Genomic DNA, 70,042 nt, shown 5'->3' on the forward strand with positions numbered 1-70,042 from the left:
CTCCCTTACATTCATCTGGCAACCCCTTCCACCAGGTCCAGACAGTTCTCATCCAAAGGACTTAGACCCATGCTGGCAGGCACCCTTACCTGGAAGAGTACCTTGCTCTTCGTCCTGCCTCAGATTTCCTGGAGATAGGGACTACTCGGAAAAGGGGAGCAAACACGGAAAACTTGAGGCATGCCAGCTGGCTCCAGAGGACGGGGAGGAGGAGGTGGGGGAGGACCACGGATGGCACTCACAGGAACACAGTTGGCGCAGAGGAGCTGCATGTACGATTTGAGACTTCCTAGAGGGCTTTAATGAGCCAACAAGCGCAGTCAGCGTACTTGCTCCTCTTACTTTTAAATCAGTGTTTACAAAGTCCTGGGGAAATTAAACTATTTATGTCTATCCCCAGTAGGGGACTGTTTAAGGAAGTAAGATAAACACACCTTAGAGTGCGAGTACTTACTATTTAAGCAAACACACAGGTTCACTCGTGTTTGTTTTTTAACGGCATTACCGGACAGTATTGACAGTGCCGAGGTCAGTTTAGGAGAGGAGAAAAGCAGCACTAAAGAACTTTCCAGAGGAGAGCAAGGCTGCTGCTCCTCCTTGCACATCGCAGGAGTTCCCCCTCCTGGTAGGAAAGCTGTGGGGAGCCGGGTCCCCGGGTCCCCCCTGCCTGGGAGCAGGGGTGGGTGCACCTGCAGCTCCTGCAGCCCCGGTCTGCCCCAAAGAGCGGTACTGCACAGACCGCTGCAAATCCCGAGCCGCCTTCCCTGGGACTGACCTCAGCCGGGCTATCCATCATCCGCTGCTACAGTGATAAAATCCAAGTAATCTCCTAAAAAACTCTACCTTGTCTTTGCTATCCCAAGGGAAAATAGACAACTGCTGTAACACAGGACAGAGAAAATCATTCTCCTTCAAGAAACACAGGCAATATTCCCATTAAAAGAAAAGGATTTTATTTCTAAAAAAGAAATTAAGTCATAATGACATCACACACTTCAAAGCATGGTCCAGGCCAACTGCCACTGCTGTCTCGCAGCTTAAAGCTGGCAAACCAGGACCTAGCTCCTTACTCGCTGCCCTGAAGCAGCAGAAACTTGCAGCTGTGTAATTTTTTAATTACTCATCCTTCTATGAAGTTTCCACAGGGGAAGTTTGTTTTGGAGCTAGGAAAAATGCTTCGGGTGTTTGAGGAAATGACACTATAGTTTTTCACTCACAGACACAGCTCTGTCTCTCCTGGCATCAGATCCACAAACTGGCTCCACTCCCAGTACCTGAATCAAAGCACTTAGACATGAGCAGCACTCCTGCTAACTTTTCTCAGCTTTGGAGTAAGTCTGAGCAAGGTCAGCGCTCAGCAGCGACGAATGCTCAGCCTCAGGGACACGAGCTTGGAACGGACACAAAGCTTGGATAGCTCAGATGTGACAGGGAAAGCTTTGCACTACGGACCCCATGACGTGACCGCCAGAGCACATTGCTGTCTGAATCCCCATGGCTCCATTCCTGGAAAACACCTTCCCTTCAGCATCTTCACTCAAGTGAAGTGTCCTACTCCTGCAGGGCCCGACAAGCCTCTCTGCCCTGGCAACTTTCTCAGTGGCACCGGGCTCCTCCTCTGTCCCAGCCACAATAATGGTTTTTGCCTTCCTGCGGATCGCTCCCGACAATTCCAGCAGTTTGCTGAACACCGCCGGCCGAACAGGCGCAGTGGCATCAAGCTGGCAGGCGCGCACGCTGGTCACAAACACCAGTACAAAACCCTTCTACCCAGCCGGCTGCCGGTGCGACTACACACACACCAACCTCCCCTCCAGCTGCCTCTACCCAAGCAACCGCCCCAGCCCCCGCCAAAGCCGTAAGCACTCGCAGGCGCCCGCACCGCTTCACACACCAACGGGGCGAGGTTCCCCCCGCCGGGGGGCCCGGTTACCGCACCGGCCATTCGCACCCGGCCCGGGCACCCACAGGCGCAGCCCCGCGGCAGCGCAGGCGGGCACAGAACGAGCCACGACAGTCACAAAACCGCCACACGAAGTCACCCGGGCCGGTTCCCCGCAGCCGAGGGCGCCCCGCAGCCCCAAGCCCCCACCGCGGCCGGGCGCGGTGCCCGCCGAGGCGCAGGGGGCTGCGGCCGCAGCCGCCGGCGCGACCCCCGCCGCACCCCCCCGCCAGAGCCCCCGCTCCGCACCACCCCCCCCCCCCCCCCGCTCCCCCGCCGCCCCGGGGGCGCCGCTGCCTTACCATCGCCGTGCCGGAGCCCCGCGCCCGCGGCGCACGGCGCGGCTCTCCAGGCGCGCCTCCTCATCGCGGCGGCGGCGGCGGGGCAGGACGGGGCCGCCCGGGCCGGTCTCCGGTGCGGCGTGGTACGGTGCGGTGCGGTTCGGTGCGGTGCGGGGGGGGCCGCGCTCTCCGCCGCCCGCGGGGCTGCGGCGCTGCCTGCCGAGGCGCGGCGGCAGCGCAGGGCGCGCTGCCCCCGCCTCGCCCCGCCCCGCCCCGGGGGCAGAGGGGCTACCCGGTCCCGCGGCCCCGCACCCCCGCTCCGCCCGGCCCTCCCGACGACGGGAAAAGTTGGGTCCGTCCCGCCGCGATGCGCCCGGGGCCGGCCGGGGGGCTGCGCCTCTGCCCTGCGCTCCCCAGGTGGAGGGAGGCGCCGCCCGCCCCCGCCCCCCGGCAGCCTCGGCCGCCCCCCGGGGCGCTCCCGGGCGCGTATCCCCCGAGTTTTTCTCTGAGCGGTTTGAGCAGGGCGAGTCTCCCTTCGTCCTGGCGAAGACTTTCTGATCCTTCTCTCTCTCCCGGCTTTTAAAGCCAAGTTCAGGGATTTGTGTGTTTGTGTGTTTGTTTGCGAGCGTAGCAGAAAGGAAGTGGAGCCGCACTTCAAGTGAATTTTTCACTTGCAGTGTCAGGCATTATTAGAGCTTTGGCAGCTGAAAATCTGGCCCTGTGACCCTGAACAAACCTCAGTCCTGGCAGAGGTGGACACCACAACGAGCTCATCATCTGAATTTTTAAAATACCTATTGCAATATCAGACTGAACATAAAAACGGGATCTGAGCAGCTTCATCTTCAGGTACGCTCACCTCCCATATCTGGCTCTGCATTTTGTATTTTGGGGGTTTCAAGCTACGGTGCCTTTGTGCAGTTTCTCCTTTGGAAAACGTCTGTAAACATCTCATGTAAACACGAGGCTCGGTACTGACAGCTGCAGGGAGGATTTCTGACCAGACCTGCTTTTGGAATTGAAGTGATATTTTTCCAACTGCCAGCACTCAGCTTCAGCTGCAGCCTCAGGGTCTAGCTGGATTCCCTCCATCACCGGTACCTCCAAATCTGCATGAGACTAGTGCCCTTCATTCCTTCTATGAAACTATGCTGGCTCCATGCTGTGCCCTAAGAAACACACCCAACAGCCACTGCTGATATGGGTAACTCACGAACTGAAACACAATCCACAGGGCAAGAACCTTCCACTTGGCCTCTCCATCTTGATGTAACTTCTGGCTACAAACGTCAGCAGATTTGACTCCAAGAGTCTGAGTCTGTTAAGTGAGATCCATGGCTGCGCTTGTACAACGCCTCTCGGGCTTTGTGGGTCACCCTGAGGGATGTCACTGCAAGCTCTTCAGGCTGTTGTTTCTCAGAGCAGAACTGCACTGGAACAGGGTGATCCAGAGTAAACACAAGTTCAGAGAAGTGATTTGGTTTGTAGCTATCTGTTTCATGCCTTTTCATCACGATTTAGGTCCTTGCACCTGGAAAAGGGACATCTTCAATGGCGTGTAGATGCGGGAGAAACCAGAGCACCCAACAAATTGCAATAAATGTTGCTTACTAACAAGATACCTAAAGTTTCAAAAAATAAATATATATTAAACAAAACTTATTATTCATTTGTTTCCTAGGACACATTTTTTTGGCAAAGGTCTTTCAATTGATTTCTCAAAAAAAATTGGCGGTATTTTCAGCCATTGCACGGAAACACGCCTCCCCAGGCTGCCAAACCTCGTGTTTGTTGTATGCATTTGTTCATCACTATAGTAACTGAAAGACAGATAAAGAGACAGATAAAGAATAACATTAAGAAAAGTAAAACTGGGATCAAATCAGTGAAGAAACACCTTGTCACAGTTTGGATTTTCTCAGGCGCACCACTGAGGACAAAGTGGATGAGGCTGGTCTGGGTTGGGCTGAGATGGGTCATTTTAAAACTGGAAGTTAAAGCATTCCTGACACAATTTTGTTTTGCCTTCATTTTCTTCTTCATAGTAGTAATGTGAGCTTTGGACAACTTACTATCATAGCCTCTAGCTTAAATGCTAAGTTTGTATGTATGTGGTTTGATGTCTGTTCATGGAGCAAGCAGTTGTAGTTCTTCCTGACAAGATCTGAGTCTTCAGAGCAGCTGCTCAGTTGCCTTCGCCGCTGTTCTGAGTCAGGATCTCCAGCAGCAGCTACTAATGAGCCTGACAGCATAAAAGGGAAACCATCAGAGTGTGGAGCCTTAAGTCAAGCACATGCTGCAGTTTGCACATGAGCAGGCAAACTGAAGTCAATTGGGTTTATGCGCTTTCCTAGCAGGTGTTTAAATGCTTCACTGGATCAAATGCCAGCAGCACCGTGGGTCAGGATTAAAGCTGCTCACCTGCATCCGTCAAGTTGGAGAGTGATGGAGAAGAGAACCGAGCTGTCCCCTTTCCTGCTGGCACCGCAGCCAGCTCCTGTCCCAGCCTTGCTGTGCTCGCAGCAATCTTAGAGAAATGCACTTTGAAAACCTGAACGCTAGAAGGCAGATTCAAAACTCACAGTCAGAGGAGGGTCTTGACCTCTTAGACCCCCATCTCCCCAGCCCCAGTGGTTTGAGCCAGGGGTAAACCACGCTGTGCTGGCAGGAGTTGGGTTATGTCCTGCTGGAGAATGGGGCAGCGATCCCAGCCTGTGCTTACCCATTGCACAAGCACTGATTCCTGCCACCCAGTTCCTCACCTCCTGGTGTGCCCGTATCACCAATATTTGGAGGAGAGTTATGTTCTGCACCATGAGTACCAGATGCATCCAGAGCCAGATCTCCATCCAGGCAAAACCTACAGCAGCAAAGTGTTTTGCTATCTGCGGAGTGGGCCAGGTGGATCGAGAGCCAAGGAGTCATTCACAGAAACTTGAACAAAACAGAGCCCCTTGCGTGAAGATACCAGACCGCGAGCAGTGCCTGAGCAGAGCGAGGCTGCCTGCTGCTGCTCCTCTGCAGTCCTAGTCTCAGGATCCTGGCACTCTCTTGACTTTACCAGGGGCAAAACCATGAAGTGGGAAATGGATTTTGATGCATGGAGGAGGCAGAGTGCAAGACTCTTCCATTGCTGGGTGTTTCTGAACCCCAAGAACAGGTCATGCTGATCCCCAATCCTGTCATCAGCTTTGGTCATATTACATGACATCTCCTTTTAATTCAGATTCCCCTCCAGGATTATCAAAGAGTTTATTCAGCCTGAATGGGATATCTACAAAAATTTAATTACATTTTTAAAAAGAAAAATTGGAAAGGATTACAGAGGGAGATAAGGCAGTGATTTTTTCTTCTCCCCCCCCCTCCTCCTTTTTTCCTTCTGTGAGAATAATAAAGCCAAAAATCTAGTTGAGAGAAAAAGTGGCTGAGTGATTCATTGGGACTGAATCACTGTCACTATGCAGTGGAATTCACTGCCTTTGCTTCTGCAGTAGTAACTCTGTCGCTGCGTTAGATCACCGGCTGCGCTTTCAGGCACAGATATAAGACAGAGAGAGGGAGATAAAACCAACTTAACAGATAGGCTTTTTTGTGTGCACGGCGTGTTCCCTTTGAACACAGCATGGTCTCCTTTGCCCAGTTGTGTGGGATGGATTTTATTAAAAAGAGAGCCTAAATAAATTAAGTTTCTTAGGGTTATACCTGCCATTAGATCATGCAGTCCTCCCACTCTGCTGGGGAAGAACAACTTCTTTCTTTTGATTCCATTTAAAATGCAAGCTTCCCCGCTGTCGCTGGGATGTTACCTCTGAAGTAAGCACTCTGCCTGGGCCACAGCATCTATAGGTACCCAGACCAAGCTGAAAAGTCTGGATGTGGTAGCTGAATGCCTCGGACTTCTTGGTGGTTTGAATCCCAGTCTATTTTGCAAGGGAAACCATTGTGAGGAGGTGAGGCAGGAGGAAAATTCTGGTCTACATCTGATTTACAGCATCAGCTGATTTGGTGCTCGTCCTTACTTAGAATTATGTCTCACTGTTGTCACCACCTCCTTTTGTCCTGGTTTCGCTGGGATAGAATCATAGAATCAATTTTCTGTTCAGGAAAACTGCATTGTTGAGAAGACTGCAGCACCTGATTCGGTGGGAACAAAGCTAATAAGACCCTTTGTTTTAGTTCGTGGCCAGCCCTGGTATGCAGGTCTCTGCAGTGACCAAGGCCTGCAGCAGCTTCGAGTTAGCCAGGTGCTAAAGCCAGGAGGGGCACAAGCCAGGGCAGCTGACCCAAGCTGGCCAACAGCAGTATCCCATCCCATAAACGTCACGCTCGCTGTGAATCGGGCAGTTTGCTGGGGACGGTCCCTTTTCCTCAATGGTGGCCATCCCTGGAGGGTCCCGCCCGTCACTCTGCTCCCGAGGCCCATCTCCCGTTTGCTGTGACCGTCGTGCTTTCGCTGGAGCTGTGGTGCTCGCAGTGCTTGACATCCAGCACCCACCGCCGGGAGCGCGCAGCTTGCTGCTGCTGCATGGGCCCAGTAGAACTTTGTGTTGTATTGATATTAGCATCAATATTAAGGGGCTTTATTTGATTTTATTAAATCCTTTTCTATTTCAACCTGCTGGTCGCCTTTCCTTTTCCAGATCCCCTTCTCGAGTGGCCATTGGATGATAGAACAGCAGGCTTGATTCAGTCCAGGGAGTGCTCTGGATGCTATAACATTGCCATGCATCCAGGTTCCTGGACTCATGATAGAAATGCTCAGCCTGAGCTAGGGTGGGAAGCAGTTCAAATCAGAAGCAACCAAAAAGAAGAGGGTCACACTAGTGATACCTAAATAGACCGGCCTTTAAATAATCAAACTTGTACATCTATGGTATGAAATCACTATTTGTAGAGCACTTTGATTTATTCACCAAACTTTATTTATAACACTACCTGGGATATATGAATCTAAAACCCAGTTTAAGGCAAGTCCGACTTTCGGCTTTAAAGGAGAACATTTGCATTCATTTTTAACAGTGTAACTATCACTGTTCATAATACAGGCATCATTAATTCAGGTTTCATCTGAGGGTCGCAAAGTTATATTGCAAGCATTGAAATACCCCCTCAGAGTGACCCTTTGAGGTATTTATTATCTCAGGACCAAAGAAGCAACCAAAGGAAGGGGCAACCATGTCAGCACCAGCTGGAAAGCTACAGCTGGAGCAGGGCCAGGAGCTGCCTGCAGGACAGAGACTCCCCTTCGGAGAGCAGGGCAGCCCCTCCACAATGGCTGGCTTGAGCTTTCTTTTGCAAAATCCTCTTTCTCCATCAACTACATAGCCCAAACTTTTAAATGGCCTGAGATATGTAAGACCATCTACCCCTTTCCTGGTTCCAGTCATGTGAGGAGGAATATTAATTAAGTCTGATATCAGAGAAAAAGTTTGTCTCTTTTTTTTTTTTTTTTTAATGGCAGACGATTTTTTTGGAGACAAATTCCACATTTACGGTCTGTGAGCTGGAGGCTACTGAACAATCCATCAGAAATGTAAGGATAAGAGAGGTGAAATGGCAGTTGATAATAAAGCATCCTCAGCCTGAGCGGACACGGGTACCTGGAGTAGCGGTGGTGCTGCTGTAGCTCTGAGGGGGCGAAGCGAGGCAGTGCCTGTGCTGGGGCTGCGTCCTCCTGGGCTGCCTCTTCTCCTCCCTCCAATAAAGCCATGTCTGCCCCTGCAGGCTTGTCCTCACAGGCTGGCGCTGCTGCTGGCTCTGTGTACTTTTTAGGTTTTCCTCTTGAGCTCACATACCCACAGTGCCCCCACGCCGGAGAGGTGCCTGATGGGGTTGTGTCCGTTGCTTTTGAGCATTGTCTGGTGTTCCCTCCAACTCCTTCTGGCAGAGGCTCTTGCCATCCTAGGCCATCTCAGTCCTCTCTTCGCAGGCCACAGAACTGTGACAGAAGTCTTCATAATTTTCTTTTAGCTGGTTTTTAAAAATCCTATTTCTAATGAAAAATTTCCACTTTGTTCTTTTCTTCGGCAAAGAAGTTTTGGAAGAAAAAGACCTGCCCAGGAGGCAGAAATACATCTTCTGCCTCCTGCCATCCCCCCGGTGCTGAGACGAGCCAGCTTCCAACTCACAGCACCATGGGGTGGTCGGGTGTTTGTCTTTCTGCGCTGCAGGAGGCACTGGCTGCTGCTGCCAGGAGGCTGGGACCACACTGCTGAAACCAGAGAAAAGATTCTGATATAAACCGGCTAAAGAGAGGGAAGCCTCAGTGCAGGGGAGCTGTGTGGAGGCAGCTGAGGGCTGGGGACCACACCATCACCTCTCCCACCAGGCAGCATGGAGCATACCAGACACCAGGCCATGCTGGTGCCTTATAAGTCCTCCCTGCCAGGAGAGAGCGTGACACAGACCCCTTCCCTTCATCATCCCTGCTACGGCACACGGATGAACTTGCTGTGCAAATGCAAGCAGCATGTGTGCAGAAACCTCCTGAAGCTCCAAAGAGCCCGGCGGTGCACAGCGACCTGCGCTCAGCCCGGCGGGAGCGAGGTCCGTGCAGCCACGTATGACGTGCGAGCTGCGCTGAGCTGTAACCCTGGCTGCGTAGGAGCTCTCGCTGGGCTTCATAATTTATGTGTGTATGAGTCTGTACATATTTCCGTGAGTACTGTATCTCTGCGTGAATAAGGATAACTATATGCAACTGTGAATAAAAGAGCCGAGTGAATCATTCATCATGGATTATTGATAGGATTAATTTTACCTCTTTTTCTGCTCTCAGGATGCCCACAAGCCCCCCTGAATTTATTTTCCCTCTTTTATTAAATATTTTTGAAGATGAAGTAGATTAAAGCCAAGTAATTTTTCTCCTCTTTGCTTGGCTGGTGCTTGCAGTCAGGTTAACCACTGCAAACTCACCCAGAAAGCGAGTGTCTTCTCTTCTGGCATCTGAGCCTAGAAGCTTCAAAATCTTTCCCCTGAACATTCACACATGTGAAGTGCAGTCATGGGGATCTCAGAGGAAAATGAGGTCAAAACAGGGGGACAAGCACAAACAAAGAGGTTTCACGAGCTACCTGGAATGAACGACCGCCAGCTGTGTCAGGCAGGGCCCAGGCAGAGCTCAGGCAGGGATCAGGCAGGGCTGCGCTTGGCTGCTGGGGTGGTGGGGGAAGGACTGTGGGTGTGCAAGCTCAGCTCGGCAGGTTCAATGTACACGCGTTAGGAAGCCGTTTGAGCTCCTCTTTCTGCCTACAAGGAGAAATCAGCTCCTCCATGAATTCTTCAGGCAAAGCCCTGAGGCAATACGCTGCCTGTGCTGGCTTTCCAGGCAGATCACAAGGATGAGTAAACCCAAGTCTGCCCAGGGCTGGGCACCAACGGTGCTGAAGCACCTCTGAAGGGGAGAGGGCAGAGCCAGCCTCCGCCAGCGGCTGGGAGGACGCACCCTCGCCCATTCCTAGCAGAGGAAGGACACCTTCCTCTGGCAGGGCTCCCTGGTGCCTCTCTGCGTGGCATCAGTGTAAGATCTCAGCAACACACATTCATAACATCAGAGCATGGCCCAGCACGCTTAGGCCATGAGCCAGCAGAGCAATTCCGGGCTTAGCAGTCCTGCCCAAGCAGGGGGGAGGTTAGTATGCATCGGGTGATCCTCTGCCGTTTCTCAAGTGCATTTATTTCTCAGGTAGGGCATCCGCCTGGGAACAAAACCTGCTCTTCACAGATCTGAAGCCCAACGCGTGGTTGAGTAAAGCCAGGAGCTGGTTCCCCAGCAGTTTTGGCAAATGCTGGCTGGTGCTCACTCTTCTGCACACACTTCATGCCAAGAGCTCCGTAAGCTCGGTGCGTTCAGTCGAACTGTTCATACGCAGAAAGTTAAGCTGGCTCTGTTTCCCACCGCGGAGCGGCTGAAAGTCAGCTACACAGGAGCAGCCACCTGTGAGGCGCTCCCAGGCTGTTGCCTCTCAGAAGACCTCTTTGCACACACAGACCTCTGCTTGCATGGAGATCCTGGTGCTCACACGAACCGAAAAGCCGGCAGCATGAATGCCCGTGAGCATCGCATACAAAGTGCTGCAGCCCCTGGGAATCAAACACTCATTCGAACCAATTTGATTCACACTGGTTTTGCACGTCCGCTCTTCTCCAGACAGGACGCTGCCGATCCTGTCTGTGGGCATTTGTATGTCCCATTATTCAGTGTGACAAGCCCATGCTGTCATGTCTCGGTGTGGCTTCCCCTCAGCCAGCCGCACGCCACCCAGCACCACCCCGGATGATTTTACACAAACAGGCCAACAATTGTTCCCTTGCAGATGGCTGCAAACTGCGCTGGGGACCAAGGCTGCTGTTTCCATGGCAGCACGTAGATGATTCCACTTGTGAGCAGCCCTACTATTAAAATACAAACAAAAATAAACCTGGAGGGTGACTCTTTCCTTCCCACTTCTTGGCCTTTGGGGAGCCTTCACGCTCTGCATCACACTGGAAACCTCGGGCTGCTGCTGTGGCTTTTCCCACCGAGTTTCCCCGGGGCTGCTGGAGCTGTGTGAACAGTGACAGCGGTGTTTGGGTCATCACACACCGACACCACGCTGCACAGCTTCAGAAACTCAGCCAGGTCGGCTCAGGTCAGCACTGAGACAGAAGGCTGCTGGAGTCAAGGCCATTTAGCAAGCGGGAGGCTGGTCCCAGTGGAGGGGGGAGCCAGCAGTCCAGCACTGCTCTGGGGTGCCCTTGGCTACCCAGGAAGGAAAATCAAGGCCTCTCATAGAGATGGAAAACCTATTTCCTAAGTCTTTTGCTTGCTTAGTGAAGCAACATTATTTCTGACCATTAATTCCCCATCAAAAGTCTTCAAAAACAAAAGGAAAAAGGAGACTTCTTTATTCAGAGCTGTTCAAAGAGAGAACAGACCATAGCCTGCAGGTGGTTTGCAAACCCTTTCCGGCAATTGCATGCTGGATTAGCACACAGTTACAGCCACTGTTCGCCCAAGTGCAGTAAGTGCCTGAGCCTGTGGCCAGCCTCCTGCGCCCCAGCAGCCACGATGGCTGGCTCTTCCCAGAATGGTGTTTTCAAACACGATGGTGATTGCTTTCATGTTTCCAGGATGATACGTGGTAATCTGCAGCAGCTCAGCGGCACAGAAGTTAAACTAGAGCTGCCCATCTCAGAGCTGTGATACCCATATGTTTTGGCTGGGTTTTGACAAGACAGACATGTGGCTAGTCCTCCTCCATGGCTTGGACTGAAAGCCACCGCTAGGATTTGCAGAACTAGCCTGGGGTCTAATAAATGCAGAAGACAGTTAAGCATTTTCACTTCCAGGACACAAATACCAGAAATTCCCCACCCAAATTTAACTCACCTGTTGTGCCACGGTTAACCTTCAGTCCTTTTCACTTCTCCATTCTGCAGTTTTCAAGCTGGTTTTGGCAAAATACATTGCAACATTCACACAGCCTTGAAGAGAAATTCATCATGCAGCTTCCCAAACACAGCAGCTATTTTAAGCTAAATAGCCGGCACAGTAGGCCAGGCCAGGCACAGGGGTGGAAGAGCTTGGCAAAAGGAAATCACCTTTCACCAGCAGCAGCTGATGTACTTCCTCTTCAAGGCCACACACAGTGAGCTATTTGCGTGAACACAGTTTCTAGGGAGAAGAAAGAAAAGGGAAAAAATAGAAGAAAAGAATGAAATGGTTGCCTGTGGTCTGGCCACAGCAGCCTAAAGCATCCCAGAAGCATTCGGCCCCGTTACTGTAGCGCTTGGGGAATAACAGTGGTCCATCTAATCCTGTGCCTTATCTCTATGGTGGCTACTAGCGGATACCTAAGGAAGAGGTTAAGAGGGAGCTGGGTACTAGGCTCAGGCAAGCACAATGCGCCCCTAGGACACTCTCCAAGCCTCCGATGATTTGCAAGTCCCTCAGCCAGAGAGGACACTGCTGCCTCAACTAATTGTTCTTCCATTAATTCCTCCTGCTGCATTACAAACACACTTTTTCCATCTGACAGCAAGAGGTTCCTGTATTAATCACCCCTTGTGTGAAGCGCCCTTTTGTGTATCTGGAGTGAACCACACACCTGTTTCAGCTGGTGTTTTCTTCTCCTTGTGCGGAAAGAAGCAGGGGACCCACTCACAGAAACACACAGGCACTCCCAGGGGCTTCTCCTGCAGCTAATGCTTTAATACGCACTAACGTTCCTGTTTCCTTCAGCAGTACTTGCATTAGATGTGGAGATCTTGACAGCTCTAAGAGCCTATAAACAGGTATATGCCTTAGTTGGAGAGGCAGGAGCTGCTTATGCAGGTAATTAAAAAGCAGTATTAGTGGCAGGCCTGCCTATACACACCAAGCTCTTCGGAGCTCATCCTATCAACAAAGCATCAAGCCCTCCAGTCTAACATTTTCTTTTCAAATATTCATTTCTCCCAATCTGCACATAAAGGTGCAAGCTGTGTGCCTCTGTTCTCTACAATGCACCAAGAGGAGCAAGTTTCTGTTCCTTTAAACATTACCTGCTTGGCACCACCTGCTGCAACTACTGTTGCAGGCACCTTCCCACCCACTGCAGGGATCTTCCTACCTGCTGGACTCTTCCCTCCACACCAGCTGAGCTGCTTCTTCCCCACAGCAATGGGTGAGATGTGCCCTTCCCGTGAGTGGACCGTGGGGAGGAATGACCCCATTGCTTTCGAGGCATGGTGACCTGGACAGGTGGGGGAGGAAGGAAGGGTGGTACGAGGTAAGCATGGGACCCAAATAAACACAGAGGGCTCCAGTGTGACTGCAACATCTCATGTGAATGCCACCAGCCCCTGACCTTTGACCTAAGCCATGGCTGCTCACCTCCCAAATCTCAAGTCCTCCCTCCTCCCAAACGCGCCACACCGAGGGTACTTCAGCAGCGGCGTCAGCTCCCTTTGGTCTGCCCCAGGGTGGCAAAGGGCATGCGGGAAGGTTGAGCCCTCTGTCACCCCTGGCTGCCCCATTGCGGGCATCCCCTGCCCAGTGCCCCTGGCCCCTGCGGGCAGGGGGCTGACACCGGCCCAGCTGTGGCCCCCACGGGGACAGCAAAGCGTGGTGCAGACCAGGCTCTTCCCCCTCTGCAGATCTGCCAAGGCGCGGGGTCGCTCGGGCCGTCACTCCCTTCACGGCAGGGTTAGAGGGACCGCAGGGTCCCCGCAACATCGGTGCCCGCCTCCCGCAGCGGCTGGTGGCCGTGGGCTAGGGCAGCCCGACAGCTTCGGTCCGTGTGGGACAACAATGCCATCCAGCGGCTGGTGAGCCCGCGCTCCTCGCCGCACAGCGCCGCAGCCGGGACAATGTTTTCCTGCCTTGATTTTGGGGTGGGTTTTTTTTCAGTTATTTTTGGCATGCTACCTCGTCTCAAAATAACTACTCTCCAGACTTAAATACCCACAGTAAATCTTCTTCTGTGCCCAAGCGCTCTCCCACCAGCTCTGCCCACTCGCTCAGAGAGCAGAGCAGAGGTGGCAGGGCACACCTGGCACTGCCAACTGTTGCATCTAGAGGAAATATTGATTTGGAAGAGAGGGCCAGCACTTGTTGGAAGTCCAAAGATTCAATTAAACGTTCTTTTATTCAAAAAAAAAATAGCATAACACAGAAAAGTGATTAACAGATTCCTTGGCAAGGATGGTTTGAAATGGAAACAACTTTGAGATGTCAGCATTCACCACTGTTATTTCTCCTTTGCTTTATTGAACTTCAGTATCTATTATCCATTACCTGCTTTGTGAGTCTCAGCTGCTGTCTGGCTTGGCATGAACTTTACAATACATTTAATCTTGTCTCTACTTTATAAAGAAACAACAATTGTACCTGCTGAAACACACTTCTCAGTCACTAAAGCAAGAAAGAAACAAAAGATTTTCTTCTCTTTTCTCAGCCTTTAGGCTTGAAAAGGCATCTTTTCTGTACTTTTTCCCATAACTATGTGGGCTATATACTTGGTTTTTTAAGATACAACAGCTATCTTCACGGACTTTAGCGATTCCCAGGAGCCAGGGCTGTTCAGGCACCCACCAAAGAGCCCCCAAACTGCAGGGTTTTGACATAGAGGCCAAGGGCAGCAGATGACCAGAACTGCTCCAGTGCAGATGGAACTGGAGTCCAGCTCAACACTCATGGTCTAAGCTCACCCCCTCCATGTCTCAGGGTTTTTTAGACCAAGCAAATGCAGTTCATTTCAGTTCCTCTCCCTGCCTTGCCATTTATCTCTACTATCTTCCTGTCCTGCTTCGAGCCTTTTCTTATTTTTCTGAAGGCCAAGAATCTCAGAGGTTTTCCTTGCTGCCAAACAGGGGGACACAAAGTTCTTTCTGCTTCTACTTTGCCCATCATGATAACGCTGTGCCACCTCCTGCCCGCCTGAGCTGAGACCCTGCCCTCACTGTCCCTGCGCCGCATGTCTAACAGCTGCCAGAAACTGGGACTACAGCCTGTTAGGGGTGCACTGAAAAAGAATTTGTCCTCCTCACTTTTTTTCACTGATGACAGCACAACGGAAAAGAGTTTCTCTCCAAGTTTCTGAGACCTGTATTATCACTAGATAAAAAAAACTCAGAAACACCATCATTTAGCTGTGCTTGATTCAAAATTCGGAGCTTCCAAACCCCCTTGCTTTCAAATGCTCCTCACCGAGGTGGGAGGCTAGGTGCGGCTGGGTAAGGATTCCGATATGAAAACTCAATAACAACAGAGTGTTATTAAGCAGGCATTCTTTATGACAGCACTGGGGATGCTCCACCATGAGTGCTCCAACGGGTTAGCAAAACACACGGGTTCATATACACAAAAATCATACATATTCATTAGATTTCCTGAGAAGGGCAGTCTTATGGTGATGAGTTCCCGGAATTCATCTACATGGTCCAAGCATGCTCAGTAAATTTAGGGTTAGGGTCTTTTCATCTTCCGGTGGTTGCTCATAGTCTTCCTCATGCTAGTTGAATCTTCCTTCTTGAGCACAAGCCAGGGCCCCTTTTCTGATGCAACCTCCTCTTGTAACAAGCAGCCGTGTAGATGTTTGCTGGGCATTTCCTTAACGTCTGGCACCTGCAGATAGCTTTGTCTCCTTGGTGTCAGGCAAGATGTTATCTATTTACCAACTTTGCTCAGCAAATCGCTAAAACCATCCTTGTGGGGGAAGAAAAACTCAGGAAAACAAAGACGCAAGTAAAACTAAACAGATCACAGTGAGGCCTAAGCCAGAGACTGTCAAGAGTTTAGCTCTTTGATGCTTACAACGCCAACCTCTGCCTTAAGCCAGTGTGACATGTCTGCCACCCCCCTGGATCACGGCAAGCTGTCACCTACTGATTGCCACACTCAGAGCAAGCAGAGCTACCAGCATGGAAGCGCTCACAGGTTTGTCCAGGCCCAGTCAGGAGTCTGCTTGTCAACTCTCCTCTGCTGTCTTTTCATTGAAACTGAGCTATTCTTGGGCAAACAGCCTGCAAAGGAGGAGACAATAACAATATATCAGAGATAGAAGGTTTGGTGACACTTCTGAAATCTCTCCAAATCCCTGTCCCGCTCAGGTGGACCATGACCATCACCTTGTAACATAGGCCTTGTCCCCAGGGAAGGACCCTGGGGGAGTCTCCTCAGTTATCCATGCAGTTGAGCATCCAATCTCCTCTATGATTTGCTTCCTTAATTATTTTTAATCTTGACTATTATCATCGTTGTTGTTATTATTACTAACAAGTATTTCAAACTCTCAAAGGACTTTATAATGTGCACTAATTAGCCAGCCAGATGGTGGCTGCCAAGAAGGCAAAGCAGAGCCTGGTGCTTCCTGGGCTGCAGAGCGTGTCCGTGCCCACCCCCCTCCCCTCCTGCCCGCTCCTTCTTTCCTCAGTCCCACTGGCACAGGCTGCCCCGCTTGGGCTGTTCAGATTGTCGTTGCCAGCAGCTGAGCCAGGCCATTAGCTAAGAGCTGGGACGTCTCAGGTGGCCAGCCAGCGTGTGTCCCCTCTTCAGGAGCTGCTCCAGCTGTCCTAGACCAGCAGAGCTCTGCTCTTCCTTCGTTCTCCCTGACCTTTATTTTTCCAAACTCCCATCACATCAACGGTTTTCCTCGGTGAGTTACTCTTCTCCTAACACACTGTATCTGACTGGGAACTGGCCTGTGGCCCTCGTGACAAACCCACACCATGGTCTGGCCACATTACTTTCCTCTTTGCTAAACAATCCCTGGGGAAGTGGCAACATTTGACCCTTCCAGCTGGGCAGGGTACGCACAGAGGCAGGGTGGACACCATGCATGTGCTGGCACCAGTGCTGCTGCTCCCTGGCCTCCAAAAAACTCCTGTGAGGGCTTTGCTGTGCCCAGCTTGCCCGCGCTGGTGGATGGCAGGGCTGGGTAGAACGGCACCAGGCGCCTCCCTCATCTACCTGGGCCCTTGGGAGATGCTAGTTGCCAAACAAAGATGCCTCCCAAAGCCAGCCCACCCCAGGGCTTTGGGATGGTGTTGCAGGATCTCCAGCTGAGGTCTTCAGCAGAGCAATGTCTGCAGCTCAGCCTGCCGGGGCAGCGAGCAGTACATACACTTGTTTCAGCAGCACTCGCTGAGGGCAGGCTGCAGCCCACGGAACGGCCTTCTTTAAAAGAAGCTGCGAAACCGTTTTTAGCCGGAGTCATAATTCCTGAATGGAGCTGGAAGAACTACAGAGCTGTTTTCCCCAGTGAGGTCACCTAAGAGCTAGCGAAAAGTGAGCCTTTAAGTGACTAACGGCACACCAAACAGCAGAGCACCCGCTTGTAACTAGGAGGGAGCGTCACCAGGAGAGTGGGGCAGACTGTCATTTCCTGGGCAATGACTGAGGGCAGCATTATTTGTCACTAAAGAGCCTTGACTGGGCACCACGGGGCCCTGGGCTTGCAGCAATGAGTAAAATGGAAGTACTTTGATCTGCCTCCCTTCCCTGATGGACCTTCTGATTAAAAGGCAGAAAATGATCAGACACAAAGTGGAGCAAATTGTCTCCATCCGATTCCTCTCCAGGCAAGGATGAAAAAAGGGCAAAAAGTACATCTAGTTCAATGGCAAAATGGCAATTGCAGAAAGATTTCCCAATCACTGGACCAACTTCACTGTTTTGTAGGAGACCACTGCTATTTGTGAGTATCCTGGACACTGCAAGAATCTTGCCCAGAGTAATTTTCCTCCTCAGCTCCTTTCATCTCTGTCCGTCCTCCTTTTCCTTCCCTCTGCAAGAGCTGACAGCTTCTCCCTTTGGAGTAGCATTGATCCCTATGGGAACCAGGATGTGACTGTTACTGTTTGAGCAGTGCAGGTGGTGAGGTTTCCCTTTCAGGGATGCTCGAGGACACCCTCTCCCTACCTGCAGCCAGCCTGGGCTGTGCAATGAGCTGGGATCCCCAGGGCATGTCCAGCCATGAGTTATCCTCTCTGCTTTTGGCACCTGTCTCAGGTGGGATGAAGCTCCCATCCTGTCTCTTCACCAGTGCCACAGAATCCTACCATTCCCATTTACTTCTCCACAGCCTGAGTGAAGTGAGATGATTCTCCCCATGTCTATATTTCCAAAGTGGCCATCTCCCAGTTGGTAGGTACAATTACCTGCATGCGTCAGCTGCTAATTTGTCCAGGCAAATGGTTTTTGAGTGCTCAGGAAAGCACCTAGCATGGGGTGTGTAACACAACGGCTGTTATTATGCCTGAGAGTGGGCAGGCTCTTTGCACCATTTACTCCCTAGACAGCCACTGGGGAAGCCTACATTAGACTTGTCCCCCTGGACCCCCTCTATAGCCACAGAAAAAGACAGGCTCTCTCGAAGGGCTCTGAACTCCTCTCTAAAGAAACAACTCCGTGTCTGGAGAAACATCTCTGTCTTGATTAGCAGAGTTTGAAAAGATTAATTTCCATTGCAAGTCTAAAATTGGAGGACGTGGCTGTGCCTCAGACATTGTCACAGCCTCAGTGCCGCTGCCCAGCCTGACACTGCCAGGACACAAGAAGCAAGAACCTGCTGCCAGCTCTGGCTCCTGCAGTAGATAGGAGGAAGCATTTCTCAACCTCTCCAGGAAGCTGGTCTGCTTCTTTACACATTAGTGTAATCACTCATGCAACTGCCCTTATCACTCCAGATGCTGCAAAGAGGAGAGGTGCCACTCATGCTGTTAACGTAAATCTACTCTCCTTTGGAGGAGAGGCTGTAAGCAGGGGGGAAGAGGATTGCTGGGAGCCCAGCAGCTGCTGAAGGATAGCTGTCACCCCTGCTTCTCTAGCACTCCCAGAGGTGCTGGGTGGCTGATTAAACTGAGGATACTGAGCGGTATCACTAAAAAAAAAAGACCAGTGTCTTGTTTTCACAAGATCATCACTGAGAAAATTCCCATCTCTTAGAGTCACTGTGGAAAAAACAAATTGAGCACATTCTCAGCCAAGTAATATGGGCGATTTTTCATCTCAAGAGCTGCTGTGTGTCTTCCCCTTGCTGTTCCTGGACATTGAAAATCTGGAAATGTTACCAAAAATGTCTCTCGCAAAGCTGTCTGGTTTGAGCCCTGGCAGCTCCCTTCAGGGATGTGAATCTTATCACTTCTTGTTTTACAGCAGGTGGAGGGAGTGAAGGAGCTCAAGGCAAAGAGGGTTTGGATGCTCAGTGACTTGCCAAGGATGGAGCAGGGAACAGTGTGCTGTGGTCTCCTCCTCCCTCCCCAGGCTCTCACCTTCAGGCTCACCACCTGTGCAGCCTTCATAGCGGGGTCCAAATGTTGCGGACGGGCTTGGAGACGGGAGGGCTGGAGGCTCTTTTCTATGTAACTGTAGCAGGAAAAGAGCCCAGACTTTCCTGGCAAATTATCACAGCCCTGTCATGCTGAAAGCTCTGCCTGGGGAACCCGAGTCAGAGAGCTGGGGCTTGGAAATGGTGCAGCAGCGTTGAGGCTGGGTGAACACCTATAATGTTGGGCATGTGAGTGCGTGCGCATGAGTGTGTAGCCGGGCTGGTGTGCCTGGGTATCCACACTTGCACACACTGCCAGCTCAGTGAAGGCAGTTTCCTTTGCTAGAACATCATTTATTCGATTGCACAACAGAAATCACACAAAGCCTTTGGCCTGCAGTCACCATAGTTGGAAGGAAACTCTGTCCAGGAGGAAATACCTGTGAAAGCAGACTATTGTTTATGACAAGGACTTTACAATGCTTTACAATCCTCCAGAGCAATCTTCTAAGAGGATAATGTGTGTGGAAAGCACTTCTTAAGCAGATGTGCGGAGCTCAGGTTGGTAAACTTTGTGCATGTAATAAAAACTTGGCACACAAGTTGTGCAAACAACTAGTGCAACAGTCAGGACCAAAGAAGACCTGTCCTCCTACCTCTCCCTGTCTTTCCCTTAAGCACAGAGATGAGCAGAGTGCCTGGGCCCCAAGCCCTTGCAGCTCCAGGCCTGGCTCTGCCCAAGCTCTGCCCAGAGGCTTGGAGACACTTGCCTGCAATCACCATCTGATGTTTGCAGCTTGGATTTTTCTTTCATATTGCCAGGACATCATCCATCATCTGTGAGGATACCTCTACACAGGGCACGCACACAGCACCGAGGGCACTTTGTACTAGAGGGTAGGGGTGAATGGCAGAAAAAGGAAGAGATTTTTATCCAGTGTCTCAGGAAGGGTTTCTGATGTGTCTACTCCAAGACTTCAAATGTTTTAGATCATGATTTAAGCTAAGCAGTGCATGCCCCTTACTCAGTGGAAGAATTTGGAAGCTGCCATGAATGTGTCAGAGCAAAGCCTTTGTCCTGAGAAACAAGTAGAAATATGGCACAGCAAGCCCATAAAGCAATCCAGAGTAGCAAACTCATAGATGAAGACACAGACACCCACATGGCTCAGCCTGGCAAGGTCCCCAGGGAGTCCGGGGAGAAGGGGGCCCAGCAGAGTCCCTGGATTGTGCTGAACCCCTCAGGAGCTGGACTACATTAGCCCAGACCACTGCCCAGTGATTCCTTTGTCATCAGGCTATCTCCAGTGAGGCACTAATGACAGCTGTAACGTTGATTTTCTTTTCCAGAAAATCCTGTGCCATCACCTGCAGCTCACTGCTTCCTTTTTCCAACCAAGTTTCATCTGCTAGGGAAAGCTTACATGGGTAAACTCTACACACATGCTTGCAGCACGCTAACTGCTTTATTGCAGTTATAGATCTGCAGAAGCAACTTATTACCATTATACAGTGTGTGTTTCCAGGAACAGGCAATGGAAGCAAGGAGAACAGCCCTTCATGCAGCAATTGGTGTCTCTCATGCTTTCTAGAAGGGGAAGCAAACACCGATCAGCCACAGCAGCCTTTATTCCTTAAACTTCTCCAGAGGGAGCATTTCAAAACATCAAAAGGATTTAAACCTGTCCAGCTGCTGCTGAGGCATAATTAACAGTTGCGCAGTCAGCTCCAACTGCAGCTGACAAAGCCTTAGCAGCAATACTCTATTTATCACACTCCTGGAGTATTTATAGATCCACAGCAAGGCAGGGGGCAGAGAGAGATGGAGAATAACAGGTGAGCTGCTTACCAGGAGGGATAACATTTGCTTTCAGCTGCGTGGCATTTCCTCGGCTCCTGGTGAAGCTTTAGGGGACAGACACGCGACATGCCCAGGGGTGCAGCCTGTCAGCAGCGGGACACAACAGCAGGTCTTCTTGGGTAGGAGATGTGGTGGGTCAGCCCCCAGCTGAGATGTTGAGGCCCTTTGGCAAACAGGGAGGCTCGGGCTGTTGCAGATGGCTGCTGGGGGCAGACAAGTGCCCTGTGCCCTCACCAGGGGCCTTTCATCACTGGGAATTGCCCCACAGTTGTTGCGGTCCCTTCCTGCTCACATCAGCCTCCACCAGGACATGTAGGTGATGAGAGGCCAGCCTGATCTCCCATGACACTAATTATAAGCTGACCTTGGACTGTGTCATTTGTCCTTCCTCATCTCTCTCCTCTGTACCATTTACAACCCAGGGCCTCTTCATAGGAACTGATAAAAAAAATTCAATTATCCTTGAGATACTTTGGTGATCTGTGGGGAACAGAGGAATGTTAGGTCACCATGATGTTTGACTTGTGGGCTGGACGGTGATGCTGGAGCCGATGGGCTGGGAGGTTTGTGCCAGCAGCCTGTGCAAGGACTGCCAGCAAGATCCCAGCTGCTCTGGGATGGAAAGGAGAAGGAAGAAAGTTGCCACCTCAATTCTCCTTTCCAAGGGAAGGCATCCCATAAAAACTGCCGGGTGTGTCTTTGGCATTTTCCCTCCCAGCTCTGAGCAGAAATTGCTCACATGAACACCCATTTTCCATCGCAGAGGGCTGTGGGAACCACCGTTCTGACAGTAATCTCGTCTGCGCTATCTTGCACCAGGCTGTGCCCAGGAATTATCAGCAGTGGTTTTATTTCCTGCTGTGGCTTTATAATCACACCGAGATCATAAATGCATCTAAAGTCTAACTAAAACAACTTAACTTTCTCCATAAACGGTCTTCTAAAGGAAATTATCACAACGCTATTCCAAAGGGGAAGGAAGAAGGTCATAATCCCTGCAGGTAATAAGACTTTTCTTCTCTAGTGGCTTGCTGTTCAGACACAAAACTGCCCCATTGCTCATTGCTCTACAGCTGATGCAACCTCCCTGGGGAGTCGCCTCATGCTGTGGTGGCCTGCAAGGACCCTTGGAGAGAGGTGCTGAAGCTCATGAGAGCTGCACCCCGCTCACACCTGCACCCAGGCCACGCTGAGCATACCTGTCCATCCAGCCCTGCAAGCCTTGTACTGGCCTCTTCAGTCAATTTAGCTTCATCTGGCACTTACAATTTTGCTCCAAGGACCTGCAAGCAGCTGGGCATACCATGCTCTTTAATCCATTTGAAATAGTCTTTTGACCACAAGAAGACATTTTCCTGAGCAGAGCCACTAGGATTCCTTTTCCACGCTCTTTATTTACAACAGTACCCTGTCGCTGAGCTCCTGAGTGGCTGCCAAAGCTAGAGTTCCCTTCAGTGGGATATCCTGGGTGCTCCATTTCTTGGATGAGGCCAGGGGAATAGTCACATATTAAATATGCAACGTAGAAGGTGTTTTTACAGATGGAGTTCACAGAAGAAAAGCTATTCTGGTACCTGACAATGCTGCAGAGCCTTCATAGCTCAGAGCAAGGACTCACCCCTGGGATGCAGAAGCAGAGCCAGCAGGATGCTTCCTGTCCCAGCCCAGCAGAAAGGACAGGTCCCCGTGCCCGCTCCTGAGCCAACAGTCTCTCCAGCTGCACGCCCAGCGGTGCCACAGGCGCGAGGCAGCCCTGCCCCACTGCTACGGTGACAGCACCCTGTCTCCAGCTGCAGTCAGGATCCGGCCGTGCCTGAGGAAGGTAGCACAGGCTCTGCCAAACACTGGAAGAACTGTGGCTATCGCAAGCTGTGGCACAGGTCTTCCTGATCTACAGTTTATGAAGAGCAGCTGGTGATCTCAGACACTGTTTTTTGGGGAGGAAATCTGTCATTTCAGCCATGGGAGTCACAGGAATCCCAGTCTGCAAGCAACAGCAGGGCAAAGCACTTCTCCTGCCCTGCAGCAGACTATCCTGAGCCACACACAGGGCCTGAGTGAGAACCATCAGCCAAACAAACTCCAAGCAGTTTTCTGAAACGTCTTTCTTTGGTTTTAGGGACAGTGCTTCGCTGTTGCCAGGTTTGTTGCTATTTTTTGGTGGCCATTGCAGGGCTGTTAAACTCTGTGCCCTAGGGTGCTTGGAAAATAAACGACCCTCTGCAATCCCTTTCCGGGACTGACTCAGAGTGGCTGTGGGCAAAGAGAAGGGTGGTCCAAAATAAAGGTGGCAAAAGATGAATAAACATTAGTGAGTGAAGGACTGAGTGGGACTGGTGGTTCTTGTCTCAGGTGCAACCAGGCCATAGCCCCCACTGCTGCACGTCTCAGGAGGCGGGTGACTGGCCTTGCTGTCTGGCACCCAAAGATGCCTTGGGGTGTGCATTTCTCCATAATGCAGTTTTCAAGGGACTGAGCCACAAGAGATGATGGTGGCATCCTCTTTCCCTGGTCATTCTGTGCTGGGCCAGTATACAGACAGTGGAGTTGCACACAGAAGGAAACTCCATGTAACAAGCTCCAGTTCCATTTGTGAACCTCCCCGGTGAATCCGGGCTGGCCGCAGCCCCTTTCCTGTCTGGGGGTGCACACCTTGAGCTGCACGGCCAAGAGGCACAGCACAGGGGAGCTGCTTACCTTCACACCTGGCCTCAGAGGCTGTGGCAGTGCCTCCCCGGGGGGAGGTGGGAAGCATCACCGCGGAGCAGATGGCAAACCCTGCCTACAGCTCCTCTCTCCTTTGCCTTAGTGTCCTGTCTCAACCCTCACTCTCCGCCGAAAGCAATCAGATCGTGGTTAATGCCAGAGTGCCACGGGGAATAGGGTATTCAGGCATAAAGCCTGGGTGACCCACAGACCTCTGGGGCCAAACCCTGCGAAGCCTCCTCCTGTGATCGCCACTGCAGCAGAGTGATGCCTGTTGCTGCCCCGAGGGCTGCGGCAGCACCTGTAACACCGAAGGACAGGGCTGTCCCTGCTGCTGGCCACTTCCGAAGGTCACCCGGCCGGGGGGGGACACGGACACCCGCCTCCAGCCCGGAGGTGGCCCTGACTCACCTCCCGCTTTCGCACATCCTGGCAGCCGAGTGGTCTCTCTCTTGACAGTGGGGAGCTCCCAGGGGCTCCCCAGGCCTCAGCAAAGGGTGCCCCGACCGGCACCCTCCGACCCAGCCGGCCCTGCCCGGGGCTGGGGGCCGGGCTGCGGCGCTTCGGCCCCCGCTGAAAGCAGAGGGGTCGGACACCCAGCCCTCCCGCCCGCCGGCGGCCGCCGCTCCGGGGCGGGGAAGGGGCGGCTCGGGCGGCGCCGCGGCTCACTCGTGCCCCCCGGTGCCCGTGTGGAGAGCGGCGTAGCGAGGGGGGCCGGGGAGGGGCACTGGGGGGAGGCGCTTTAACGGGAGCTGCTGGTGGAAGCCTGGCGTCCCACCGCCCTGCACCGCGTCTCCGGCCGTCACAGCCCTTTCCAAAAAGGAGAAGGGTTAAAAGCCATCCAGGCTCTTTAGCGACGTGGAGATTCCTCTCAGATTATTTACCCGTTGGCAATCTCTCCTGAAATCCGCACTCCCCCAACCCTTTTGCCCTATGGCTGCTGCTGACAGTTCAGCAAAGGCTTTTTTGCACGCTCTGACTGCACAAAGACTAAAACTGCACCAAGCCCATCCCCATCAGAAACCATTCCTCACACACAGTTCTACAAAGATGCCTGGAAGTTCAGGTCCTCGGGGGCCTGGAGAGCATCCTTCTTCTCCTCACTCTCCTCCCGCTGCACATGGTACCACCGTTCAGCAAACTGCACTGCATCGTGGATGCTGTGGAAAGCCAGCTGACCACCGTCTGTCTCGCTAGCCCATCCTCCCTCCCGGAGCCGGTGGCGGATGGAAGGGTTGCAGTTGGCCAGAAGCAACTGGACGCCAATCTCCTTATAGTCATGGTGTATCTCCTTTAGCACAGAGAGACCCACAGTATCTATGAACTGCATTGCCCCACAGTCAAGGATTAAGGTGTGCATATCTATGGAGGGAGGACAGGCATCTGCTGGAGGCTTCTCAGTCCTTTTCTTGGCAGGTTTCAGGCAGCCAAATCCGGTGCCAAAAAATCTCTTGCTGTTGCCTGTCTCTGCGTTTGCCTGGGCCTCCACCCTTTGGTGCTTAGCAGCCAGCAGGATAGGATTTACCCCGGTTTTCTGGTAGAGAACAGCCTTGAAATAGTCCTTGTTGGCATAGTAGAGGGATGACTCAAAGCGGAAGATTTTGATGTTGGCAATACTGCTGAGCTGCTTGTAAGTGGACTGGTCTTCATAGATTTCTGTGTTGCTGACCTTGCCCAGGAGTGTGGCCCTGGGTCTCTGCGTGCGGAAGATGATGCAGAGCAGAGCGAAGCAGACGCCCACGAGGAGCCCAATCTCCGTGGTGATCAGTGTGGAGGACAGCATGGTTGTCCACCACACCACCGTGTCGAGCTTGCTGAGCTGCCACATGCGGGGGGTGTCATGGAACTTCCTCAGGCCTCCCCGCAAGTTGACAATGGTGACCACCCCCAGGATGGAAGTCTGTAGCGAGTAGAAAAGTGGGGCGATCCACAGCAGCACTAGCAGCAGCACCAGGGAGGTGACCAGGCCAGAGACCTGGGTCTGGGTCCCTGTGGACTCCTTCAGCAGAGTCTTGGTCAGGGCTGCAGAGCTGGCAAAGCAGTAGAAGAAAGAAGGGATCAGGTTGCACATGCCAATGGCAATCATCTCTTGGTTGGCGCGGACAGCGTAGCCATGTTTTTTGCCAAAGATTTCCGCCAGGGAGACGGTCATGGCAAAGCCAATAACAGCAATGGGCAGAGCATCAACTGCCAGGCTGGAAAACAGGTTTATATCTGGTAGAGTGGGTTTCCTGAAACCAGTGGGGATATTCCCACAAACAGCAGACTTGTATTGCTTTTCAAAGTTAAAGTAGTAAGATACTACCGTGGCTACAATGACCACCAACAGCTCTATGGGGAATGGGGCCTTCATCTTCTCCTTATACCGGTCATTGATCTCTTTGACAGGCACTATGACGGCCAAAGCAACCAAGCTGGTGACCAGGTCACAGATGTTGGTGTTCTGGATGTATCTGAAAAGGTCAACCCATGTCAGGATGAAGGACCCCACCCCTTCATGACGAGGTATTTTCAGTCCTAGGAGATACTTCATCTGGGAGGTGATAATGGTGAGGCTGGAGCCGGTCACAAAGCCACTGAGGAGAGGTTCTGACAGGTAGACAGCCACAAAGCCCAGCTGTAAAACCCCCAGCAGGATCTGAAAAGCAAGACAGCCATACCATTAGAATCAATGAGAAGGGCTGGGAGAGGTGTCTGGCAATCTACGTAAGTTTGCTTCCACTTTAGCAGCTCTGGCTATTCTGTCTGCTGAGCATTCAGTGTGAAGCAGAGGACTTGGTCTTTGGTAGTTAATCTGGGGTACGGAAAAACTAAAGAGACCTAGCTGTAAGACTTGTCTGTGGCTAGAGATGCCATACAAAGGAGCCCACAAGGTCCCTGCCGCTGTCTCCTTTCAAGCAATAAGGGTGCATAGCTAACACTGAAATTCCAGGCAGCAGCCATGTCAAAGCAGCTGTATCACTTGGTGGCACAAAACCAGTGTGATGCACTGAATTTTAGTTGTCCCGGTGAAAGAGCCCAAAGGTGTTGAGTGACAGCTAGGCCCAGGCAGTGGGGACACTGCCAGGGAGCACAGCCTTAGAAGGAGCCCCTACTGATGGCAGGGTCCTTGAGGGCTGTCCTTGCCAGCCCCAAACCTGCTCTAACCTGCAGCAGGAGCCAGCCCAGGTCCAGGACTGTGGTGGTGGAAGGTGGTTCACAGTTCCCTCTCTTCCCTTGCTGTGTCTGATCCTAAAAGATGTTTCAGACACATCCAAGGACCTGGACTATCACGTGGGGGGAACAAAATCCCACATTCAGCTGTGTTTGGGGGTTTCTAAATCACTACATTTGATCCAAGGGTGTCAAGGTCTAGTTGTGTCAAGGCAAGGTTTCTCATGACTTGTAAGTTTGAACCAAACCAGGGATCTTTAGCTCAGAGAAGTTCCTGGCAGAGAAAGGACAGAGAGGAAAAAGCATAACAGCAAACATTTGTACCTGGTAAAGACCGACCAGAAAGCTTAAGGAAAGGGCCACAGTAATGGCGTAGCAGCTCCTGTCACAGGCACCTGTCCCGTTACCAAAGGAGGTGGAGTTGCCCATCAGTAAAGAGCCAGTGTTGTCATCGCTGTACCCTGCTAGCTGGAGGTGCCGGTTCACAGACTGCCCGATCATCAAGCACAGGACGCCGAAGGAGCCCACGGAGTTATGGCGCGATGTGGCCATAACAACGTAGATGATGTTGCAGAAGAAGTTGGTGTAGATTCCGTAGATGGGATCCTGGTTGGCTAAGAGGGAGTAGGAGATGGACTGAGGGATGGCAACTATCCCCACCAGGAGCCCAGATATGACATCCCCAAGCAACTGCATCTTGACATTGTAATGGGGAAGCCAGTCCAGCACTGGGAACAACTGACAGAAGGCGGCGATGATGGTTTGACGATTGCATGTGCAAACCTCTCTGGCTTTCTTTAAGATAAGATCCTTGGTGCTGAAGTCTGTGGGCTCATACTCCTCCAATTTGACATGTATAAAATTGGCAAGATTCTCTTCGGGTGTTAGGGAGCTCAATACGCCTTTGCTCTGTCCTGACTTCTGGCTTGACGTGTCTTCCATTGCATCAGGAGAGCTAAGGCGGGAGAGCAGGCAGCCATGAGATGTTGCAGTCATGTACATCATGTGCTTTGCTTAGCTCCAGGGCTCATGCAGATTGCATGGATAAATAAATAAAGGAAAATAACCTCGGACAAATCAAACAGAAAAGCAGCTTCTCATGGTGCTGGTTAATTTGTTTGTTTTCACTTATGGACCTGATTAACCACAACCCTAAGATCATGGTTCAAATTGCATTCACACTGGCCCACATCAGAGACCCCCGTGCTCCTTCCTGACATACCTCTTGTTTTGAAACAGGACAGCAGAATGGGTTAAAATCAGACAGTATTACTTCACTGGAACTAAAACTTCTTCAGGAACCCTGCATTTCTTGGTGACACGTCCACTCAAGCAAAAACTATTTTGAAAATGTTGAGATATTCCAAGTGATGCTTTAGGAATGTAACACGTGGGTAAGGAAGGTAATTTGCAAAGTAGTATTTCCTTTAACATTTCAGAATTTTAAGTCAGATTGCTGTCTTGCATCAAACAGGCCCATCACAGGGACTCCTAGCTGCAGAATGAAAGCACCCTACTTTTTCAGTCTGGTTAAGTAACACACGCACTTTCCAGAGCTACTCCAACTTTTTCAGTCAAAATGCAGCTGCAACCAAACATACCTTTTTGTCAAAACTGAACAATACACACAGAGAAAAACTCTCCTGAGAGGACACCTAGAGTGGCTGCAGTTCAGGAAGTAAACAGGGATGTTGAGAAATCCCATTCCCCTGCCCTATGGGTTTGTTTCACATCACTAGTCCCAACATAAATCTCTTACCTCTGGCTGCAGGGAGATACACTGGGTGTTTTCTCACTACCCGAAGCTTCTCTCCTGTGGAAAGCCCCGTCTCCTCACCTTGCGGCGCACGCTGAACAGAGGCTAACTGCAAACCTGTTTCCTTTGCCTTCCTTCTGGACCATGTGCTGCTTCCCTTGAGAAGAGATCTGAGTTACTCAGCCAAGAAATCGGCCCTTTTATCTTGCTCCAGCTGATGAAGATGGTGCAGCCAGCCAGCCAGAGCTGTATTTTGAAAACAAACATTGTTCTGGGAGAGTATTTTTGATGAAAACTTGTTCTGGGCATTAAGAATGATTGAAGGGATTTAGAGAAGTGCTCCTGCTAGGTAACAGTATTGCTGGTATCTGGAGATGTGTTTGCTAAACAAGGGGAACGATGCGAAGAAATGTGCTATTGCTCTGCCTCTCCCTGAACTGTGAGAGCACCGTTGCCTGAGTCCTCCAGGCTTCTCCACTCAGGTTTTCATCTATTCTGGACAAGTTTTTGTTCCAAAAACCAATCAAATAGCAAAACTTGTTCCAGAATGACTTTTCTTTCCTCATCACTTCCACCAGCATGCTGCCACCAGCCCCTGCACTCGGCTCCACCGCCTGCCTGGCCGCTCCCCACGTGCCTCCACCTCTGCTCGGCCACACTGCGCTCGCCCGCTTCCACGGAGCCAGCGACACCGGGCTTCACCAGGGCCTTGGACACACAGGTGTGCACCGATGGCAAAGGTGTGATGGCACAGGTTATTTCTAGGTAGAGAGAAGAACTCGGTGTGTGTCAAATCTGCACAATCCACATTTTGCATGTTTCTTTTAGAGACCGTAGCAGAAGTAACAAGGGATTTTGCTTTGCAAAAGTAAGCACAATTCGGTAAAGTGCAGGGTTGCATTTCTTTTGTAGGTAAAGGTGAACAATTGCATTAGCAGGCAGGAAAAAGGTAACGTCTCATCATCCTGAATTGAAACAGCAGCCTCATAAACACCAGCTGTAACTGTTCTGCCCTTGTGAACCATGCCAACAACCTACATCAGACCTCTCAGCACACACTCCCACCTGCCAGCCTCACCTCGTTCTCCACTCTTTCTTTTCCACCGACGTAGTGTCTAAGATTTTGCTGGGTGTGCCATTGCCCCATGGAGCCTGGCAGTCAGGCAGCTTGGCCCCTGCCTCTGCTTCTGGCACTGACTGTGTTCTGGGCTTGGGGAGGGGGCTGAGAGCCCACGACATTTGGAAAGATAGTATGGAGAGATGACATTTTCACAAGGCTTTGATTTAGGTGCTGGGGAGACACCCTGAGGGAAGAGAAAGGGAAGATCAGCATCCTGAGCGACATTTATCTCATCAGTGGAAGTCTGTATCTCAGTAATTAGAAGGGAATAAGAAACATCAGTCCTCTCTGGCAGCAGGAAAAAATGAGAGCACATGGTAGGGGAGACAGCTGCTCGATGCATTTATCTGTTTATATGAATTCCTTATTCTCTGCCATTCCTCCACAGCCATGTTTTTTCAGGTACACCTGTTGATAGCTCCCCTTTCCCTTCCTCTGTTTTCAGTAGTGGACTGTATCTTTCTTCAACCTTGTTATTTCTCCTGTCCTTAAAAAATAATCCCTTCATATGCTTTATAGTCCTTCCTAGTTACAGCTCATTTTGTGTCTGATGTTGTCTCTACTCACTCATTTTCCTTTTGCATCTTCTTCCTTAGCAAATAACCCAAATTTCCATTTTCTGTATGATTGCTTCATCTTGAAATTCAGTCACTGAAGAACTGGTGAGTCAGTTATTGAAGAGCTGGCCAGCCTGGTCTTTTTAAGTTGGCTTGTTTGCTGGGATGAAACACATCTGAGCACAATCCATCTTTGAGTTTTGAACTTATTCAGGAAGCATCAAGTTCCAGTTCTGGATCTCTGATCTGTCTACATTGAAAATGGGACAAAGCACTTTTTCCATTTGTGACAGTATCTAGCCTACCTTTAACCTCTGCCCTGCCTTCACTGCCTGCTGCTGCCTTTCCTTCCAACTTCCATCTTCACTTACACGTTTTGGAACTCTTTTGTTTGTTATGATTCCCTTTACCACCTGACATAGCTTGGTAAGCCTCGATAGAGCCATGCTCTTCCACCTCTCCCAAGCACAGGTTTTGGTGAGCAGTTCTTTTTTCCGTTCTGTCCCTGTGCTTCCCCTGCCACCCTTTGTAAATGGGACTATCCTTTCAATTAAGCCTGAAGCCTTCCCTACAAATTTTTTCCTCCTTGGGTGTAAATTCCCAGTTGCTTTTGTATACTCAGCTTAAAAATATTCCACACTTTCCCTGCAATTATGTTCTCAAGCTCTGTGTCCCAGCTGGCTTCCCCATGTGTTTAGTTCTCTGCGCTGACCTCTTTGAAACGGCGAGCCTTCATGCTAAGGCAGCTTCTGTATGGTCCTCTCTGTGCTGGAAATTCAGTCTGTAGACACTGGGGAGAGGCCATTTTATGTTCTCCATCCTGGCGGAGAGGATGTAAGAACGTACTCGGTGACACGGAGCACTGCATATGTCTCTGAAGTCACTTTTATGGCATGAGGTGAAGCAAGGGTGGAAACTGCAAACATTTCAGATCTGCTCTAGCAAATGTATAGCAGAGAGCTTAAAAAAAGAAACCCACAACAGAACTTCAAGTGACCTTGAGCTGGCTAAGGCTCCATTGCCTTCCAAATGCAAGGTCACTACAGCTAATTGCTGAAACTGTTTGTTTTCAAATGCACCTCAAGGGTTGTTCTTTATTGTCACTATAAACTGTCTTAACTGTTTAGCTCTATTCTGGGCAAGGCTGGGTTGGACAGATGGTATTATCTTGAACAATGCAAGCGTAGATAGGACATTGCCTGCCAGTAACATGGCACCCTCTGTTTTTAAGACAAGCAGAAAACATTAAATCCAATTTTTTTCATTTATGGAATGGTGCATGAGCAATATAACATCCATCTATGCAAGAGCCATTGCAGCCAGCTAGAAACAGCAGTGGAAACCCAGGCTCCAGGTACAAGGAAAATGCAGTAATGGGCTATTTTGGTTTTCTATCCTAAAGTAGAAAAAAATAATTAAATTGTCTGGGTCCCTGATTGTTACCCAGCCATTTTGCAACGGGTGAGTGTAGCAAATTCAAGTCTCTGCTGCTGTGTCAATGAATCGCTTGTGTTTAACAGGACAAGCTGACATCTCCAGTTTTCTTTGGAACACAGCTAACTGCATTGCACAAGGATTTTCAATTTGCTTTAAGGCTTGTAAATACACTTAGGACTATTTGGCTCCTGGAAGCCTTCCAAGTAGCATCCCACACGTCTTGGCTCCATAAATGGACCAGCCTGGCTTAGTACATGGCTGCACCCCACTGCTCCACAGTTACTTAGATCACATGCAACTTTATTTTAAAAAAAGGCAAGTGAGCCAGGTAATGGTGCCAGGTATCTAAGAGAGATGCTCTTCCTTCCTTCCAGATTTGGGTCTTGACAGTATTTTTGATGGCTGCTGGTTCAGTTCCACTTGGAAACGAATTTTCGAGATGTAGACATCTGAAAAACTTCACCATTTTTTAAGGGAAAAACAAGGAAAAGGAGACAAGCTCAGAACTGGTCCCACTGCTGAGATAGGGCAAAACGCAACAAAAGTGCCTGAGGACAAAAAAGCTGAACAGAACGTCTGAGGGTTTCTTGGAAAGCAATTATTCACATTTCTGCAAGAGATAACACCAGAGAACGTGGAAGCAATACACTAGGTCATCCCTGAAAATAAAAAAAGTTTTTGCAGCCTCCTGTTATTTTGCAGGGCAGTTTATGCTTACATGCAGGGGTCACAGGAAAGCACGTGAGGCAAAGATAAAGTTCTCTCCAGACATAAATACTGTGAAGCCAAAAGTGTTGCTCACCCTGTGAATGCACATGGTAATGCAGTCGTGACACTCTGAAGTTTGAGAGTGACCAAGGAACCTACAAATAAATAATGATAAAGAGCATCTATTTAAGCTACTGCTCGCTTCCAGCAATTAACATGCAGACAGACATTCAAGAAATGTTTTTAGTGTATTTTAAAAGATGTGAGATGGAGCATATGTCCTTGGAAAGAGGCTCAGCACAGAGGTAGCAGATCTAAAAGGACATGAAAGAGCATCTCTGGCTGCCGAGGTCATATACTGCACATCAACTGTCCAGCTACCAAGGACAACGCATGCTGGGTCCACCCTGCTACAAGTCCTTCCCCCAGCACTGATGGCCACTCCTAGAAGATGGGAAAAAAGAGCACTTCCAAGCTCATCTGCTAGAGGATTTGTGGAGCATTCCCAATTGATAGAAGGAAATTGAAAACAATTCCTTGCCAACTTTTGTGGCATTTTGTTGCTGTTTTCATGGTTTTTTCCCTGCATGACAGATATCCAGTGCTTATGACCCTTTTCCAAATTATCAAGGTAATAATTGAAAATGCTACGATGGCCCCGTAAACAGATTAAATTGATTACAATTGAATACAGTGGAATAAAAGCATGGAGATATGTTTCTATTTCATACTGAATTGGCATTCAGCCCAGGCTACTTGGCATCATTTCAGGCTTGACCTGTGTGTGTTGCCTACGAGCCCTTCACGGTGCTGAGGCCATGCTGGTGGGATGCTGCTTCCCCCTGCAGCTGTTGGCTGGCTCACAGGGTCACCCTATTTGCAGTTAACGCAGCTTGCCCCCCACCGCAGCACAGCAGGCTCATGTTGGGCAGAGCTCCGTGGCTGACTCCCAAGCATTCCCAGCAGCCATCCCACACCAGCTCATCATGCAGTGTAGAGGCATCCTACAGAGGTCATATCTCAATGCCCCAGGACAGAAAGATGCTCTGGGAGATGGGTAAGAAGCCCAGAAACTGCAGCACATCTCCAACTACCTGACATAGGACAAGATTTTTTGCTATTAGATTTTAAACAGAAGCAGCTTTTTCACACAACACAAATGGTGGGATGGACTGCCACAGGGTGTGGTGGGAGCCAACAGGTTTGAGGAAAAGGGTTAGGAAGCTTCAGGGAGAAGTACTACAAAAGCTGTAACAAAGGTCTAAGTGCTCAGGAATTTTCTAGCCTGCTGCTTACCAGGTGCTGGGAGGGTTCTGCAGGGGCTGGAGCCCTGGTACACCTTTCCCAAGCAGCCTCCACCAGGCTGTGACCCAGGAGACAGGGCTGGGGGGTTCTCATCTAGTACAGGAGCATGTATGGTGAGAACTAGTTGTCCGCAGGTAAGGTAGAGCCTTGAGTAGCACAGGTAGAGGGTGCTGCTGATTGAAGCCTGTTATCTCAGCTCTATATCAGCAGAAATCAGTCACTCTGCTGAAGGCAAAGGCTGTCCCGTGCTTTTCAAGAGAGCAGAAAGCTCCTGCTGGCATTCTTTGTAACTGAGTGCTCCTACCACTCTGTTGGCACCAACACAAAAATTACACCATGTGCATGGAGGTCTCCTAAGGTAAAAGGCAGCCTCAGGTAAAAGCTGAGCCATGCTGGATCAAGAAAACCTTTTGTGTAACTCAAGGACATGTACACAGAGATAATGCTCGCAGTGACTGCCTAGAACTGCACCAATTTTTGCTCTGACTCTTACTGGCCATGACCTGACCAAATCATATAACCCGTTAGTCAAATAACACTGAAATACATTGCATCAATTTTGTAAGGCTGAATATGTAATACCATGTGCTATAACTACACATATTGTAAAGCAGAAGTAGCACCAAACCTGACCAAATCTGTCATTTCCTGCATTTTAGGAATATGGACCTGGCCCACGGGAGGGTACTGCTCACCGGCACACGGCACATCATTGTCATCACATTGCTTACTACTTGTTATTAGAGACAAACTGCAGCCTAGTTGCACAGAGCACCAAAGTCAGAACCAGGTGAACGCTTGGCCACACCGTCAGCCAATGCCCTGGTTTGCGTTGGCAGGAAACGTCCGTGCGTGCCTACGCGTGTACCACACATGCGGGAGAACGGCATACGCAGCTTGTATACGCTGCGCCTTACAGCAGGGACTGGGCACAACTGTCAGGAGAAACAGGGACTGGGGACTCACTGCTCAAACACATGTCACTTTTCGCCTCAAAATTTATAGCTGTGGCACTTTCTAAGGTATCAAGCATATGTCTGACAACAGAAAAAACATAAATATGATCTTTTAATGGTCGTAAAGAAATCCCAAAGATTTTACCATATTTGATAGAAAATTCTTGTGCTAACAAATCTTCTAGAATGACAATAAGGCACATTAGCATTAAAAATTACAATTGATACAGATCTACAGAGACAGTGTAAAGGAGTCAACAACATGCAGAGGCCATATCCCACAGCTGATGATGGGACGCAAGAAACAACTGACAGAATCCAACTTCCATCACAAACATTTGGTCGGCGAGCACAGCACTCAGTGAGGAGCTGATGGCAGCACACCTCTCCCTACGCTGGGTGCCAGGCAGGGTCAGCATCACCCATCCAGCACGGACTGATGCCGCAGAGTGGGACAGCTGCCCCAGCACCCTGCATTCAACCACTGAACTGGGGGAAATGTTATACCTTATTTTTACTGCACAGGTAAGTCACAGTAAAAAGTAAGGCAACCTTTTATACATACTATACAACTTTTCCACATTTTATTGAAATAAACGATTTTGTAAACTGTTTAGGTCAACCAACCAATGTGATCTATTCCATTCCTGAGGTCTTCTTTGGTTAAACTGATTCTCCAACTTGAAAAAGCTACTCCAGGCAAAATTTGCCATTTTGTTTATTCCGCAAACCATTATGTCACAAATATCTAAAATTATTCTGAATTTAAAATAATTTAAAAATCATACCCCAGAACATACCAAGCTACCAGAGATGATGGTCAGGGACTCAAGAGGCTGAGGAACTCAAAGCATCATATGCTTTCCAGAAGAAGTGAGGTTTTACATCTCCTTAACCGTGTTTCAGCTACATTTCAAATATACATAAAATTTACTTCCTTCCAACAAAAGTTAGACATAAAAAACTTGGACCCAAGTCCAGCAAAATGTTTCACTCCCTATCTTCCTGTGATCATTTGGGAGTCAGACTAATAGCTGAGTGATTTCAAAGCTGGAGAGTGCTGGAATTTATGCAATGGAGAGCTGATTCTCCACCCAAAGCTGAAATATTTTGTGTATTTGCACATTAAAGAACAGCAATATGCCTTAGGTTATACAATCTGTAGAAAATAAAACAGAAAGGAACTAATTATACTATGAACTAAATATAGATATATATAAAAAATATTTGCCATTTTACCTATCCAGAGGCCTCACTTTTAGCATCGTAATGAAATGATTATCATTTTGATTTTCATTCAAAAGAAAAAGCAAGACTCAGAACTATTTCCACTTCAGGTGGAATTTGACAAAAATAGTAAAGATCAAGTAGTTTTTCACATGAGCAGCTGATCCTACAAAGGCTTATAAACATGATAACCAAGTGCAAGTAATTCTTGGAACTTAAGGTCATTCACAGTGCAAAGTCTGCACTAAAGACATTGCTTCTTTTATCTACGCCAGCATAGTAGAAGCACAAAGCCCTTCTAGTGTTATATCAACACTGAAGTCTCACCATGGTATCCTACACTGAGACTTAGCAAAGCAAAATAAGCTACAGAGATACAAAGCACCTTGTATGGCACGAGCAGCAGATAACTGCTATCTGCATCACAGCTTCATTAGCTTAGTCAAGTCAGTAAAAAAAAAATTAAAAATGTAAATCACCTCAATCATTTAATCATCTTTCCTAAGCATGTGAAAAAAACCCCACACAACAGAAGATAATGCCCTGAAACAAACTATTTGCCTGAAGTTTCACCCTCAACTCAAAGGGTTTCTTTCCTCTTCTTCCAGTTTCGATGATCTTCTAGACTAGCAGTCTCCCACAGCCCAGCCGTGCTCCTCACCGCACTGGAGCACAGGGAAGTTAAGGTCAGTGCTCAGCCTGGGTGAGCCCTGCGCCCGCCTGTGTGCCCAGCTGCAGGGCCAGCACGGTGCTCCTGCGCTGTTTGTGGAATGGAGACAGGTGGGTGACGTGACTTCAACCTGCTCAAACGCTCTTTGCTCTGGCAGCACTGGAGGTGACAGCAGGTAGCTAAGCATGGTGGGGAACAGTGACCTAGCAGAGCCCTTGGGTGAAAGGTTCAGGGAACTGGACCCAAAGAGATGTGCAGTGTTGCTGGTCTTCTCAAGGGAAGTTTGGCCACAGAAAGACTGGACCCCACCAGGTAAGTCCTAGATCTAGGACCTGGCACAGGCAGAGTTCATGGCCAACCTCAGCACAAGGCTGTGGGAGGCAGCTGGGTATCGACTGGCGTAAAACCCGTGCAGCACCCAGGATGCATTCCTGCCTGCAATACCTCCCCCTGCACTTGAGACCCATCAGCAATGGATTTTAATGTCTCTCAGCACAAGCCAGCAGAATCAAGCGGAGACAAAGGCATAGCTGTGTTTTTTCCCCGTTCATCAGAATACCTGCCCGTTCATCACCGCAGCCCGATGGGGAAGGAGCATGGCAGTCATGGAAGCTCTGCTGCCCTGACTGCAAGAGCCACGTGCAGACTCAGATGAAAATTTGATAAAAATAAATCAGCATGAAAACAGAAATCCCTTATATATGTCGTTTGGGACAGTGACTCACGCAGCAGCACCGAGCAGGAACTAGGTCCTGTGTTATTATTACACTTGTTATGGAGGAAGGCACGTGGCTGCGCGTTGCAGCAGCCCCAGAATAGACACCTTCAGGTTAATCTGTCGTTCCCAGCTGGCACCGTTACTGCTGCAGCTACACAAACCCTCGCACAGCCCCACACCAGGCCAAGGCTCCAGTGTGCTTGTGGGGGAACACGCAGGGTGCTCCCCTGCCAGCTGCCCACAGCACCCTTTCTCCCAGCCCCAGCACCCAGAGGACTGGTGGGGTTTTGGGGTTGTTCAACACTCTATTCAGGAGCTTTAGCCTTATCAAAAGATCTGGCATGAAAACAACATACACAAAGGCAGTGATTCTTATATTTACAGTCAATCATATGCAACGTCCTACAGCAAAACATGGAAAGAAGTGTTAAGAAGGTGGTGGTGGGTCTCACAGTGAATTAGAGAGGAGGAGCTGGAACTGCAATGGCTTACAAGGAAATCAGGATCGCTCAATCGCACAAGACTAAGATTGGCAATGTCATTATAAATCCAAAAATAAGCACCAAGTGCCCCACTGCAGTACCTTTCCCTGTTTTATGAAATGGACTGAAAATTATTTCCATGTCAAAACATTCACACAAGTGAAACAATTATTAGTGCAACTGCCACATTAGGAGGAACTGACGCCACCATCTATAGTAGCAATAAATGTAAAAAAAGAGCCTGACATTTATCAGGAGACTACTAAAGACATTTCCAGGAGTATTTAGTATAGCTGAGACTGTGAGTGATCATTTCCTCAATGCTGTGTTGTTGTCATTAATGAATGTGTTAATGATGTCTTAATTCTTCATTTAGACTGATAATTGCTGATTAGTACATTTGGGAATGGAGATCAACTAATTTATACCATCTTCCAGTCTGGCCTGGTGTTCTGAAGGTTGCACCTGGAATGAACGTTCCTGTTCCAGACAGACGCATAAACCCAAAACCAATCGTTCTGAGATTCCCTCTTCCTATAGACTACAAATTAAGCTGTGAGGCAGGGATAAGAGAAGGCATAGACAGCAGAGGGTATGGCAGATTTCTCCTTATAAAATCTGGCACGTTTTCCACTGTTCATTTAAAACAGTAGAAGGCAGAAGAGCCCTTTCCAGGGCAGAAACAGGAGTACTGCAAAAGCATAACTGGATACATATATAGCTGCTGCATCCATCATACAGCAGCAAAAAGTATATATATGTACACACACACATATATATATGTATGTATACATATGAAAATCCTTTATAAAACAAATTCTTTAGGGCAAGAGTTTTCAATCAGTGGTCCCTGATCCCTAAAGGTGAAATTGGATTACTTCTAAAGGGTCCTTAAACATATTCAACCAAAACATGCTTCTTTCCAGTAGGCTTATATCAGCTTCATGTCTCTGTTAAAAATTACTCTAGGCCTATAAGGAAAATGGCTGAAAACCCACTGTTTAAAGACATTCCAGCCACGATAAGCTCTAATCTTTGGTTAATTCCAAAGGACTCTCTATTATACTGAACTCTCTGGCAAACGGCATTTATTTCTGTTCCCTTTTAACCAAGGCTGTGTGCATTAATATAGACTTATTAATGCTAAGACCTCTAGACATTATCTTAAATAAGAACATTACAAGTTGTTCTTTCTGTTGGCTAGCTGCTTTTGCTGTTCCACTGTAATACGTTTTCTTGTGTTTTGCTTGAAACGGAATTTGGAGGCTATATTGCCAGTCATTGCTGCACAAACAGCACTGAGTCCAAACATGATGTGCTCTAGCTAAACATAAATCACTACAGTATATCATTTAGCTGTAATCTAAATTAATTATTTGAAAATCAATTTATGGCTGTTTTATTGTGCTTTTATGTAACCAGATACCCAGGAGCTACACAAATGCATCCTGCTAGCTGTGGAAAGTGCGTACTTCTTGGAAGTAACATTGCTATTCCTCCCTTCCTGGTACAGGTGGACACGGATTCAAAAAAACATCTTTTAATAAATAATTAGTGTTTTCGCCTTCTCTGTTAGAATTTGGCTACACAAACCTATGCATGGTCACAGGTCAAAAAATCTCCACCTGGGCAGCATGGAAAAAGTATGTGAGAGAGGAGTTGTGAGTGTAAAGAGAAAAGAATCACCCAGAGCAATTTCTGCTTCACTTCTGTCCCACCGGCGGCTGACCTGCCTTAGAGGAAGTCTCCCAGCTGGCTGCTCATTCCACCTCTCCCTCTCCACTGCCCACACCTGAAGGCCAAAGGGACGAGAACAGGCAGCTGCGGGTACATTTGCAAGAACAACATACAGTGCTAATTGTCTGCTGTGCTGTGAGTTTTCATCAGGGCTTTGACAAGAAGGCACCGCTTTTAGCACTGTTCTCCTCTCTTGAAAAATATTAGTTAAAATCAGCATTTAAAGATGGTATCAAGGCTTTTGTTCAAACTTCTAGAGGTGCTTTCTGGTAATGGGAACAACCTGTGCTGAAAAGGGACTCCCCCAGGCCACAGCATTGCCACCAGCTGAATGCACATGCATAGGTCCCCACGGCTCCCCTGCCACCAGCCAGCCTGTCAGTGGGCAGGCATAAACCCTGTGGGGACAAGCCAGGCACAAACCTCTGCGGGGACAAGCCTCCCAAGCTGACAGCCAGCAGCAGGAGCTGCCACAGGTGTGCCAGCTCTCTCTCCACACCAAACCATGGGCTCTGAACGGGAACTCAGCACAAAACAGGTACTACGAGGAATTAAAATTACCATCCTGCACTCACGCCTTGCATAGGTGTGAACCCCGCTCACTGCTTTCACATAGCTTAGGCTAATCCACTGTGGTAATACCAATTCAGTAATTGTAATTATCTAAACTGCATAAGGGATTCTTCGCCCAGAACAAAAAAGTTCATGCAGGAGGTTACTGCAGAAAAGAAAAAATTCAGCAGTAGTTATTTGAGATTCACCTCCTTGTATAAACAGGCCTTAAGGCTGAGAAAGAACAGCATTTGCATTTTTTGAATACTGCATGAGCTTTAGCATTTTCTCTCTGATACTTGGAGACTTGTTTCCTCAACAACGCCAGTTCTAGAACATGTAATGCTTTCCAATATATGCTACAGCCACCACTCCCCCCTCCCCCAGCATTTCTACACGCTACTATCGTGTCCCTAAAAAAAAAATGTAGTAAGTTCAGTTAACATGTAAAAGTTGCCAGGTCCTGGGACTTATCTTTCTGCTATCTAGTCCTTCTCTTGAGGTCCCAGCTCCTACAGTGAGGTGATATGTGGCGTTTCAGCTTTCATAGAAAGAAGAGAATAGCTACTGGTCCTAGGTCAGAAAAAAAAAAGAAAACAACCCTAAACTCAAAACACATTTCTATTTAGAAAACATTTCACAATTCATATTGCATTTTATTCCTTTTTTGACTCCTGACTCATTATTTTTGACTTATTAAGGATGAAAATACTGCCTGTATACGGCACCTTTTCCCTTTTAAAAGCTATCAAGAACCTGCAATTCAGACTGTAAACTCCCCAGGGAGAAACCACCATCTTCCAAGGATGTACTGTGTGCTATGTATAGCTGGTACTCAGTAAAAACTGTTAACCTCTTAGTTCTACCTTCATAATTGTATTCTACTGGTGTAAGAAAAAAGAACCTCTTCCTACCCAGTGCTTGTATTTTAGGATGAAGAACAGGCACTCTTTGCTGTTCTGTATAATTTAAAATCGAAATAGAAAGTTTTATTTACACTAACATGGTGAAATAATGTTCAGCAAACAGCTTCTCTGGCTCCTTTTCTAATGGCTGTATTTCTTGGCCTGTCCATCCCCATTACATAAAGTCCATGACAGAGCATGCGTAAAGGGGCTATGGTCAATAAAACCTGCATTCACACATGAACTCTGTGTGACGTGGACAACTTTGGACAGACGGATACAGACAATCTATTTGGCCCTTTTCATTTTGCTGCCTGTGATTCTGTCTGCCTGGCATGTAAAACTGGCTATAAGGGACTGTTTTCTGTTGAAACTCAAGAATTAAGAGATTTTTCCTATCTAATGTCCACAATGCTCCTAAATATTAGGAAAACAAATGATTGACCATAAGCATGAATCAGACTTCTAAACAGTCACCCCTGAATAAAAGTAATTCCAAAAAAAATTCAGGCTGAAGAGGCAAACTTTCCTGGCACATAAAGACCCATGTAGAAATGAGACAATCATGCCCTCATTGCCTGGCTGCATTAGGCTCTCAGGAGACAATGGCAAAGCCTCTGAAAGTGATAGGTAGTAAGAAGCTATTCATTAAGACCTTCTCATGCATGTTTACATTTTATTTATCTATCTGTCTTAAATTCAAGGAGATTACAAAATCATCAACCAATCACTCCACAGTGAAGACCAGCGCAAAGAGTCCCTGCCAGTCATTCCTTAGAAAATATAAGGTTGTGGTGATATGGAAAATCAATGCCAGAATGAGGGAAAAGAAGTGAGTTGCCTTTCATTATTTGTCTGAACAGGATACCCCGACTACTTCAAAATCCCATCCCATCCACAAAGACAGGGTTGCAATAAAGACTTCAATGCTGATGTTCAAAACTCAGAGGGAAACTGAGACCAGGAAAGTTCAAGAGAAATGAGATGAACAACTATATGAAAACTCTTAGATTCACAGATTGGCCATAATCAAGTTAAGAATTGCCTTCATTCAATACCATCTATTGAATCACTATACCCGGCCGGTAAATTTAAAGCATCAAAAGAGACTGCATAGCAACCAGTGTGTTAACCACCACCCTGCCTCTTTTCATCTGAGTGCATATATATTGCATAGACATACAGACCCACAGTCATTTTTTCCCAGGCTTTGTTCCAACTTGCTGCCTTTCCACAACTAGTTCTTAGAAGTGCTGGTCCCACCATGCTCCTGGGCACCCAATGCAAAGTCCACAGCCTGGTGCACACTGTGGAAGAGAAGGTGGTCCTCCCCCTCTTGAAAGAATTCTCCTCGGATCAGGGAACTCCTCACCGAAGGATTGCACTGGGCCAGTAGCACCTGGACATCTATCTCCCTGTAGTCCTTGCAGACCTCTTTGAGCGTGCGTATTCCTGCCGTGTCCAGAAACTGTACTGCACAACAGTCAATCACTATTGTGTGAAACCCCAGAGGTTCAGAGACAAAATCCATGGAGATGCTGGTCTGGTTGCCACCAGAATCCACCTCTTTCTCTCTAAGCATTCTTTTTGCTGCCTTTTTCTTTGCCGCCTTCACCCAGACTGGGTTGACCCCAGTTTGCTTGTAGAGTGTGGATTTAAAGCACTCTTTGTTGATGTAGTAGAGGGGCGCTTCGAAACGGAACACCACGATTCCTGGCTTGGTTTGCAAGTTCTTGTAAGCAGACAGGGACTCGTACGTCTCAGACTCTGCCACCCAGCCAAGCAGCGGTGCCTCCGGTCTCTGAGTTCGGAAAATGACACAGAGCATAGAGAAGCAAACACCAACCAAAAGCCCAATCTCAGTACTGATGAGTGCTGAGGCTGCCATAGTAACTAGCCAAATCACTGTGTCCACTCTGCTCAAATGCCACATTTTTGGCAGGTCCTTGAACTTCCGCAGGGCTCCTCTGAGGTTTACAATGGTTATGACAGCAAGGACACACTTCTGAAGGGAATAAAATAAAGGTGCAATCACAAGGAGGACTAATAGGATTACCAAACTAGTCACCATGCCAGACATTTGTGTCCTACAGCCTGTGGACTCTTTGACAAGAGTCTTGGCAAGAGCTGCACTTGTTGTGAAGCAATGGAAGAAAGAGGGAATGATGTTGCAGAAGCCAATGGCATACATTTCCTGGTTGGCCTTCACGGAGTAACCATGCTTCTTGGCAAACATCTCTGAGAGGGAGACAGTGATGGCAAAGCCAATAACAGCTATGGGGATAGCATCCAAAGCCACATTAGGAATCAGGTTCCAGTCTGGAGGGCGGGGTGGCAGAAACCCAGTTGGGATGTGTCCAGCAACGCTCGAGCCGTAAGTCTCTCTCAGCTTCCCAAAGTGAGATGCCAGAGTAGCCGCCACGATCACGACTAGTTCAATCGGCATTGGAGCCTTGAGCCTGGATTTAAAATGTTCATTAAACTCTTTGGTTGGAATAAGTACAAGAAAGCATAAGCAGCTGGTGATGAGATCACAGATGTTGGTTTTGTGTATGTTTCTGAAGATGTTTATCCACGTGACTATGAGGGAGCCAATGCCATTGCTCCGTGGAATGTCTAGGCCCAGGAGATACTTGGCTTGTGAGGTTAGGATGGTGAAGGAGGCACCTGTGACAAATCCACTCAGCAATGAATCGGAGAGGTATACCGAGACAAAGCCCACTTGAAAGAAACCCATGGCCACCTGGAAGGAATCAACCACACACAATAGATTAGGATGCAAATCTTGCAGATGTCATCACTACGGGGCTCTCAAGGGAGGTGGGATAAAAAAACCAACAACCCACTGTGCATGGCCCTGGAGGACAAGGCATGGCCTGAGCATGGAGAAAACAGACTCCAGCATTCAGCTGCTCCTGGTGCATTGCACTTAAACAAAATGGTTTTCTAACACAGAGCAGGCTTTTTGGGGGGTCTTTGTACCCTGAACCTGTGTTTATTGTTTGCTCATCAGTTCAGCTGTAACTTCTAGTTAGCCTAGCAAGCAAAAAAGAAAGCCTGGGAAAAAAAGCTTTTGAAATACTGGCTGCTTTTGCCATTTCTTTCAAGTTCTTATAATCTCTGTGAACGCTGCAGGGATCCAAAACTTTTTTGGTTGTCTTTGTTTGTCTTACACTGGAGCTCACATCCTGAAATAAAAATATGGCTTACGGCATTACAACTGTACTTTGCACTGCATAAAGTTTGGTGCATCTGAGTCAGAAAGTATATGAGCTGCAAACTCTTGTGATGCAGATTATACAAATACAGATAAATTTTTAAAGTGTCTTGTCATTCATTTTATTAATGCTAGTTGAATGGACAAATCCTTGGTGCTCTCTCATGGGAATGACTGGTTTTATGGACACCTACTCTACACATGCATCTTCACACCTGGTAAACGTCCCTTCCTCCCCATCAACCTTCATGGGAAATGGAGCATGGAACTTTTCCCAGCAGTTTGCTAGAACCTTTTAATTCCCTGCGCTGGACAACAGGGATATCTACAATGTTATCTGAAGACTGCAGGCAAGCACTTACAGGTATTAAACTCTAAGTAGTGTCAATTTAATATATCCTATTAGGTAGTTAAGGCAAAATAAAGGAGGACAGGATCATGGCTGGAAACTTCATAAGAACTGCAAGCATTACTGAAGAGAAGGCAGGGCTGGGACCCAAACCGACTAGACATCAGCTCAGAGCCAAGCTCCAAAAAATGGTCCCTCACAACCTTGGTAATTAAGTTAATTCAAGGTTTTTCTAACTGTAAAATATAGGCAGTAATTGTATTTACCTATTTATGCTGTAGGCAACTGGTGTGAGCAGGTTTGCTTTTTGCAATTTGATTTTAAAGAATATGTGATTTTGGTCGGAGCTTCCAATAAAAAAAAATAATATGTTTGAGAGTGTGAAGGCCTGTTGGTCAGCAGGCAGATAGACAGCAAATAGAACAAATAGAATATGCCTAACATTCAGAGGGACTTAAGACGAAGTAGTCTGACTTCCGCATATAAAGAAACTTAACCGTACTTGTACTTGCAAAGAATATTAAGTGCAATTAACAACTCCAAAATTGCATCCATCCTACAGTGATGAAACACAAAATCCACTGTACCTCAGGAGTCTCAGGATATTTCTGAAATTACTCAACACTAACTTACAGCACAAGAAAAAGTCCCAGGTTCTGTCTAAAACCAGTGTTTTAGAGTATCACAGGTACGTTTCCTTTTCTGCTGCTATACAGTTTGATTAGTTATGACCCTGGAGGTCACTGTAAGAATAAATTAATGTGAACTCACAAACTGAAATACCACAGCTCTGCAGTACCGTTAAAACTAAACCCATCCTGGTTAATGCATTACACTCTAAAAACAAAGACACCTGCTTTAATTTCAGAAGCAGTGAATTCTAGGAAGTAAGTAGAGACAGAGTGGTAAAATATTGTTGAGTTATATATTTTAATATGGCAATAATTTAAAGTTTTATTTCAAATATATTTTATCATCTCAGTAGCATCCTTTTCACACAATGGCACTGTTCTGGCTTTGAATGGGCAAACAGCAAAGTTTTACAAGCATAGTGACAAAAAGAAACTGGATATACTTTTACTGTCCAGATTATTTTTTGATAAAAGAAAAGGCAAATTACTGAAGTCTGGAATTAAAGCTGACACACCACATTTTGGCCCAGTGAAACAGAGGCCTAAGCTACAAGCCAGCAAAAAAAAAAAAACCAAACCACAAACCAACCCAAAAACCAAAAAAGCTTCAGGCCACGGCAAGGAAGGTGGTGAGCAGATTGTATGAGCGCAGCAGGCGGTTACATGCGGATCCTTACAGTCCCCAACAGAGCAGCAATGCAAGCACAAAACTAAAAAAAGGAGAGGACACAGAGGAGTTTCTTGCGCCACAGTAACAGGAGACCTCCAGTCCTCTGTGTCCACTCCCCTGGGATGCAAGCCCAGCTGGTTGCTCATGTGGACAATCACCTAATGAACAAGCTAAAAGTATTTCCACAGAATACCTGTTTGTCCACCTCCTCTTACCTGATAAACTCCAGCTATGAAGGTCATGGTGGCTCCCACTGTAATTGCATAGCAGCTTTTATCACAGGGCAGCTTCTGCAATGTCTGATTCACAGGTGAAACGGTGGTGTTTACATATGCTGCTGTACCTGTGAGGACACTGAGCGCAGCTGGCTCTAAGTCATAGCCAGCTCGCTCTACTTCACGATCCACCACTTGTCCCACCATCAGGGAAAGCACACCAAAGATGCCAACTGAGATGTGGCGGGAGGTTCCAAACATGAAATAAATAATGCTAGCGAAAAAGGATGTATAAAGGCCATAAATAGGCTCCTGTCCAGCCAAGAGAGAATATGCAATTGACTGAGGGACTAGTAAGACCCCCACAATCACACCAGACATTATGTCTCCCAGTAGGTATTCTCTCAGTTTGTATTTAGGAAGCCACTGCAAGACAGGAAAGAAACTGAAAATACAGTCTTTAACTTTGGCTGGAGTGCAGCTACAACTTTTCTTTGCTTGCTTAACCACCAGAGCCTTCATGCTCCTCTTCTTCTCTCGGGGTTCCAAGAACATTCTGTGATGGAAACTGCGTTTAGCATCATCTCCTTCTGGCATTTCAGTCACTGAATGGACATTGTTGAATTCTGCCATTGCTGCCACCTCGAGGACTCCCTAAAAACACAAAGAAGGACCATTTGCATTAAATCATAAATGAATGTGCTATGTGAGACTTTTTAATAGAGTGAATGCAGTATTTATGAAAAGCAAGAGCTAAAAGGTCTTCGTTCAGCACAGAGAAAGCAACTTCCAAGTAAACTTGGAAAGAGCCTCCCCATTATATCCCCGTTAAGCAAGGACAGAAGCTGCTATCCCATAAAATAAACCTGCTGCTGGCAATGTTGTGAAATGGAAAGGAATGCAGCAGCACTGTCCTTCTGGGAGGCTTCCTTGATAAAATCGCTATCTGCAGCCTGTTCCACCGTGCAAAGACAGACACAGGGTTTATTGCAGTCCAACAGTCACTTCAATTCAGTTGCTGAAAATTAACTATGATTAGTATATTTCTAGCATTGCACAGCTTGATCTAAATCTCACTTACATTTTTAAAATGCAGTGATTACACCTGCCAAATATTGTAAAGATTTGTCACCTAAGAAGATGCAATCTTTACATGGTGCCTTTATTTCAGCCAATGACACACTGCAAAGAATGCTCTTCACACTTTTTAAAAGCTGGTTTTCAAGTAAATTACATCTGACCAAAAGAACTCACATCACTGGCAAACATGTTAACGGGCACAATGGAAGGCAGGCAGAACACTTCTGTTAGAACATGTGCTCTACAAGCTGCCTACAAACAGCAAACAAGGTGATTATACCAAAGCACATTTAATACTGGAAACGGCCTGAATGTGGAAGAGTAAAGTCTTGACGAGACAAGCTCTAATGAAACTTGATGATACCAACAGTGACTGCCAGCATTCATATGGTGCTCCCAGCTTCCAGAAAACATCCAGAATCCTCCAGAAAACTCTCTTTCAGCCACACCACCTGCTACCACTAGCATGTTGAAGTTGATAAATTTCAGCCAGAAACCCGTTCGCCTGGTGCTACAGTGGAGTCAAGGCCAGTGACAGCCGCAGGACCCTGAAAAGTCTAGCTCCCAGGCTTCCCTTTCGAACACTGCCTTGCAGTCCTGCAGCACTAATAACATACCCCTTATGTGCTAATTACACACCTCTGTGCAGTGCAAACATCAACCAATGTTCTATGCAATGTTTATGACTCAATTAATTACCAAATCGGTATTGGAGCTAGCAGTGCTGAGAATGCCACTGAAAAGCCTTCTCAAAATTTCTTCACTTAACCACCATTTCACAAGTAGCTATAAAACATTCACTTCTAACACTTCAGTGTGAGTCTCTCAAAAACCTGTGAGGGGAGAAGTGAGTTTAAGTGTGGTGGCTCAAACTACCCATTTCTCCTGCAGTCAGCTCATCAAAGCCACTGATCCTACAGCTATGTAGAGAGGAAATGCCTTCTTGGTCTAGCTGGCTGGAGCACACTATTTCCATTCTTCCGTTCCAGGTTTGCTGCTGTCATATAGAGGTATCCAAAGAGCCGTGTATCAGCCCAATATAACGGTTTACACACAGCCATGCCTCCAGCAGCCTGCCAGCTCAGAGAGAGATGAACTACCAACACCAACCCAAGTACCTACTGTCGTAAAACAGCCTAAGCAAATGATCCTAACCATATCAAAGGAACCCACACAAGGGTACAAGCAGCTACAAATACTTAACGTTTAGAGTGGCTTCTCTTTCCAGATAAAAATATTCTGAGATTTGTAGAACAGCCTTCCAATTAGAAAGCAATTCAACCAAGTAATCCAACTCTCCCACCTTACACCATAGCATACTCCTCCCTGGAGCTACCAGGCTGCAGCATGCAGAGGGCTATCTCAAGATAACACACAGGAGAGACGCGATAGATAGCCAACAGAAAATACTGGAGGCAGACATTTGCATTTTATCTTCTGCTCCATGCTGGGTCTCCCAAAAGATGTTTTCACCACTTACAGACCCAGAGACAGCGAGCGTCTCTTTGGTGGGTGAGCTCCTGCATCCTTTCAAATAACCCAACACAGCTCACACTTTGCTAGCCTGTCACTGGATTGCTGCTGAAAGGGAGACACATTTTGAACAGACCTCCCCGGCTCCAGAACTGTGAATAGCACACTGGCATCAGCAGGGATGGATTTTCTGTGTAAGACAGGGGCTGTATGCCTTCCTGTTATGGTATCATGACCTATACAACTCATGCTCTGTTACATGCCAGGGCAGACTGAACAGCATTGCCAGGTTTCATGCTCCGTGCAAGATACTTTATTAACAGCTACCTCTCATTCTCCACACCTACCAGGTATTTCTAGCAACACATCAATGCTTTTCTCCAGCTCCTGCTCTGTTCCATACTCCCATATCTCCAACTTTATGCCTAATTCATCTGACCCATGCACAGGGTCTGCAGGGTGATCTACAAACCAGAGAGATGAAAATGGCTCTAGGCACCACAACTGGGAAGAACATGCCTCTTTGGGGCTGCTGTTCTGAGCACATGCAGAGGAGCTGCTTAAGGAAAGTCACACTCAAAAAAAAAAAAAAAGGAAAAAAAAAAGAAGCTTTAATGCACTGCTGGGTTAGGTGAGACCTAAGCAGAGAATTCTGCAGTATGAACTCAAGTCCTATTTCTGGTATCTACGTCCTTCTTTTGGTCCTGGCCGTTATAACTTGAAGAACTGAGAGTTCTAGATTCAAAGATGAGTCCACCCAGAACTCTAATACATACACATTTTTAGGGCTAAATTTTCAAATGTATTTATTTGTCTCTATAGTCATACTTGTTAGACAAGTCAATCACCTAGTACAATAGAACGTAACAGAAGAAAGCTTAAGTTTTGCCTACCTGCCTTCTTGATTATTCCAGACTTCTGTTTTACAGCCTCCTGGCCATGCAAAATTACTGTACCACATATCTATATAACCTTTTAATGGCAAACCTCCCTTGGCTAATGCCTTCTAATTCAGCCTCTTTAATGTGTTTTAGAATAATTACAGGCTCACAAGAGCCGTATGAACAACTGAGATCTTTATCTGCAAGAAATTACAGACTCAAGATCACATAGTGATCATGCTTGGAGAAGAACTCATCCCCACCTTCTAGATATCCAGTCTCACCCAGCTGTACAGTATTGCAAAGTGTGCTCAGGGATTATTTATAGCACCAAAAAAAAAAAAAAAAAGGCAAATACTACACATTAAGAATTACACAAATATAGCATACAAAAGCATGTGTCTGCAGTACTCTGCATGAGCACAATCTATAGCTGTATTTGCTCAAAGAGTTTTATTCATTTCACAAGCATAGACTTACAAATCAAAAAGCTTTTCACCCAAAGCTCAGCAAATCGATACTGTAAAAGCTGAGGGAAAAATTCACACCTGACTACTTTTGATGTGTAGAAAATTACTTGAATGGGTTTGTTTTCTGAGGTTTTAGTAAAGACTTTAGTAATGAAAATCCTTCTAATTCCCCTCTCCCTCATCCAGGACTCATAGACAGCTCACTCAAACCTGGGAGTTTTTGTTATCGTGTCAGGGGACTCCAACACAAAACCCAGATAGTTCAGTTTAGTTCTGCACAGTGCCTTAAAACATCTGCAGAGTAGATGATATCTGTTTTTTTTCCATCGTGTCTAGACAGTAGAGAAATGTTCCAAGTAAAAACCTTTTTGGCTACTATACTGAGCGTATACTGGATCTTTGTGTTGACCTGCATGACAGTTTTCTCCACACGGCATAAAAAGGGCCTTTCATCACAGAGTCACTGCCTCTTGCAATGTCAGGACCCTAGGAAATGACACGATTTCCAACACCCATTTCACCGTTTTCTGCTTGAAAGCACTGCTGTGTATTATTTTTGTAACCATTTAGCCCAAGCTTGCCTAGTAAAACTGGATTTTGTTCTTAAAAAAAAAAAAAAAAAAAGAAACCCCCTTTGGTTCAGCATACTGAAGGTTATTCTGTATATTTAACTGGCAAAAGGAGCTACTGTGCTGTTTATTTTGAAAGCTGCTATTTACGTACAACTAATTTGTATGCCTAGAATTCACTTTTATCGGCTCCTTTTGGCCTGAGTAAGATCTTCAGGGGGTGTCCGATTACCACAAAGCTTTACTTAAGATACAAAGAAAAAGACTACAATGCAGAACTGAGGAAATTTCCAGTATCTCCCTGTTATCAAGCGACTGCCATAAAATAAAGATATGGGGAGGTACTGCATTCTTGAGTTCTGACGACTTTTACAGACTATTTCTGGATCCCATCTGGGCCTTTTTTACTGATCCCATGACATGGCAGAGGTGAGCTAGCATCTGTCTTTCTTTGGGGAAACACCACCTGCAGCACGGGGCCTCGCTGGCTCAGACTTCATTTCTCTGTCGCAGATCACAGTCACCTTGACGGTAAGAGAAGAATGGATTGTGAAGCTCACTTACCTGCTGAAATAACGTATTACAAGCTTAAACTTAAGACATGAGCATTTAAGAACAGAAACAAAACCAAGTGTTCTTTCTGTAACACCAGTCTTAGTTTTCCAGATTATTCTTCTAAATTTCATGTGCATGAGTCGTCACGGTATGGGATCACTAGCCACCCTCACGTACTCACTTGCTAGACATGAGAAGTTGCATGCACTTGAAAAACTAACGCATAAACACATAAACTAAAGACACATGATTTTTTTTTTTAAGAGATATAAAGGAGAAGCAGGTGAATCAGAATTCCAAGTTCTACATGAACTGAACCGGAGTTAGGCTACTACCTCTGAGTCCTTGGAAAATCTCACCCTAACAGTATAAAAGGAAAGCATATCACAACATTTAGATAACTAAATCTTTGTCCCTACTCTTTTCGGACAACAGCTTTTTCCAAATAACCTCTTAACTGTTGTGGAGCAATAAGGAAATTTAGCATTGCCATGATAACACTGAGATAGGCACTGGAACAGCACTGCACGTACCTTGGAAGAAAATTCAGATTTTTGACAAAATCCTTAACATCCTCCAACAAAACATTCAAGCTACAAACATTTATTTCAACCAGAGACTTAAAATCATATGAATACTAAAATCTTACTAAGAACCATAAAACAACATACCACATTTACCACGTTGAAGCAGCACATTCGGGAAACAGAGTTACCTTACTGTTGGCACAATAATCACCAGCCATTAACTCAAGTAGGTAAACCTGAAAAGCTGGACAATAAAATCTTGCTTGTGTGAAATATTCAATCTCCTCCTACTTAAAATGCCAGTTCTCCCAAGCAGCAGAAGCAGCAAAGCTGCCTGCCAGCCTCACACAGCCCCCAGCCTCTTTGGGGAAGGTCTCATGGAGGTCGGCAGCCCTGCTTGCAGCCAGCCCTTCCAGGAAAGTCGGCTCACCTCCAAGAAACCAGCTGTACATTGAGTTTGACGGTTACACTGCCCTGCCTGAAGCAGATACCACTTGAGGGTAGCCGGTGGCAGCCTCAAGCAGTACTCCAGCAGTTCTCATCCGAACCAGATTTGTTACAGAGAGTTTGGTAAGCAGTACTTTCACCAAGTCATTTCTACACGAGGACCCTCCTCCCACCCGTACCGTTAGCTAGCGAAGGTAAAACACTGAAGAGCTGTGTTCGGGCAGTGGGGACGGGTGGAGGAAGTGCTGCCCCAAAGGCATTTCCTTGGGCAGTGGCTGCCAGCCTCCCTCCGTCGCGCTGCCAGCCCACGCCGCGCTGCCAGCCTGCCCGGCCTGCAGCCGGGAGAGGGGCAGTGGCGGTGGGCTGCGTGTGCACGGTGAGGGTTGTGCAAGACACCCGTCCGGCTCTGAACAGAAAGCCACGCACTGGGTTTGCGTCGGGTAAGGGAGTGCTTCAATATATACATAAAAGAAATTAAAATCCGCAAGAATAACATACAGCAAGAAGAAATCCACACATTTTTTATACTCCCGAAATTGTGGGGTTTGGCTGAGAGCTTGTATACCACTTTGGAAGCCAACCAACACTGAAGTTTTCTCCAGGACAGTGAAAGGGAAGTTACAACACTTCTAATACAACGTTCAGTTTCATCTTCTCGATCTCAACACCACTTCCTTCACACCCAGCCCCTCCGGCGGGCAGACACCGCGCCTCGGCAGCCAGCGCTCTCCTCCCGGCCCCCGGGCTTTCATTTTCTACTCTCCTCCTTATTTTGAGGCACCGTCTGGTGAGCCGCTCCGTAAAGCGGGGCTGGGCGCAGAAGCCCCCCTCGGGGAGCCGAAGCGGGCCCACACGAGACCCCCCGCGCCCCTGCCCGCCGCGCTGCCCGTCCCTTCCCCCGCCCCCGAGGCCCGCCCGCTCCTCTGCGCCGCCCCGCACCCGCCGCACCGGCCTCTCTCGCCTCGCAGCGCCGCAGAGGCGCCCACTCACCGCGGGGCCGCCGGCGGCTCCCGGCAGACCTTGAGCGGGCGGCACCCACCGACCGACCGGCCGGCCGCAGCAGCTCCCGCCGGCTCGGCAGCGCCGGCCCGGCCCGGCCCGGCCCAGCCCCGCGCCTCGCCCCCGCCCGCCTCCCCGCGAGGGGGCCGGCAGCGGCGGGCAGGGGAGGGCAGAGCCGCCCCCGCCGCGCCCCTCGGCGCAGCGCGGAGGCCGCCCGGGGAAGGCCGGGCCCGGCCGGGCCGCCCCGGACGCCGCGGGGGTGGGGGGCACCGGGAGCCGGTCCAGCGCGGCGGGCGAGGCCTGGCCTGCAGGCCGCCCGCACCAGCCCCTCACCGTAACGCTTCGCTTTTTACTTTCTAATTAATTCCAAGTGTGTTCTGAAGAATGAGCGGCCTGAAAAAGCCTGGTGCAGAGAGTAACTCGCTGATTCTGCTCCTTACCCCAGAACAACAGCTGCCCTGAAACGAAGAACAAACCAGAGGAACTCTATTGAAGAATCCACGTTTCTGTTAATGAAGTCACACTCACACTTTTAAGTTGAAAGATTTAATTATGGGTCAGTAACAAGGTAAAGTGACGTTAAACTTTCCATGGCTGCCACAGATAGGGAAATGGTAAAAATTTCTGACAGAGAAAATGGCCTCATTTTGCTTTGGGGTACACTAGAATTCATAAAAAAAACAGTCGTTTAAAATCCCTCAGAATTGTTTGCTCCTGTGTCCAGATTCGTCTGGGAGGTACTTCCAGCTGGGAAGGACAGAAGATCTTTGACAATGTTGGTATTGAAAAATAACAGGTTTTTGTTCAGTACTCTTCTCTCTGGACTGGAGGTTCTAGGTTTGGAGGGGCTGTACCCAGCCTCGTCTGCCTTTCCTTCACCATTTGCACAGAAAAGCAGACATTCTCTGAAATCGAACGTTGCCTAGTATTTGCATTTCAGGTGGAACTTTGAGTTGCCAAAAGGCCCATCAATACATGGCTGGAGAAAACAAGACCCAACTTCAAGCCTGCAGAATCCATGCTCATGTCTTTTAGTGTTACGCAAATGCTATAAACCTTGCTGTAGAAATACAGAATATTTCCAATAGTAAAAATTTACCCTCTCCACAAGGGATGCCATGGTAACTAGAACAGGCAAGTTGCAAGGGAAATAAAACATCTCCTTCCCTCTCCCCTGGCTAAGCATCCGTGGCTCTGACTTCCCAATCCTCTTAGGGACTTTCACAGGAGTTATAATTGAGTTTGAAATATATGGTGACTCCAAGACTACCAGAGTGAATCCTTGTGAGGGGCGACATCTATGACAAAACCATTAAGAGGAGCCTTTTGTGTAGGGACTCTTCAGAAACCTAATAAGAAACCACAAAACCAAGCAAAGGCCATTATAGCATTTTCATTGTTCTAGAGGCATTGCCTGTGGAACAACTAGGATCATCAAATACATCATGTCTTCATGGAAGAAACAGGGAAAAAAATATCTTCTTGGAGCACAAATAAAAACCATGATATTAAAAAAAAATCGCAAGCATTAATTTTTTCTGAATCACTGCTATTATTGTGGGGTTTTTTTCTTTTTACTGTACACTGATTTTCTAAAAAGTGGGGGGAAAAATCCAAGTAGCTATTTAAGATAAGTAAATCATCTAACTTCCAACTGCTTTCCTCATCTTGAGGTATATTAAGTTTTATGGATAATGTATTTCTGTGCTAAGGGAACCTTTGGCCTTGGAGAAATGTGCCTCTGGGCTCCTCACACTCAAGAATCTCCTGCCAAGGAACGGTGAGCTGGGGCTTGCTGACACACAAACGTCAGCATGTGCCCTTCCCACTCAGACTGGCCGTCAAACCCGCTGCCACTGGTTCTCCAGATTTCCCAATCATCTCTATAATATGAACTCTCCAGAGGCCAGTTTCTCAGACTACACAATAATCTTGAAAAAAGCTTCGTTTTGTTCCACTAGGCACATACTCCTGGGCAGCTTTGCACGTTGCAGCTAGGGAAGCCCTTGCCTCTTGCCTGGCAGCTCTTGTACAGCCCCACTGTGCTCTGGTCCCCCCAGCAAAGAGCTCTACAGGCTGCACAGGATGGTCTTATTAGCCCTCTCTGCCCATCCCTCTCAGCCCCATGCCGTGGCTCTCCCTGGTTCTTCTCAGTCTTCTCCAGGCTTCCAGCTCTGCGTTGTCACTTAGCAGATAAAGGCACCCTCCAATTTCCCCCAGTTCTCAGCTGATTTATGCCACCTGGCTCCCAGCCTTGTGTAAGGAGCCTCCTGCTTTTGGTAGTGTCCTCCTACCTCCTTGCCCACTGCCTCGGTCGCGCCAGCTGTACGGCTCCATGATAGGACAGGTGGGCTATGGTGAAAGCAGCTAGAAATGTGTTATTTTCTCTCCTTGTTCTTTTTCTCTCCTTGTCCTTCCTTCCCTGTGGAACTCACCATCCACTGAGATTCAGGCCTGCATTTGCAAAATGTTGCAAGAAGTTTGGAGATGGGGAAGATGGGAACTGCCTAGCTTACTGCCCAGAAAGTGAGATCTATCTGCGTATTGGAGCTTGTACAAACCTGCTTCCCCATGCAGGCAGCTTGTCTGGTCACCCAGGCAAACATTAATAGTCAATAAATAGGGACAAAACAAAAGTAATGTTAAGTTACCCTGAACCTCCTGAGCTTGAGCCTTTGGGGGGGGGGGGGGGGCAGTCAAGGGGCCTTAGGGCAACCTTGCTCAAGACCTCCTGCAGTGTCCAGTGTGCAAAATCAAAGCAGTACCCCTGGAGCTTGGTGTCTAACCTGCTGGTCTTGGAAGGCCCTAGAGTCAGACACATGAAGGTCTAGATACGCAATGTCTGACTTACTTAGAAAACTCATCAGACTAGCTGACAGGAAGAGGCCTGTCCTAGCTTTTGAAATGTGTTTTATTTATGCATTTGATTATAAATTCAGTCACATCATGCAATGCTTGGCAAAAGCAAGAGCCATAAAATCAGCTACTTCACTCTCCTCCCCTCTACAGGTTTCCACAAAGGATGAGGCAAATGCCCAGTAAAAATGAAGTAGGTGGAGAGAAGAGAGCATAATAAATAATGAAAGATACAATGAATCAGAGTCCTTAGGTAATCAAAATGCTTAAGCCATAAAGATAGCAAAAAGAAATAAGCCCTGTCCATATCTCAGGACTATTATATTGCTATCAAGAGTGTTCTGCACAAATATCTGTGCAGAATTGCTACACTCTCAGTGTATGCCATGGTCCAACATTGTCCCCTAGAGTCAAAAACTAATTAGGTGTTAAAATTTTCAGAGTGTTGTTGTGGGTTAGGAGGCTTAGTTAAATAATTGCTGGACTCCAGTGTGTTTTCTTACATTGCTTTCATCTAGTCTTTCACCTCTCTTTGCTTCCTCAAGGCTAATGCATGGAATATTAAAAATATGACAAGTCTCAAATTTAGAGGAGTCTATGTTTGCTAACACTATTGCAAATGTATGGGGGAAATAAACTGCACCATCACCTTAAGTATCTAACTCCATAAAATCTACCTTCTTAGATATTAATTTTCATCCAAAAGCTTTGTGAGTCTGCAGCAGTATTAAAAAATGCATTTTTTCCAATCTACTTGAAATTAAATCCTTTGCTTCTGCCATATAGCAGCAATTATGAAGTCCTTATCTCCTGGATTGCATTAATTTTGCCTACAATAGAGTCACCTTCTTTTGCTCCATTTTGGCAAGTGTTTACATCAGCCACAAATTCAAGTCCAGGAAACCTAGCAGTGAAGAACTACGTGCACTTTTCCCTCCAAATTAGATGCTAGGCAAGTTCCATCCAGGCAATTATTGTCTTCATTTTGGTCAGTAAAGTCCCATTGGTCCTGGGTTTTCGTTACTCTTAAGTACTTCAGTCTTAGTGCAATACTGTATTACCTATGACCGATGCTTCAAAGGCAACTGTCTAGTGAGGGCTGTCTTCCTTACGGCACGAACAGCTTTTATCCAGCGTGCTGCAGACATACTCCTTTCTCGACTCCTCCCAGCCCTTCTGGAAGCCTCTCGTGAATGTGACTCCATTCGTAAGAACTGGATGGTCATCTGCAGTGAAGGTTTCTGGGATGACCCTTCTCTAAACGGGTCACAGACACTTCCGCCAGGGGCTCAGAAATTCAGGGAGCTGACAGCTGGCATTGGAGGAAGGGTGAAGTCAGTACTTCATCCTCCCTGGGGAAAGAAAATATCATCATGGCTTTTCCAAGACTGTCAGAAATGGTGTTAAAAAAATGATACTTGCTTGCAGGCGAGGGAGTAGCCATATATCCAGAAACATGCTGGTGAGGGCAGCTGCCTGGGAATACAGGAATTGCTCAGCACCCTGCTGCCAGTTGCCCTTTCCCTCTGCTAGTGAGCGGGAGAGCGGTGCTCTGGTTCTCCCACAGCAGCCTGTGGCTGGAGGCACGGGAATACATGTTTGTCATGTGGGTTTCACTGAGGAAATGCTAAACTGTATTTCAGAAGGGGCTACAGAGGTGCTGATGTTTTCCAAGTGTGGTCAATGTAGGATGCGCTGTAAGATTGGAGCGGGGGGAGTGGCTTAAAATACTGTGCTTCAGTAAATCTCTTGCTCTCTGTAGTGATTTGCAGCAGTGCACTAACTTGCTGTCTGCAGCAGCAGCACTGAACTGCATTGGCTGGGCATGGCTCCTTCACTTGGGGTGAAAGCAGCCTGACTACCTGGCAGCCCGAGAGAAGCCCAGGTAATAAAAGTGCCGAAGGACAGGCTCGTTTCTTTTGCCTCATTTGAGTGGTTGAGAGCAGCCGTCCTTTGTGTATCGCTGGCTTCGAGCAGTAAGGAATATTTGCAAAGTCACCTTGAGCTGCTGCTGAGCTCCCAGAATTTGGCCGTGCACTTTCTGTTATGCTGACAATTGATGTGCGCAGCAGAGCAAGGGCTGCGGATCCATTACAGCTTGACGAGTTCATTTAAACTACGAAGGGAGACTTCTCTCTAAATCTGAGATGGATTTTGCTGAGTTTAGTTTTTAATCCCTACAATTCGATATATGTTGATTATCACAAGTGATAGAATAGAGTTGTAGCCGTGAATCCTAATTTATATAGAAGCACCCAGAACTTGAGCCTTTTCTTCTTAAAAATGTTTATGTTGGCAACCCTGTTGCAGTAGAGTATTTTTATCATTTGGAGAAGAAACACCCAGGTTGTGAAACTACATGCTGGATCTGAACCACAGCTAGGGACAGAGTAGCCTACAGCAACAAAAAATGAGCCTATCTTCCTGGCAGTGTCCGTGAGATCCCTTTGGGGAGCTGAGACGTACAGTAAGAGCTACATCTGGAAAGCACAGCATGTGCTTGATCAGAAAAGAACACCTGTATACATGGACATGTGGCCAGTAAAGCATCTTTGTACACTGGTGACTGTGGCTTGCTGAGTGCTCTGTAGGAGAAGTGTTAAAATGTGGCTTAGAGGCTGACTAAGCTGGTTTCATACGATCATTAATTCTTTGCTACAAAGATCACTTATGTTAAATGTGATAATCCAGATCTGTGGCATGGTCCTGAACAGCTTTCTACTGCAGCCATCCACAATGCTCTCAACAATTAATTCCTAGTGATGGTATGGAATCAGCCAGCCTTGCTTATCTGTATCTATAGCCATTTATTTGGTTACCCAACCCTGTAATGACAACATAGTGAGCACAACTAATAGTACACAAGTACCATTAATACTGTGAGACAGTCCACAGTTTGGAAGCCAGCAGCAGTTGGAGATTTTATTATGCTCATGTCAATTCTTAGCACTTCTTTTCTAAATTTGCCTATGTTACAGAATTGCTTTTAATAGCAGGTATGCAGGGGAGGTCAAGACACTTGGCAGGTCCCCATTATTAGAGGACATTATTGACTACATGTAACTTCTTTCCATCTCAGTTCTGACTTCTTTTTTTCATCTCTCCCTTACTTCTGGGTTTACGGGAACCACATGCTTCGTTGACATCTGACACCTGAAGTGCGCTGTTTGGGTCGTGCTGTAGGAGTACACAAGATGGAAAAGCTTCACTTACTGTAATAATAAAGTAGTATTTTATTGCTATGCTAATAACATATTTCATAGAATCATAGAATCGTTTAGGTTAGAAAAGACCTTTAAGATCATAATGTCCGACCGTTAAACAGCTAGGTCTGAAATCCTATAAATGTGATAATCTCATTAAAATTTGTAGGAAACAAGTTTCTTGAGTATATTCTTGTCACTAAACGGTAAAAGGCCATTCTAAAATAAATATGTATCAGACCTCTATAACATCAAACAGTATACACTCTTTAAAAATCTGACCAACTTAGTATCGTATCATGAAAAGTAATTTATGTAAGATATACAAAGTTAGCTTCATTTTGGTAGTCAAAATACCATTTTGTAACATTTAAATAAGGTAACATATTGTTTAAAAGGTTTCAAAACCTGTAATACTGCAGAGCTGAATAAAAGCTTTTGGTTTTTCATTTTATTAAAATAATTTATTCCATACATAAAAAGTATGCCATATTTTCACAGATTTAAAAAGCACACTAAAAATATATTGTTTCTCTGTACGTTAATTTTATACATGTAATATTGAGTCTAAAACATAGTTCATATGTCATACAGATATTATATTGTTAGTTAATTTTCTACATGGTATAAAACTCAATTTGTTAAAAGTAGACAGCATTTTGTCCTGTCCTGAATTTGTAACTTAACCGTTAAGGCTTTTTTTTTCTTCAGAAAACAGATCTTCAATAATGAAAAAAATTTACTGCTACTTCTGTGCAAAATCAAGACTCTAAAAATTATTTAAAAGCCAACAGAAGGGCAGAAATTTCAACAAGTTTAGAAAAGTAACAACTATGGGTGTTGCTTAGTGTAAATAGGGGATCTGCATGGTGTTTTCATTTTATGCCAACTGGCATTAATATGAAAGGACAATTACTATTTCTTACCTCTCCCTGGAACTTTCTGTTTTCTTGTTGCCAACTGCAACATAGCTACTCAAGGTTCAGCAAAATCTTAGTAAAGATGCATTTTATATTTAAAGATAAACAAGTTTACTTTCCCACAAACTGTAAGTCAGTAGCAAAATCAAAATAATATTTTAAATTCAGGGAACAATAAACTAAATAATATATACAAAAATGAACTTAGGAAGAATAAGTGGAACAGCTTGGGTGACAGGAGCAGGTATATTAATAGGTGGAACAGTTGCATGTATTTCAGAAATACTGATAGTTTCAGCATTCCCTCTGGATCCAGCAACCACTTTTGGGACAGGATTTACTACAGATGAATTTTTTGTACTGTCTTCATTCATACCACTTGCTGTACAATTTGGGATGTTTACCATAGAATGGTTTGGGTTGGAAGAGACCTTAAAGATCATCCAGTTCCAACCCCCCTGCCATGGGCAGGGACACCTTCCACCAGACCAGGTTGCTCCCAGCCCCATCCAGCCTGGCCTTGAGCACTGCCAGGGAGGGGGCAGCCACAGCTGCTCTGGGCAACCTGTGCCAGTGTCTCACTACCCTCAAAGTGAAGAACTTCTTCCCAATATCTAATCTAAATCTCCCCTCTTTCAGTTTGAAACCGTTACCCCTCATCCTGTCTCTACCCTCCCTGATCAAGAGTCCCTCCCCACCTCTCCTGCAGCCCCCTTTCAGCACTGGAAGGCCGCTGTAAGGTCTCCCTGGAGCCTTCTCTTCTCCAGGCTGAACAACCCCAACTCTCTCAGCCCGTCCTCACAGTGAAGGTGCTCCCTCCTCTGGACCCGCTCGAGCAGGTCCATGTCTTTCTTGTGCTGGGGCCCCAGAGCTGGACGCAGCCCTGCAGGGGGGGTCTCACCAGAGCAGAGCAGAGGGGGAGAATCCCCTCCCTCAACCTGCTGGCCACACTGCTTTTGATGCAGGCCAGGATGCCATTGCCTTTCTGGGCTGTGAGTGCCCATTGCTGGGTCATATTCAGTGTTTCACCCACCAGCACCCCTAAGTCCTTCTCCGCAGGGCTGCTCTCGATCCGCTCATCCCCCAGCCTGTATTTTTGACAAATTGCTTCCAAGTACAGCTTTGCATTGCCTCAGAAAAAAATATTTCTTCTCCCTCCCCTGTTTTGAGCAAGTGCCTGGTTCTGTATAGAACACAGACATTAATAAGTCTGTAGAAGACTGAGCTCCCAAGACAAATAAACATACACCGATTTAAAAATATACCTCTAGGTTTGAGGCTGGCATTATGTTAAATGAAAGCAACTGTATCATTAAGCCACACTGTGTAATTAAAACTCTATTTAATCGCTTACCTGCACCCCGCATCTCTTGTGCTACCCTTTCATTACCTTTACGAAAGAGAAAGTAAACGTTTTGTTGCGGATTTTCAGATGTGTCTGGTAAAACAAATATGTTTGCATTTAGAGTAAGAATACATTGTCCTCAATCCCCACCTTGAGCACCTGTTCTCAAACACATCCCTTCCGAAGCAAAATTTTGCCAGTAACCTGTCCCTAAGAAATGCTTGTTAGAAGATATTTTTCCCCTTCAAAAATTAAAAAGTGGTGAATAAAGTAGGATTTTATTTTGAATTTATGAATTAAGAAAAACTTGTTTGCAAACTGAACTTTAGTTGCAGCAATGAAAAAATAATGAAAAAAATTCTTTCAAATAACTTCTAAATAAGTTTTCTTCAAAAAGGCTTGTAGAAAAGATGCACCACTGTACCCAGCAGAAATCTATTTGACCATTGGACTAGTGCTATCTGAAGAGAAATATTGTTCACAGATTTAGTATCTCCTGCAGCATTTGGATTTCTCAGGGAACCCTTTCAGGCACTGGGTTTGCTCCAGCTCCTGCTCAGCTGGTGCAAACTCCTCCACGGTCTTTCCTCGGAGCAGGCTCAGACTTATACTGAAGCAAACCCAGTCTCTCCTTCAGGCTGAAAATTAATGATTTCTCTGGTGAATTCCCAGAGATTTCCGTCCACTGCAGATTTTGAGAACTGCGCCCTGAGGCTGCACTGCTGCTGGTCTCACCTCTGGCAAGGAGAGGAGATGCATGCAACAAAACGCTTGTTCACATTTTTAGGTAAGAGATTTTCTCTGCAACATTAGCCCCAGGCCAGAGTCCTGAGTAATATTTTTGAACACTTACAGTTTGAAGGGACAGAAGTATCTGAAGCCTCACTGTAAAGAAACAATGTCAAATATTAGTGCCTCATAAAACACAAATCACATCTTGTTCATAATGAAATAAGAGACATGAATAGATCTGACCCCTTCTTTTGAGATGAAGGACAGCCTTCTAGACTCTACTTGGCTCTCCTTGAGACCGAAGCAGAGGAGCACAGGACACACGGATCTTAAATTAACAACCATTGGAGAAATTTGCAGGGAACGTTTTTTAAGTGAAGAAAAGGATTTACCTGTACTGCGTAATTTGATTGGCGAGTTCACCTAAGAAAGATGGAGAAGAATGTTTTACAAAGCTAGAAATGCATTCAAGTTTGCGACTTCGTACTGTGCCCCTGAATCTCATGGTTGGGGATAAACTAGGTGGGGATGAGGGTGGCCAAACAAAGAGGACATTTCTCAAAAGCATGATTGAGCACCCAAAGACTTGGGAGGTAGGTGGGAGCAGGCAACCACATCAGACAGAGGAGAAGCTGGCCTTACACTGGTTAGGATCAGACCTCTTCCTTGTTATCCCCAGAAACAGTCTTTCTGCCCCATTTGCTCTCCCTGCTCCAGCACTCCAAGATCCCATCTGAATCCTCATCAGCCCCTCAGGACCACGCACACACCCCGTATACAGGAGCCAGCGCTCAGCAGCCGTCAGCCCGGCTCGCTGAGCCCCACAGCTTGCTGTTTTCTGCTCGGGGTCAGCGGTGCACGGCCAGCAGGTTGGGGCAGATCACTCACAGCGCACGTCTTGCAGCAGCGAATCGATGTGACTCATGAAGTTCCATCTCTGGTGTAGGTAGTGGTCGATTCTGGCCTGATCCAGCTGCATTACTTCTACGTCCGTCCCACTGATGCTGAAATTCTGACCTGCAATCCTGGGGCACAGGCAGTCATTTCACCAAGGAAAACCATTTAGCATTAGAAAGTTAACAAATTCCTTCGTTAGGAAGGACTCTCTACAAAGAGGAGGGTGCTTTGGCAACATGAAGTATCAAGTAAACAGCTCTCTGCTAAGGTTAAGTGAGTGGCAATTGCTATATAGTTATTTATTTGGCAATGCCTTTTGCTTACCAAATCCGGATGGGAACTTTCAAATGCTGAAAATGAGAAAGGGGGAGGCGTTTTGCTAATCCCCTTGTGCGAATACTGCTTTGACCTGTCACAGGCAGGCTCTTACAGTTCTAGCACAACTGCCATCATGACAGAAAGAGAATGCCAAACATATTAAATGGTGTCCAGGCTTCTGGAAAATGACTTTGATCCCACAGGCTAGATTTTGACTTGTGGCACAGCTGTGAGTAATGGACTGTGCTGCTGCCAGCACAGCCCCTAGGTACACGGTGATTCAAAGTTATCCTTACAATCCAAGTTCAAACTCAGCTTTAATTTGTACAAGTTAAAGAGATGACATCTTAAAATCCAGCTAGATGTTTGAGCTAGCCCTTCATGTGGCTGGGGAGTTTAGTGCTGCAGCAAAATCTCTTAGAATCAGAGAAACATAGAATGGTTTGGGTTGGAAAGGACCTTAAACATCATCCAGTTCCAACCCCCTGCCATGGGCAGGGACACCTTCCACCAGACCAGGTTGCTCCCAGCCCCATCCAGCCTGGCCTTGAGCACTGCCAGGGAGGGGGCAGCCACAGCTGCTCTGGGCAGCCTGAGCCAGTGTCTCACCACCCTCACAGTGAAGAACTTCTTCCCAATATCTAATCTAAATCTCCCCTCTTTCAGTTTGAAACCGTTACCCCTCATCCTATCCCTACCCTCCCTGATCAAGAGTCCCTCCCCACCTCTCCTGCAGCCCCCTTTCAGCACTGGAAGGCCGCTGTAAGGTCTCCCCAGAGCCTTCTCTTCTCCAGGCTGAATAACCCCAACTCTCTCAGCCTGTCCTCACAGTGAAGGTGCTCCCTCCTCTGGACCTGCTCGAGCAGGTCCATGTCTTTCTTGTGCTGGGGGCCCAGAGCTGGACGCAGCACTGCAGGGGGGGTCTCACCAGAGCAGAGAAGAGGGGGAGATCTTGTAGATCTGTAACTTACTGTTGGTGTGGTTTTGCACCATTGAATTACAGCTGACACCCAGGCATCAGTTAGGAAGTGGTTAAGTTATAAATTAAATTTATCACTTGCAAGAGAAGGGATAGTAAATCTATGTCCACAGTAAGCATGTCCACAAGGAGACACAAAAATCGGTGGGAAATGAGCCAGTTACCTCTGCAGCCAAAGGCTAGGACTTAACATGCAGGAGTGTCACCAACATGCATCCAAGAGAGTGTTGCTGTAAACTGAACCCTATGGGCTTCATCTCTGATAAAAACGTTTTTCTGGTAATAAAAGCCAGTGGTTTTCATCAGAATCCAGCAACCATGTAGCTGACAAGGAAACTGATACTTAAAGGGACCGCTGGAATGGCAGGCAGGTATCTCTCTGTCCTCGTTAATTGTGTGGCATAGTACCCTCTGGCTCCGCTGGAATAGGGAGCAGCTTTGCCGTGTAGGGTGCTGGGACAGAGAGGCACAGGCAGTGGAGTTTGATCCCGGTTATCAACAGCATATTTTTTCAAAGATGAAAACAATTGTTTTCAAGTGGAACATACCTGTCCGTGGCCTGTTTAAATTCCTACAAATAGGTTTGCAAAAAAAAAAAGAAAAAATTGTTAGTGTGATTTCCAGAAAGGACAGCTGGCCAAGAAATGTGCATATTCATGAAGAAAACCAGAATACCGCTGCTTACTTTGAGGAAGAGGAAAATATCTGGTTGCTCTCTCATCTTCTGCAAAGACTGAAGATTCTGCACAACCTCATGTCTCTTTTGTTCAATTTCCTTCTTCACTTTAGTAATGTCTGCCAGTTGTTTTTTCTCATTGGACTGAATGTCACTCAGGATGTTCTTCTCTTTCTCAATCAGCTCTGTCTTCATCTCTTCAAACAGCTTTTGCAGCTGAGAAGTCACTGTTCTCGTATTGGTCTAAATGAACAGAGAAGAAAATGATGCACTGGCTCGGGAACTCAACACTTCAGCTTAGTGTCTCAGTTTATTAATTACGATTGTGTCTATCCTTTGCACTGGCTTTAGATGTGGCAGATTAAGGCACGGACTCCGATTGAGGGTGAACCAAAGACCTAAGACCTTATTGTTTGTTACAGCATCGTTATATACTTTCCTCTATTAGCACACGCGCCACTAAGCAAGCTGTGACTGGTGTACAACTATCGTTCACGTGCCACTACCGCCAACCCCAGTGGCTGCTATTTTGCAGGCTCACGCTCCTCTCAGAACTGCCTGAATCTTGTTAACTCTTTCCATCCCTTCTCTCCTTGTTCCTCCTCATTTAGAAGGAAGCGGACAATAAGTATTTGCTTAGATATCTGGTTAACCAGAGGATTATGAAAATTAATCCTGATATAGTAACAAAATCAGATAAAATTCAGCTAGCAATGTGAGAACTGTATTGGTACACACTGAAAATCCAACTTGTAGACTCAAATTGGTTTTGATTTATTTAATGGATAGAAAACTTTTAAAATGCATGATATGTAAATCTGTGGTCTGACAGTCCTGCAACCTGGTCTGTGCAATCACAATAAATGGTGGAATCTCCCAGCTGGTTCCTCCTGTGGCACTATGTTGGGAAGCTGTGAGAAAGCTTGGCTTATGACAGTTTCTTACACCAGTGTTTTCCCTACTTTGGACTATATCTCTTTCTATTCATCTGCTTCTAACAGTACAGTTGCCATCACTTATTTCTGGGAAATCGTGGAGGAAAGATGCTCTGAATTAGTGACAATCTGTGCACAAACCTTGAGCTGATTCTCGCTTTTCTGAACCTTTTCCAGGGTGGTAGCCAAAGCACGTTTACGTTCCTGCAGGCATGTTACGATGTCTGAGAGTTCACCCTAACAGAAGGAAAGACAGTGTTGAATTTCACAGCAGGGAAGCAGCACAGGTAGCTTTAAACCAGACTGGTAGTTTGTGGAGCTGGTGAAATGGCACAGGCACTTTCTACCTGCCCCCTTTCACCAGTGAGCCACATAATAAACAGCGTTCACTTGCCTCCTCATAGAGAGAGGGCATAACAGAAAACTGATATGATCTTGAAATCTTCCAAGTCAATGTTTAATTTTTATATATGTGTAACTCCGTGGTAGGTTAACAAACAACTTTTCCTTTGAATAAGTAAATTTCACTTTAAATTAATAAATCTCACTTTATCCCTTAAAGCTCTGTTCCTGACAGAATCTTCACATATGCCTAATGTGATCCAAGTCCTTAGTTTTCATATCTGTCAGCAGCTGTGGCATCTGAGGATGGGTGATAAGCAACCATCTTTTCTGAAGATCAGCGAAACCGTGGTACTTACTCACCCAGCTGTTTATTTTAATGGATACCATGATCCTTGAGTGCTGTTATACTGCACGATAACATGTTTCAGAGGAGACATTAAACCTCATTCTTTGGGGATCAGACAGTCTCTGAATGGTTCTGGTTGCTTCTGTCTGCCTCCAGCGGTGTTTTCACACCTCAAGCACCCATGAATGGCCAGAGCAGACACAGCTGCCAGATTCCTATTCCTTTAATAAAACGATGCCAGAAAGCTTAGGTTTTCCATGAGATAGTTGTCACAGCCGGAAAGTTTTAACTTTTGAAAAATTAAAAGACAAATAATCCAATTTGACCAAGGTTCCTTGCACCTTTTATAATTAGTCCTGAAGAGCTGCATTCATGATTTCCCTGGCTATCCTGGGGAGCTTAAAAAAAACAAACAAGAGGAATATCCAGCTGAGATCTCAGCTCACCCATGGAGATGGATGGCTTCCCCATAGACAGGGCAATGTTCCTCCTTTACCAGCTCCAGGGATGAAGGAAATGGCTACTGTCCTACACAGCCCACTTCTGTTTGGCAGCCCTGAATTTTTTATATGTAACTTGGGGGAGAAAGTTAGTTTGCAACAAAGGACGCTTCCTGCTAATTCCCGAGGAGGCTGTGACCTGTCGTGAGGTCCACAGCGAGCCAGGCATTTCCTGCCCACGCACTGGGTTCCTGCAGGGTGTTTTGCTTGGGCTTTAAATTGAGCCCAGAAGTTTCAAATGCAAGGCAGCGAGTGAGCATAGCAAATGCATTTTATCCCCTCAGTCTCAGCTGATTCTGGAGCATTTCAAGGACAGCAGCTGGACTCAAAGGCATGGATATCAAGGCCCCATGTCTCCATGCCTGCTGGGATGCTGGCTCAGCAAAACTTAGGGCAGAGGGAGGAGGGAGCCAGAGGGAAGGGCCTTGAGTGGGAAAACCTGGTTCCCAACCCAAAGTTCGGCAGTGGTGGGGTCCCTGAGGCTCTGTGGAGGAAGAGACTTCTTAATCCCTGCAGGAATACTTCTTCATCCCAGCCAGGAATAGACTTGTCAGTGGCAGTTTGCAGTTGCCTGGGGCTGCACAGGATGGGCATGTGTCTCAGTGGCATGGGACAGGGGAGCCCTGTGCACAACACACCAGTCCCTGCTGGAGCAAGACGTGAAATCCCCAGAGCTGCTGCCTGCCTGCTCTCGCTCCGCCGTCCCCATTCCCTCCAGAAGGCCTTACCACCCCTCCTGCAGCTTCCCCCCTTCCACCAGGTCAGGAGTTTGGAGTAAGACCCGCAGGGCTGTGGGGAGAGGAGAGCCCCTTACCAGCTGTTTGTCATGTGCCTCCTTCAGGGTGATGATGCTGTGGCCCTTGTGGCACCCCGCAATAGAGCAGAGCACGCAGATGTACTGCCCATCGTCCTGGCAGTAGCACTCCAGCAGCCGGCCGTGCTCCTGGCACCTCCGCTCCTCCGCTGCGCCGCCCGCGCCCACTTCCACCAGGACATGGTCCTGCTGGGAAGCCTTGGCGTTGTGTTTGATCAGGTGGGCCTGACACAAAGCCGCATCGCAGGTCAGGCAGGTTTTCACCGCTGGCTGGGACCCATCCAGGCAGAAGTCACAGGGAACCACTTCCTTCTTCCCCTCTGCCAAGCCCTCACCCTGTCGGCCGTTGGAAGTGGTGGCCAGAAATGCCTCCACGATGCTGCACAGCTGGAAATTCTTCTGCAGCTCCAGGATGGGCCCCAGCTGGAGCTTGCACATGGGGCAGGAGTAAGGGGCCTGGGATTGCTGCTGGGCACTGAGGGCCGTCTGGATGCACCGCCTGCAGAAACTGTGACCACAGCTCAGGGACACCGGGTTCCTGTAGAGACACAGGCAGATGGGGCAGCTGAGCTCCTCCTCCAGGCAGGCAGCCCCTCCAAATTCTTCCTTAGCTTTCGCCATGGCCGCCAGAAATGGCTGCGTTATCGTGCCTGTGTTATCCTGCCTGTGAGAAACGAAACTAAAAACACTTCCTTGGCGTCCTGCCCCGGTGGCAGACCCAGCCCAGAGGCTGCGAGTGCTTCCTCTCTGCCCCGGGAGAGGCCGGCAGGGGTGGCTCCCCGTCCCGGGCACCACCCTCCAACAGCTCTTGGGAGCTGCGGCCGCCACCTCAGACTGGCATCCCGTGCCATGGGCGGCGAAGTGAAGATGAACCCTGGATGAAAAAGAGTATGAGCCTGGCAGGGGTAAGCCAGGAATTCCTTCTGCTTTCTTTTGTTCTTCTCCACAAGTTACAGGTAAAACAGGGAGAACCCAGGGGAATGTGTCTTCATTTAGTCAGCTGTTCTATCACCCAGTAACCCTTTGAGAAGGGAGATTGGAAAAAGGAGAGGAGACCAGTGGGTTGAAATGGGAACAGATTTCATAAAATAATAATAAAGCCCCTTAATATTGATGCTAATATTAACATAAGGTACACAAAGTTCTACTGGGCCCATGCAGCAGCAGCGAGCTGCGCGCTCCCGGCGGTGGGTGCTGGATGTCAAGCACTGCGAGCACCACAGCTCCAGCGAAAGCACGACGGTCACAGCAAACGGGAGATGGGCCTCGGGAGCAGAGTGACGGGCGGGACCCTCCAGGGATGGCCACCATTGAGGAAAAGGGACCGTCCCCAGCAAACTGCCCGATTCACAGCGAGCGTGACGTTTATGGGATGGGATACTGCTGTTGGCCAGCTTGGGTCAGCTGCCCTGGCTTGTGCCCCTCCTGGCTTTAGCACCTGGCTAACTCGAAGCTGCTGCAGGCCTTGGTCACTGCAGAGACCTGCATACCAGGGCTGGCCACGAACTAAAACAAAGGGTCTTATTAGCTTTGTTCCCACCGAATCAGGTGCTGCAGTCTTCTCAACAATGCAGTTTTCCTGAACAGAAAATTGATTCTATGATTCTATCCCAGCGAAACCAGGGCAGAAAGTTTTATCAGGACTTGCTGAGGCTGGTCTCCTATCTGCAGCCAGCTGAGAGGAAACTGCAGGTAAAGGCTCTCAGAAAGGCAGTCTAGGATAGGAATATCCCTGTACCGTGTCACGACCCTTGTTTACCTCGCTTTGACCTGTACCACCCAAGACCAGGCGGTACAGCAGCCACTGCAGGTGTATTTGGGAGACCCAACGGTACCTGCATGGTTTTTCACATCATTTTGGTGTACAAGATGCAAAAGACAAAACACAGCCACTTTCTTCTAAGACTGAACAAGGATTTCCTTCAGCATATGCAAAAGTGTAGTGTCCTTCACTGTCCCTGCTGGGGTAGAGAGCTCCTGCCTGGACCTCTTTGCACAAATCCCTGGCTCTGTCTGAAGGCAGCAGAACCACAGGCAGCAGGCAGGAATATAATCTCTTCCTCTCCAAGGTGTTTGGACAATCATAAGAACAAACTAACCCAGGCCCTATATGGCACAGACTAAAGGCACAGGAGTTTTCCTCTTTATTACTCCCTTTGCGGTGAGATTTTTGCATAGGTGAAGAGAAAATTAAAATTGAGGCAAGAAATAGGTAAGTGATCTATCAGAGAGCTCACATGGGATGACAGCAGCAGAGGGCAAGGGAAACCAGGCATTTTACTGCCTAGT

General features: G+C 47.6%; 3 protein-coding genes across 5 annotated transcripts; all 3 read right to left on the bottom strand.

Annotated features, from left to right (window-relative positions):
* Positions 1-24,562: 24,562 nt before the first annotated feature.
* On the bottom strand, positions 24,563-27,675 carry LOC104353967 (sulfate transporter). Its single transcript, XM_009960730.2, has 2 exons — positions 26,998-27,675; positions 24,563-26,158 (listed from the first exon to the last, which is right to left on the bottom strand). The coding sequence occupies exons 1-2, from the start codon at positions 27,673-27,675 to the stop codon at positions 24,563-24,565; spliced, it is 2,274 nt and encodes a 757-aa protein (XP_009959032.1).
* Positions 27,676-41,465: 13,790 nt separating this feature from the next.
* On the bottom strand, positions 41,466-46,551 carry SLC26A2 (solute carrier family 26 member 2). Its single transcript, XM_009960729.2, has 2 exons — positions 45,887-46,551; positions 41,466-43,546 (listed from the first exon to the last, which is right to left on the bottom strand). Exons 1-2 carry the CDS (start codon positions 46,517-46,519, stop codon positions 42,041-42,043), a joined length of 2,139 nt encoding a protein of 712 aa, XP_009959031.1. The 5' UTR covers positions 46,520-46,551; the 3' UTR covers positions 41,466-42,040.
* A 12,087-nt stretch (positions 46,552-58,638) lies between these two features.
* LOC104354049 (E3 ubiquitin/ISG15 ligase TRIM25) lies at positions 58,639-68,397 on the bottom strand. 3 transcript variants are annotated; one of them, XM_086471020.1, is made up of 9 exons: positions 67,754-68,397; positions 65,890-65,985; positions 64,823-65,056; positions 64,686-64,708; positions 62,832-62,968; positions 62,336-62,366; positions 62,065-62,096; positions 61,221-61,256; positions 58,639-58,920 (listed from the first exon to the last, which is right to left on the bottom strand). In XM_086471020.1, exons 1-9 carry the CDS (start codon positions 68,372-68,374, stop codon positions 58,862-58,864), a joined length of 1,269 nt encoding a protein of 422 aa, XP_086327146.1. In that variant the 5' UTR covers positions 68,375-68,397; the 3' UTR covers positions 58,639-58,861. The 3 variants fall into 3 exon arrangements, with proteins under 3 accessions (XP_086327146.1, XP_086327145.1, XP_009959138.2); XM_086471019.1 differs by having other exon boundaries at positions 61,221-61,304; XM_009960836.2 differs by lacking the exon at positions 61,221-61,256.
* Positions 68,398-70,042: the final 1,645 nt, after the last annotated feature.

Source organism: Leptosomus discolor, chromosome 10, assembly GCF_034619465.1.
Source record: "Leptosomus discolor isolate bLepDis1 chromosome 10, bLepDis1.hap2, whole genome shotgun sequence".
NCBI lineage: Eukaryota > Metazoa > Chordata > Aves > Leptosomiformes > Leptosomidae > Leptosomus > Leptosomus discolor.

What these genes read in the sequence shown, in the direction of transcription:
- SLC26A2 (XM_009960729.2), bottom strand. Translation starts at nt 46,519, where the DNA reads ATGGCAGAATTCAACAATGTCCATTCAGTGACTGAAATGCCAGAAGGA. An exon ending in TCATAGCTGGAGTTTATCAG is followed by an intron (nt 43,547 to 45,886) that starts GTAAGAGGAGGT and finishes GATTCCTTCCAG; the next exon opens with GTGGCCATGGGTTTCTTTCA.
- LOC104353967 (XM_009960730.2), bottom strand. Translation starts at nt 27,675, where the DNA reads ATGTACATGACTGCAACATCTCATGGCTGCCTGCTCTCCCGCCTTAGC. An exon ending in TTCTGGTCGGTCTTTACCAG is followed by an intron (nt 26,159 to 26,997) that starts GTACAAATGTTT and finishes CTTGCTTTTCAG; the next exon opens with ATCCTGCTGGGGGTTTTACA.
- LOC104354049 (XM_086471019.1), bottom strand. Translation starts at nt 68,374, where the DNA reads ATGGCGAAAGCTAAGGAAGAATTTGGAGGGGCTGCCTGCCTGGAGGAG. An exon ending in AGGCACATGACAAACAGCTG is followed by an intron (nt 65,986 to 67,753) that starts GTAAGGGGCTCT and finishes TCCTTCTGTTAG; the next exon opens with GGTGAACTCTCAGACATCGT. An exon ending in AAAGCGAGAATCAGCTCAAG is followed by an intron (nt 65,057 to 65,889) that starts GTTTGTGCACAG and finishes CTGTTCATTTAG; the next exon opens with ACCAATACGAGAACAGTGAC.